The 65812-nt window shown below is 36.0% G+C and overlaps 1 protein-coding gene across 2 annotated transcripts; it reads right to left on the bottom strand.

Moving 5' to 3' along the window:
• Positions 1-28219: 28219 nt before the first annotated feature.
• LOC113070757 (uncharacterized) lies at positions 28220-35663 on the bottom strand. 2 transcript variants are annotated; one of them, XR_003279988.1, is made up of 3 exons: positions 35475-35663; positions 29032-35327; positions 28220-28884 (listed from the first exon to the last, which is right to left on the bottom strand). XR_003279988.1 is itself a non-coding variant. In XM_026244187.1 (2 exons), the coding sequence occupies exon 2, from the start codon at positions 35083-35085 to the stop codon at positions 29284-29286; it is 5802 nt and encodes a 1933-aa protein (XP_026099972.1). In that variant the 5' UTR covers positions 35086-35327; positions 35475-35663; the 3' UTR covers positions 28220-29283. The 2 variants fall into 2 exon arrangements, 1 of the variants encoding a protein (XP_026099972.1); XM_026244187.1 differs by having other exon boundaries at positions 28220-35327.
• Positions 35664-65812: the final 30149 nt, after the last annotated feature.

Here is a 65812-nt window from a genome sequence, read left to right as displayed (position 1 = left end):
GGATTTCCAGTCAGTATTTAGACCATATCATACTACTGAGACTGCTCTCTTTAGAGTTAAAAATGACCTGCTCTTATCATCTGATCATGGTTTTATCTTTCTATAAGTGCTACTGGATCTTAGTGCTGCATTTGACACTACTGACCACAGAAAACTACTAGACTAGAAAACTTTCCTGGCATTAATGGGAGTGCATTAGCATGGTTCAAATCTGACTGCCATCAATTCGTTGCAGTGAATGAAGAGGTATCATATCGATCACAAGTGCAGTATGGTGTACCTCAAGGCTCAGTACTAGGGCCGTTACTTTCACGCTTTACATGTTACCATTGTGAGATATCATCAAGAAGCATGGTGTTAGCTTTCACTGTTATGCTGATAATACTCAGCTCTGAAATTCTTTGTGGCATGGAGAAACATACTAATTTGAAAAATGTATTGAAAACATAGCCGATATAAAAAACAGGATAAGGAGTAATTTCTTAATGCTAAATTCAGAAGAAGAAAAAAACAGGTGGTAATAATAGATCCTAAAAACTCTGCATGTACAGTAATAACCCAGAACCCTGTCTAAGACTTGATGGCTGCTCTGTCAATTCTTCGTCATCAGTTAGAAACCTAGGTGTGCTATTTGCTAGCAATCTTTCCTTTGAAAACCACATTTCTAGCATTTGTAAAACTGTATATCTAAATTACAACCTATGCTCTTAATGTCAAATGCAGAAAAGTTAATTCATGCATTCATGATCTCAAGGTTAGATTATTGTAATGCTTTATTGGGTGTTTGTTCTGCACTCTTAATAAACAAACTCCAGCCAGTCCAAAATGCAGCAGCTAGAGTTCTTACTACAACCAGACAGTAAGACCATATAAGCCTGGTTCTGTCAATACTGCACTGGCTCCCTATCAAACATTGTATACATTTTTAAATCTTGCTTACTTATAAAGCCCTGAATAGTTTAGCACCTCAGTATTTGAACATATGTACACTACATTCTCAAAACTCAATTTGATAATACCTAGGATACCAATATCAACTGGGGGTGGCAGATCCATTTCTTATTTAGTGCACAAACTCTGGAATAACCTACCTAACATTTTTCGGGAGGCATAAAAAACTCTGTCAGTTTAAATCTAGATTAAAGACCCATCTCTTTAACCTGGCTAAACATAACGCACTAACACATTTCTAATATTAAAATCAAGGACAATTTTCCTTTTATTGTTAGGCTGCATAAATTGCATAAAACTGCATAAAAACTGGAACCAGGAACACTTCCCATAATAGACAATGTACTTGCAATGTACTTGTTAGAAGAATGGCATCCACACTAATATTAGTCTGTTTCTCTCTTATTCCAAGATCACTGCAGCCACCAGATCCAGTCTGTATCCAGATCAGATGGTTACTGCTATCACCCGAATCCAGAACATATCCAGCCCAGATGGTGGATTATCACTTAGAGATGACCTCATCAGCCCTGAATATCAGCAGACACTGGGACAGCTAGATGATCACCGGAGACATTTCCACACTGAAGACCTTGTCTCCTAGACGGCCACAGTCACAAGACCACAGGAAACAGATTTTTCTTCTGCACAATCTGACTTTGCTGCAGCGTGGAATTGAACTGAAGGTTTCATCTGGCCAGTGGAGAACTCGACCCCCAACTGAGTCTGTTTTCTAACAAAGGTTTTTTTTTTCTCCATTATGTCACTGATGGAGTTTTGGTTCCTTGCCGCTGTCGCCTCTGGCTTGCTTAGTTGGGGACACTTTATTTCCAAAGATTTTGTCGACTTGATGGCACAGATATTATATAAACTGAACTGAGCTGGATGATGGCTTTACTGAATTCAATTATGAACTGCCTTTTTGCATTATTGGCACACTAATTTCCTATTTAATGCTTTTCAGTTACTTTGTCACAATCTTTATCTTTTGTATCAAGACTTGACTTGTCAGGATAGAAAGAAAAATGGATGGGCCAAAATACCATAACATTTTTTAGGAAATTCTGCTGCCTTCTGCTAGAAAGTTGTCAATGGGAAGAAGGTTTACTTTCCAACATGACAATGACCCAAAGCACATAGCAAACCTGACCACACAGTGGTTGAAGGAGAAAAAGTTGAATGTCCTTGCATGGTCTTGTCAGAGCCCAAAATTAAACCCCATTGAAAATCTGTGGAAAGACTTGAAGACTGCAATACACACACAGTCAACATCAAATTTAACTGAACTTGAGCAGTTCTGCAAAGAAGAGTGGGCAAATATTGCAAAGTCTAGATGTGCAAAGTTAGCAAAGACATATCCTAACAGACCAAAGGCTGTAATTAAAGGAAAATGTGGTTCAACAAAAAACTGACACAAAAGGGTGATGCTTATTTCCAATTTAGTGATTTTGCTTTATTTTATTTTCATTTTTTTTTCTGACATGTTGGAATTGTATCTTTCACTTGGATGTTAAAGTGTAAAGGTGGTTTCCCTACAGTGGTTCAGGCTGTAGGATTGCTGAGAAACAAAAGAAACTTTATCAGCACAATGGTTAAAACTGTACATTTCTTATCTATTACAAGCCACTACCACCTTTACCAACAACGGAAACAAACAAAGTTAGAATTACAAAATTTGTGGAAAACATTGCTATTGAGTAACTATATTGTATAACAGATGTCACTTTAGTGTTAATGTTGTATCAAGATTAGCACACAAAAAGGGATTCAAGCGCATAGCCAAGGATCAGCAGTCTCCAAGAAATATTACACACATAAATACAATATTTGTATCATCTGATAGACCTCGTCATTCAAAACAACTTTGTGTCTAGAACTACTGCTGTTAATGAATGTATGTTAAATAATTGAGAATATGTAAAAAAAAAAAAAAAAAAACTCATTTTGCAAACTAGTCCTAGGTTTTCTCGAAAAACTGGCTGTAGTGCAATTCTCTGAACTTTATAGGAATAATAATAATTAATAAAATGTAGAAATGTACCTTTTGGTAGCTATAATGTGGTAATTTAGAAAGGGGGTGTGTCCGGATATACCCTAAAGCCTATAAAGTGACAAAAACTTGCACGAAGGTGACTTCCGGTTTGGAAATGTAAAGAGAGACGCGTGTTTGCAGAGCTCCCGATAGTTTCTGACAATATGTGCTTTAATAGTGCCATTTAAACTATCCAAAACTTTTTTCATAAGTGTTAAAATAGTGCTTCGTGCAATCGTATTGATACAGCAAGATGAGCAAAAACAAATCAGTAGTAACTGCTCCACCAACAACGAGAACCAGCATGGCTAGCAAATTAGCTACCATGGCTAGTGCAGAGAAATCTGAAGAAATACCTGCGGATAATGACGGTGTCTCTATGAGTCAGCTGGTAACGGAATTAACAAGGCAACGAGCTTCGATTAAAGAAGACATATCAGCTCTGATTCAAGAATCCATGGGGCCGCTTCAGACATCAGTGAATGCTTTAACTGAGACGTTGGCAAGTTTTCAATCCCGCCTGTGCGCCACAGAGACACTCGCGGGCGATAATTTCTCGGCTTTGTCTGAGGCGGAAAAAACTATCAAAATTCTGAAAGAGCAAAACGCGATGCTTATGGATCGAGTTGATGACTTGGAAAACCGGTCACGGAGAGCAAATATCAGGATTTTAAACATCCCAGAGAATAGCGAGAAAGGCCAATCTACTGTCAAGTTCGTGTCCGAGATGTTAATGGAAGTCATGGGTCAAGAAGTTTTTGAAAAGCCTCCCGAACTAGAACGAGCACACCGGTCGCTGGGTCCAAAACCACAGGAAGGTCGACCTCCGCGGCCACTGGTTATATGTTTTCACAGATTCCAGGAGAAGGAGAAAGCGCTAAGATGGGCCAGACAGAATGAGGCTAAATACAAGGGCTCGACTTTGAGGATCTATCCAGACATCTCAGCCGATCTCGCCAGAAAGAGCGCCACATTTAAAAACGTCAAACAGTTGCTATATCAGAAGAATGTGCGATTTCAATTGCTTCATCCAGCACGGTTACGAGTTCATCACAATGACGAAACTTTCCTGTTCAATACGCTTGAAGAAGCTCAGCAGTTTTACGATCAGCGGATTGCTGCACGTGAATAATTCCTGGCACCATGGCAACGTTATTTTAAACAACAGAAGAGACATGTTGACTTTTAGGTAGGCCTAAGATACTGTGATAACCAGAAAGCCCTTTTCAGGGTACCCTTATTTCTAAGCGCACTTTTTGTTTTAGAGTGGTTTCATGTCTCTTCCTCTGCATGGTCAATTAGGATACCTTATTTTCATTCGTTGAATGTGTCATTGACTTTGTTTGATAAGCATTGAAACACTTTAAGTTATTGGTCGGCTATACTTCATAATAACTGAGATAATTTACAAATTATTCAGTCACACTTATGGTGAATAACGTCACTGCAGATTGGCTAAAAATTGAAGTCATGCATTTCTAGTTTGGTTACTGAGCGGTACTGTAATAATAGAGCTTCAGATATGCTTTTGCACTCATATAAAGTTTTATTTTATTATGCAGTACCGCATTTATTAATAGTGCTTTGGGTTTACATACACACTTATTTGTATGTTTGACTTTGTTTTTTACTATGCTTAACTCAGATTACTTTGGGAGCTCTGGGGAAAAATGGAACGTATATGGACTTGGACTATCGGGAGTTGAGAGAGTGTTGTGAGCTGCGGTTTGTCTTTGTTCTATGGACAAATCTAGAATGTACTATAGTTTTGGCTGTTTATCAAGGTTTATTATATGTTTCTGTTGTTTTTTTTTTTGTTTTTTTTTCTCCTCCCCTTCCCCCGGTCACAGACAGAGGATACATTCTATTGTGGATACAATATTTGGGCATATAGATAGATATTAATAAATAATGGAAGGTACGGACAATAAAGTGGAATGTTCTGGAGGGTCAGTAACACGCCTTGTTAGCTGGAATGTTAGAGGATTAAATGGACCAGTTAAAAGAACTCGCATATTTACACATATTAAGAAACTAAAAACTGAAATAGCTTTTCTACAGGAAACACACTTGCGTATTGGAGATCATAACCGACTTAGAAAAGCTTGGGTTGGCCAGGTTTACCACTCTAGTTTTAACCATAGAGCTAGAGGTGCAGCCATTATAATTCATAAAAAAGTACAATTTACTGCATCTGAAACCATTTCAGATCCCCAAGGGCGTTACGTTATTGTATCTGGCCATCTTTTCGGCACACCAGTAGTCCTGGTGAGTGTCTACGCACCCAATTGGGATGACGTTAATTTTGTGAAAAAAATATTTTCCTTGTTACCAGATTTAAACTCGTACCATCTTATATTTGGTGGGGATTTGAATTGTGTCATGGATACAACTATGGATCGATCCAACCCTAAAACTGTACCTCTTTTAAAAATGTCTCAGACTATTGCTGGATATATGACTCAAATTGGATGTGTGGATCCATGGAGGTTTTTATTTCCTGATAAAAAAGAATTCTCTTGCTTTTCACATGTCCATCATACATATTCAAGGATAGACTATTTCTTTACTGATAAAAAGCTTATCCCAGCAATAAAAAACATAGAATACTCTGCTATTGTCGAATCAGATCACGCCCCGGTAATTCTGGATATTTGTTTTACTTACAACTACCCAACACAGTCAGTATGGAGGCTAAACACAACTTTACTTTCAGATGTAAACTTCTGCCAATTCATATCTTGTGCGATTGACAATTTTCTACTAACTAACAAAACAGACTCTATATCACCATCATTATTATGGGAGACGTTTAAGGTTGTAATAAGGGGAGAAATAATATCGTATTCTGCCTTGCGTAATAAAGAAAGGAAAAAAACACAGGAAAAACTAATTGAATCTATTCAGAAAATTGACCGTCAGTATGCTAAGGCCCCAACAGCAGAACTATATAGAGAAAAACTTAGTCTTAAGACAAAATATGATTTACTATCAACAGAAAAAACAGAACGCGACTTGGTTTTTGCCCGTGCAAGATTTTACGAACAGGGTGATAAGACAGGCCGTATTCTTGCAGTTAAAAAGTAAATCAGCATCTCGGCTTATTCCAAAGATTAGGAATACATCGCAAGAAATTACAGTGGATCCCCAGGAAATTAATTCTGTTTTTCATAAATATTATTCAGATCTGTACAGTTCAGAATTTCCACATGATGACTCTTTCATGTCAACATTTTTGGCTAATGTTAAGCTGCCCACAGTTAATATAGACCAAAAGAACAATCTTGATAAACCTCTACAACTTCAAGAGATAGAAGATTCAATTAGAGCCATGCAAAGTGGTAAAACCCCGGGACCATACGGGTTCCCGGTAGAGTTTTATAAAAAATTTTCCTCACAACTGTCCCCTTTGCTTCTTAATATGTTCAATCACTCTCTTGATCAATCAACACTGCCATCAAGCCTTACACAGGCCCATATCACAGTTCTTCTGAAGCCAGATAAAGACGCCCTTGATTGTAGTTCTTACAGACCTATTTCCTTACTAAATGTAGACGTTAAAATCTTATCTAAAGTACTGGCCTCTAGAATGGAGTGTATAATACCAGATATTATTTCACAAGACCAGACAGGCTTCATAAAGGGGCGCCACTCCTTCATTAACATTAGGAAACTTCTTAATGTTGTGCATTCTCCTGCGTCAGAGGGTAATCCTGAAGTGATTATTTCTCTGGATGCAGAGAAAGCGTTTGATAGAGTTGAATGGAACTATTTATTTGCTGTTTTAGATAAATTTGGATTTGGCTCAAAATTTGTTTCCTGGATTCACCTACTGTATCATCAACCTAAGGCAGCCGTAGTCACAAATAGGATAATATCAGAATATTTTTCCTTGTCCAGAGGCACACAGCAAGGATGCCCCATTAGCCCTTTGCTATTTATTTTGGCTATAGAGCCATTATCATCAGTACTCAGATCATCACAGTTAATCAGTGGTATTAAAAGAAGAGGTGTAGAGTATAAAGTCTCTCTCTATGCTGACGATTTGTTACTATATATAACTGATCCACTATCATGCATCTCCGAAATTGTGAAAATATTAAAAGAGTACGGATACTTTTCAGGTTATAAATTAAACTTCTCTAAAAGTATATGCTTCCCTGTAAATCATATGGCAGATCAGATTACAGTTACAGACTTGCCCTTTTGTATATCAAAATCAAGATTTAAATATTTAGGAATAAATATTACCCGCTTGTACACTGATTTATTTAAAGCAAATAATAATCCCATACTTAAAAAACTTGAATCAGATTTCCAACGGTGGAGTGTTACATACTTGTCTTTAACTGGTAAAATCAATTGTGTTAAAATGAATGTGTTACCCAGATTATTGTATTTGTTTCAGAGTCTTCCAATTTTCTTGCCAAAGTCCTTTTTTCAGTCAATCAATAGGTTGCTGTCCTCCTTTATATGGGGGGGCAAAAGGCCAAGAATATGCAGGGAGTTTCTTGAAAAACCGAAAAAGGATGGAGGATTGGCCCTCCCAAATTTGCAAAATTATTATTGGGCAGCAAATTTACAAAAAATTATTTATTGGTTTCAGTCCCCACATATAGAATGGTGTGAAGCGGAGGCTAATTCTTGCAAATCAACCTCATTGTTGGTGCTGATAACAATGAAGTCACCATTCTCACCATCACAGTTTTCCTCAAATCCAGTTGTAATTTCGACTCTCAAAATATATAATCAGTTTAGACAAGCATTTCAATTAACAGACTTTTCCTTGGAAACTCCCATATGTAATAATCATCTTTTCCCAGCTGCAAAGTTAGATGCTACTTTTAAGCAATGGCAGGACCTGGGCATAGTTAAATGTAGTGACTTTTTCATCGACAATATTTTTGCCAATTACAATGATCTGATTCAAAAATTTCATCTTCAAAAGTCAGATTTTTTTCGTTATCTTCAAGTTCGACACTTTATTCAAGCCCAATGCTCCGTGTTTCCTCATATGCCCTCTGAATCAGGGTTGGACTTGATTTTTAAGACTCCTACACACCTCAAGGGCCTCATTTCTAAAATATATAACTTAATTATGACATTCCAAAATAGGTCACTAGAGAAAATTAAACAGGAATGGACAGGAGAGTTGGGAATTTGCATATCTGAAGACACTTGGGACAAAGCTGTTAACAGAATAAATAAGACTTCATCTTGTGCACGACTCAATCTGATTCAGATGAAAGTTCTCTATCGTATTCATTATAGTAAAACCAAACTGGCTAAAATATACCCAAATATAGATGAAACATGTGATCGTTGCAATGCATTTAAGGCAGATCTAACCCATATGTTCTGGTCATGTACTAAACTGAGACAATTTTGGTCTTCAATATTTGAAATTTTAAACTCCGCATTTAATTTAAGAATTCAGCCTAACCCAATAATGGCTTTGTTTGGAGTCATAGATGACGACATTCACATAACTAAAGATAAAGAAAATGCCTTGGCGTTTGCAACATTAATAGCTAGAAGAAGAATTCTTTTAGAGTGGAAATCACCAATGCCACCTAAACTGTCACTATAGCTCAGTGATGTAATGTTTTTTCTAAAAACTGAAAAAAATCAAATATTTTCTCAGAGAATCAACCAGAACTTTTTACAAGACATGGGATCCTTTAATAATCTATATAGAGAAGAATGTACTCCTCCAACTTTGAGCCAACAACCCCCCTACATTGAATACATTGACCCCTCCCCTTCTCCTATAGGTTTTTTTTTTTTAATTATTATTTATTTATTTTTATTTATTTATTTATTTATTTATTTATTTTTTTATTTTTTTTTTTTTTTTTTATGTTGTGGGTAGAAAAAGTAAAAATGAATGCCTTTGAGAGTGCCTCTGTCACTGAATACTTTCAATGTACCTTGTTTTGATAAAAATATAAATTAAAAAAAAAAAAAAAAAAAAAAAAAAACACTTGCACGAAGGTGAGCACATGCGACAGATAATTCCAACCAAACATGCAAAGTTTTTTAGAGATTGGACCACTGGTGGCACTGTAACAGTCATAATCATTAAAAATAATCAGATTTCTACCTGGCAAATTACCTGGATTTTCCTGGATTTTTATATTCGATTTAGGTGGTTACAGGCTTGCTAAGTAATGTGTAATGCCTCCATTTTTCATATGCACTTAAGTTCTTCTGCTGAAGCACAACAAGCTCTTTGGATCTCAAATTATGGTCCATCAGGTTTCACATAAATTCCAAGGCATGCTATCTTTTTAATTCAACTTTTTACTAACATTTTTATGTAATAATAGGCCTATTTGTTTGAAAAAGCCTATGTCAGAGTCCATATCCACCTGTGCTGCACTTTAACATCAAGTACAGTTGCAGTACAGTATATATTCAAATTTTACGTAATATATATAATATATAAATTTATTATTTAATTATTATTATTATTATTTATTATATTTATATAGGCTATAAAAAAAAGCATTTTAAATGGCAGGCTCAGATATTTGGACCACACTGTATGATTTAAAGTAGAATTAATGCAGATTAAGACTTCCAGGGGAGTTTGTCATCAGAGGCGCAAGCATAATATAAAATACTTCGAAATTCAAAAGGCAGTTCCTGGGCAGAACCTCAGTCTGGCTACATTGGAATTTCTCCATACTTTCTTTGCAACCTTAATTAAAAAGTAGATGCAGTGTACAATGGGTCATTTAGGTATTTAAGTTTATCAGTGAATTTGTTAATATAGAAATATATGAGAAGGCACATTGGACACGCTTGACTCTGTGCTAGGAAATTTGCACAGTAATACATTTGACATTGTTTTCCAAGTCTCAGTTCAGCAACACATTAGGGTTTTTCAGTCGCACAAAGCAAGAAAATGTTGAGGTTGTTAAGCATACTTGATTGACTCTGGTAATTACTTTGCATGGTTGTCTAAAATCCCAAAAGCATCTACCGAACAACAGCAAGTGACATTCAAACAAACATTCATGAATCAAAGGTGGTCTTATAATTAATTATCTGTCACAGTAATTTCATACTCATTAAAATAATAATACTAATAAAAATTTACTCATGCTTAACTTTTACTCACCCTCAGGCCATACAACATTTAGATGAGTTTGTTCCTTCACCGGAACAAATTTGGAGATGTAGCATTGCATCACTTGCTCAAAAAACAATCCTCTGCAGTGAATGGGTGCCATCAGAATGAGTCCAAACAGTTGATATTAGTTCAGGTTCAAGTTCAAGTTCAATTTTATATATATAGCACATTTAAAAGCAATCATAATTGACCAAAGTGCTTCACAAGATCCAAAAAAAAAAAAAAAAAAAAAATGTATTATACAGACAATATTTCACCAAGTGCACCAAGTTACACCAAGATATCAAAGCTCAACTAGAATTGAAAGCCAAAGCATAGTAATATGTCTTAAGCAAGGACTTGAACATTTCAATAGTCTAAGCTTTTCTTACATAAATTGGTAGACTATTCCAGATATTAGGAGCAACCACTGCAAATGCGCTGTCACCTTTGTTTTTAGCCTAGATCTGGGCACATCGAGGAGAAGTGTTCAAGGTTCTTGGTCCTGGTTAAAAGTCGAGCTGCTGCGTTCTGCACTAACTGTAGCCGTCGGGGTGATGACTGATCCAAACCGGCATACAAAAAGTTACAGTAGTCTAATCGCGACGTAATAAAAGCATGTATGACTCTTTCAAAGTCTTTGCGCAACATGTATTACTTGACCTTAGCCAGAAGTCTCAAGTGGAAGAAGCTTTAACAACTGAACTAATTTGTTCGTCAAATTTAAAAGCACTGTCAAAAATTACATCCAGATTCCTGGTAAAAGGTTAAACATGGGAACATAGAGTATCAAGAGCATCTCCACAATCACTTAAATGTCCCGCATGACCAAACACAACAATTTCAGTCTTTTTATCATTGAGACATAGAAAATTCTGATCTTCTTGAGATCACTAAGCAATCTAACAAAGTTAACAAAGGTAACAAAGGATGTTGACATCATAATAAAATATTAATAAAATAATAAAAGCATCATAATAATCCACAAGTAACCCAAATGACTCCAGTCAATCAATTCACATATTTTGAAGTGAAACGCAGATTTTTTGTTTTTTATTTTTTTGTACAAAACAAATCCATCATATTTATATATTTATTTATATATTGCTTTCGGGTACTGAAAAGTCACTTAATCTGAATCAGGAATATCTACTGATCAAACACTGTTTACAAGTGATAACAGTCCAAAATTGGTTAAAATCAAATAGTTTGGTGGATTTTGATATGGGAGGACTTTTTCATTGAAGGTAGTATTATTATGAATTGTGCACTTGTGTGTGAGGCTTTAAAGATAAAATGCCTTAATTATGTGTTTGAGTCTTAAAACGCTCAGTTTTTCACTGCATTAAGGCAATAATTTATGGACTGCAGTTGCATGGATTACTTGTGGATTATTATTATCCAATGAAGTAACAAACTCATCTATATTTTGGATGGTCTGAGTGAGTACATTTTCTGAAAATTTTCATTTTTTGGTCAACTATTCCTTTTATCATGACATACAATTAATAAAACATTTATTCAATGCTTTTGTATAGTTTTAAAGGGATACTCCACCCCAGAATAATATATATTTTTTTGGTCAACAATCACTTACCCCCACGTCATTCCAAACCTGTAAAAGCTGTGTTCTTCTATAGAACACAATTTAAGATATTTAGAATGAAATCCAGGAAGCTTGTGACCATCCCATAGACTGCCAAGTAAGACACAGTCAAATGAGTCCAGAAAAGTATGAAAAGCATCCTTGTGACGCGGCTGATACAGAAGAGCATACGCAGCATACTGTGATATGGAGAGTCATGGAGGAGACTGTTGACAAAGGAATTGTTGAATAAAGTTGTTATTTTTGTTTTCTTTGGTTACAAACAGTATTCTCGTCGCTTCACAACATTATGGTTGAATCACTGATGGCAGATGGACTATTCTGATGATGTCTTTCATACTTTACTGGACCTTGACAGTGTATTTTACTTGGCAGTCTATGGGACAGTCTCAAGCCTCTCGGTTTTCATCCAAGATATCTTACATTCTGTTCCAAAGACGAACAAAGCGTTTAAGGGTTTGAAACGACATGTGGTTAATGACAAAATTAAATTGTTTGAATGGAGTATCCCTTTAATCCGCAGTATTTTTATACTTTGATGAAATTTTTAAATTATGAACTTTTTCCTTTTTATTCTTGTGCATAAAGGTCTAATTAAGTTTTACGTTCATTCTGGACCAATAACACAGCAATTAGCCACTCCTGTCCACCTCCACATGAGTAGTTGGGCAGGGACATTGTCTTGTATCTCCTGAATGCCTCTGCGTGCACACACTCATTACTTACTGTACCAGCACAGAGGGAAAATGTGGTAATTTGCAAAGCTTTCATTTAGACTCTTGGTAATTATACACTATCTTCTGAGTAGTGTGGACACATAGTGATGTGTGAATCACCATATGGTTTCACTGAGTGTTAAGTCATAATAACAGTTGCCGAACATGCTGTCATCCCTCCCTCAGGTTTGGAACTGTGATATTTGTTTGCATTGTCACTTATAGCACCTCAGTTACGCATCTTGTGGTACCAGCCTCAATCTGGGCTCTTGCAGATGTCTCAGTAAAACTTGTGAAAGACAACTCAGTGCTTTTGGCTTGTCTGTGTTTGTCAACGTATTCGAATTTGATTAATTAGCTGGTGTCATTCATATCTTTAGCTTGGTTGCTGGGAAAGAGATGTTGTGGGGAGCAGGAAGTATGGCTTTCGTTTATTGACAGAAGGCAAGTCGCTCAAAGGCGGGGATGTTGCTTACTGAAGACGGGAGATTCAGATGAAATTCTACACTGCAGTTGTAATTCTTCACACATGGAGAACTTCAGCTGACCCTCACCATACAAACAAACCAACCCACAATTCATATAAAAAATGCATGAATCTTTGTAGGTTCTAGTAGATGACAGCTGCAGTGGGAGATTTTCTTGTATTTTTCTCTTAAATGGCTGTATTGCTTTACCATACACAACACGCATGTGCTTTACAAAGAGACACATATTTTTACTATATTTTTTGAAATATAGTAATTTCATTGGAAATCGTGTGGTGTAAAATGAGCACAACCTGAAATTGAAGTGTATGATTTAGTAAGTAATGTTTGAACAGTAGTTCTCCATATAGATATATAGATATATAAAAATATTTTTTCATTTATAGTAAATATAGATGTATCATTAATATTTTTAACCCTGTTACCTATTCTGGTGTATTTGTTGAATGTTTTTTTTTTTCTTTTTCTTTTTTAATATTTTATGTAATGTTTATTGGGGTTTTAAATTGTACCAAATTTTGGTAAAAGTGATGAAAAAAGCAATGTCATTAAAGATAATTAGAAAAGAAAATAATATTTCATTCAGACAGAACTGAATGTCATTATAAACATATCTAAAGTTTAAGAAACAAGTATAAAATCTGTACCCTTCTACCATGTACAAATCTTACTGAAGATTATTGTTTTACAAGGAAAATATTTTCAGTTTTCTACTTCAAAATGTTACATTTATTTCAATGCGTCATTTGCCATTTTCTTTGTAATAAATTTTGAAATTCACCAGCAATTTCTGAGTGAAAATGGTTTTGTTTCCTTTTTGAGTGTACATTACATTGATCTCTCTATTCTATGTCTTCCTGCATGAACCCTTTCCCGATTCCTCTCACTGTTCCAAGCTGTTTCAGCTTCCAGCTTCCTTCTCTTTTTCTTCATCTCAGTTTTTTTTCTCATTTTTTGACGTTAGTCCTCTCATATCTCCAGATGTCTCTTTATTCTTTTCTCTCTTTTAGTCCTATCTTACACAATAGTCATACATTTCTGCCTCACCCAAAATTTCCTCATGCAGCCTTTCTGATTAAGACACACACTTCCCAGATCCACCCTCCCTGTTCCTTTTTTTCCACAATGGCGACAGCGGTTTTGAAATTGTTAAACGTTATAGCGCATCTACACAGTATAAATATTCATGGGTGACTCTTCTCAGCGAGTGCATGGGAGAATCAGACTTCTCATAAATGATGTTCACAGCGATCTGTGCTGATTTGGCTCAAGTTCAGGCCCTCCAAGCTACTGTTCCAGCTTTCCAGGATCACTGCTAAAAATGTAAACACGGAAACGCTGAAAATGTAGATGTTTTGCCAACAGTTTACTTCTGAAGAATTCAAATATGACAATCAGTCACACCGCTCTAAGCTGTGTTCAAAATATTCTCCTGCTTGACAATTTTGAATTCAGCATGATAATTTAACCACTACCCTGGTAATGTTTGTCTTACAGTACACTCCTAATCGGTGGCAGTGGATTGTCAATAAAAATATGAATCAGTTTTTAGCATTATTTAAATAGAAAGTAATAAATCATTAATTATTGTTTTTCTGGAGGGTTTTTCCATTTTACAATCTGAATTATCCCTGTGTTATCATGAAAAGGTCAAATTATTTGATATTTTAAGAGACTTATTGACCTTGCCACACATTCATGAAGGTCTGCAGTGGTCTTCTCTTTGATATTATTGCCTTTTTGTTTTATCCAGCTGTATTTACTCAGGGCAACTCAGGGCTCCTCCACAACAAAAGGGCTATTTGGAATTCTTAAAGGCCCAGAGGTGCTGATAGTGATAAAGGCTTGCAGGCCATGAGGTGTGTACTTCAGGGGTCTGCTGATTGTCAAACCTTTTGTATGGTGGGGAAAGCTGTAATTTGCTGATAAGTCAGTTTGAATGTCTCAGTCTTGGCTCTTAGTCACTTGGTCGGGATAGGGATAAAAGAAGATTGCAACTTGCTCTGACTCTTTTCCTGGATGGCGATCTCTTTTTGTTTGCTGGGGCTCTTTTCTTTGGTCTCTGTTTCTCTTTCTCTCTCTCTCTCTCTCTCCTTCAAATCAATTCAATTCAATCCATATTGCATTGTTGGCATGACATACTTATGTACATATTGCCAAAGCATTGTACATAGTATATTAAAAACAAACAAAACAAAAATACATGTAAAATACATCAATATATAATTATCTAAACATTGATTGTACTACTAATGTAGATATGTTCACTCTTCACCTCTTAGTTTGTGGCATTTGTAAAAATAATGTGCTACCAAAGAGGAAGTAGGTCCTTCACTAAGTAGTATTCTTAATTTGTCATGTTCAGGGAGGGTTCTGCTGTATTTGACTGTACAGTGAGTCTCTTAGAGATGTGTATTTGTCACAGTGGAGGAGGAAGTGCTCCTCTTTTTTAACTGATGCTGATCTACACTCATTACAGAATCGCTCTTCTTTAGTGACGCAATACCAGAAGGGAGTTTCTCAGAGAAAAACTGCAAAGAGTTTGAAGTTATCATCATCTACAGTGCATAATATCATCCAAAGATTCAGAGAATCTGGAACAATCTCTGTGCATAACAGTCAAGTCTGGAACACCATACTGGATGCCTGTGATCTTCGGGCCCTTAGACGGCTCTGCATCACATACAGGAATGATACTGTGATGGAAATCACAACATGGGCTCAGGAATACTTCCAGAAAACATTGTCGCTGAACACAATCCACCGTGCCATTCACCGTTGCCGGCTAAAACTCTAAAGGTCAAAAAAGAAGCCATATCTAAACTAGTCCATAAGCGCAGGCGTTTTCTCTGGGCCAAGGCTCATTTAAAATGGACTGTGGCAAAGTGTAAAACTGTTCTGTGGTCAGACGAATCAAAATTTGAAGTTATTTTTGGAAAACTGGAACGCAATGTCATCCGGACTATAAATGACAAGGACAACCCAAGTTGTTATCAGCGCTCAGTTCAGAAGCCTGCATCTCTGATGGTATGGGGTTGAGTGTGTGTGGCATGGACAGCTTACACATCTGGAAAGGCACCATCAATGCTGAAAGGTATATCCAAGTTCTAGAACAACAGATCCTCCCATCCAGACGTCGTCTCTTTCATTGAAGACCTTGCATTTTCCAACAGGACAACGCCACTGCTTCAATTACAACACCATGGCTGCGTAGAAGAAGGATCCGGGTACTGAAATGGCCAGCCTGCAGTCCAGGTCTTTCACCCATAGAAAACATTTGGCACATCATAAAGAGGAAGATGTGAAAAAATAAGACTTAAGACAGTTGAGCAACTAGAAGCCTGTGTTAGACAAGAATGGGACAACATTCCTATTCCTTAACTTGAGCAACTTGTCTCCTCAGTCCCCAGATGATTGTAAAGTGTTATAAAAAGAAGAGGGGATGCCACACAGTGGTAAACATGGCCTTGTCCCAACTTTTTTGTTGATGCCATTAAATTTAAAATCAATGTATTTTTCCCTTAAAATTATACATTTTCTCAGTTTAAACATTTGACACATGTCATCTATGTTGTATTCTGAATAAAATATTAAAATTGGAAACTTCCACATCATTGCATTCTGTTTTTATTCACAAGTTGTATAGTGTCCTAATGTTTTTGGAATCAGGTTTGTTCATGCAGAGCTTCTAAAGGGTGTTTGTGCCAGTCCTTATGGCTGGAGTTAATCGCTGGGCCCCAGATCTCGCTTCCATACAGAGCAATGGGCAGTATGATACTATCAAAGATCTTTGTCCAAATTCCGATGGGGATGTTTATTTTTCATATATCATGCAGTGCCCTGCAGGCTTTTATTAGTAATGTTTTAATTGCCAATTTGAAATTTCCAGTGGGAGTTAAAACCAGACCAATATAAGTATATTGTAAATCATGTTGAAGTGTGGTGTTGTTTAAAGTAAATAAATGTTTTTCTGAAATATCATAATCTCAGTTTTTGGGATGTTGACGCCTAAGGCCCTCTCATGGCAGTATTTAGTTAAAATGTCAAGGGTCTGTTTGAGACCTTCTAGTGTTTTAGAAAGAATTAGCAAGTCGTCTGCATACAGTAAAAATGTGACTTCTGTGTCATAATCAATAAGACTGTTTGATTGTTCAGTAGATCTGCTAATTCACTGATATACATGTTAATTAAAGTTAGGTTGAGGCAGCCCTGTCTCACTCCTCTCTGTTGAGGAAAATAGTCTGTCTTTGCTGTTCAATCTTTACTGCACATTTATTTTGGTTATACATGTTTTTAATTAAATTAATATATTTTACCCACTATGCCACTTTGAATGATTTTATAAAGCAGTCCATTATGCCAAATGGAGTCAAAAGTCTTCTTAAGATCTATGAAGCATGCAAATATTTTTCCAATTTTCTTTTGGTGCACATGTTAATTTTTTTAGTGTGTGTCGTGTGTGAATATGGTCAGTGGTTCGATGTTTAGGCAGGAAGACAATCTGAGATTTGCTGATGACATTGTGTTGCTTTAAGAAAGATCCGAGAGTTGATTATAGAGCAAAATATTTTTCCCAAATTACTGGTTACACAGATCACTCTGTAGATATTGGGATCGGTTTTGTCTCCACTTTTAAAAATAGGAGAGATGAGTCCTGTGTTCCAGACCTCAGGAAAAACACCTGAACTCAAAATTAAATTAAAAAGCTTGAGTAATGCAATTTGCAATTCAGGAGAGTTGTTTCTATTTATTTATTTATTCTCTCTCTCTCTCTCTCTCTCTCTCTCTCTCTCTGGTAACATTTACACATGCTGGGTACAATTAACAGTATTTTTTTCTGTTTTACAAACCTTTATTCTTGTTACCATCCTTTGTAAAAAGTTCAAGTGTAACCATAACGAAAAACTGTTATTAAACCGTTTATATTATACAATAACTGTGAACACAACTTCATTGATTATTTCTCTTTTTATTTACGTGACCTTTAGAGGTGTATAGCCAAGGAATGCTGCTGAGCAGTGGTCTGCCACACCAGTCAAACCTGACAGACATTGTGGACGTAATGTTTGAACAGTGAAAGCATGGAAACAGAGAATTGCCGCTGAGGCGTTCAGCCTGAGTAGAACTCATGCAGAGAACTACACAGTTACTGTGTGTACTCAAACAAAAGCTTTCCATATGGGAAACAGATAAGTTATGGGATGCAAAAATGACGGACAGACCAACAAAAAAGAAAGAAACCAGAAGAGAACGATGAAAAAATACTGCCAATTTTATAAGACAATAATGTGCTTCATGGCAACACAAAATGAAAGTGCTTTATTGGCAGGTTACTAAAGGTGTTGGCATTCTTCTCTTTAATGGGTGTTGAGGAGCTGTGATATTGTCATTTCACTGGTACCTCTGGAATTACTGATATGAGTCATCCTCACCATCTCTTTATGGGCTTCCCACTCACTGGCATCTCCAAAATGTGAATTCACGTGTGAATGAAAAGAGCACCAATTATGTCTCATGTTTGAGGATGAGTTCTGAGGTCATGCATGTTTTCATGTAGTTTGTTATTGTATTCATCACAAACCTTTAACTCTCAAACCATCTTTTACACATTCAGAATTGAGTTATTTAATGCTATAAAGCATTTTATATTATGATATATTTTATCAGTTTAGTTTTCATGATTTTGCTAGATCACAGTTACTATGGAAGCTTGTTGCCACCATGGAACAAAAAATATATATTGGAATAATAGAGACTTATCTCACAATTCTGACTTATTCCTTGCCATTCAGAGTTTAAATTTCTTTCTTTATTATTTTAAATAATCAATCAAACAAACAATTCTTTTAAAAGTCACAACTACCTTCTTGTTGTTGTTCTTGTTGTTCTTCTTTATTTCATGATATATATGATTATATATCAAAATTGTGATATATAAACTTTAGATATGTGAGATATAAATAGTCTTTGTGTGACAGTGTGTATGCAAGTGGTTGATTTAGATGTAATATGCAGATTGAGTATCTGTCACATCTGTTTTATTTACTTCACTATTGAGTGGAACAAAGTGCTGTTCATTTCTTTTTATATTCTAAGTACCTTTATTACAGAAAGTGGAAGTGCAAGCTATTATTTTGGGGGGTTTGTTGAATTGATCTCTACTGGCAAGACGATGTGTGTTATAAAGCGAAGTGTTGGCCTTTGTGTGTCTGTGTGTGTGTGTGTGTGTGAGGCAGAATGCTAAAGCAGTGCTACAGAAAAATGCTTATGCTGAGTCAGCTCACATGGCTGTGTATGTGTGTAGCATGGATTTATTTGGGATTTATGATTATGCAGCACTTTGACAACTTTGGAAAAGGATGTTTATTCATATTTGGGCAAAGGAGAAAAAGTGTGCACTTGCATGAGTGGATTTTTGCATGTCTTAAAAGCCAAAGTTGAGGACGAGGGACTAATGCCCCAAAGCAATGTTCATTAAGTGCTAAACTGTAATACATTTAATTGTGGCTTTGCCCTAAGGAAACCCTGGAATCAAGCTAATAATCACATGGTGCACTATTAAAAGGAATAGTCCACACAAAAATGTGCTCAAAATGTGCTCGCCCTCAGGCTACCCAAGATATAGATTTGTTTGTTTCTTCATCAAAGCAGATTTGGAAAAAATTTGCTTTAAATAATTGGTCACATATGGATCCTTTAAGTGTAAAAAAAATACATTCAAATAAAAGTATTTTTACTTGTTGTAGGCTTTATAAATTATTTTAACTTGAATTACATTAAACTTTTCTGAAGAATAAGGCTGAATCTTGAGTAACCTAAAAAAAAGACATATAGCTCTCCTGATTGAGACAAGACAAAATTTTCACTGAAGAAAACAATAGAGGGCTCATATTTTAGCCAGAAGCAATGGTTTGCAGTTAAAAACTAATGATCCATTGGTGAACAAGTGATGTAATGCTAATGCTAGGTGATAGAACCAATTAAAGTGTAAAATAACGACAGAGTTTACCAATATTTTGGTGTGGATGTGTGAATGATATACTATATTAATAGTAAAAGCACAGAAAGCCGTTGCATGTGTGAACTGGTGTATTTGATGAAAAGGTCAATTTGACAACTTTATAGTGATTTTAATATGAAAGCAGCAAGTAAGACAAGCATTCTATTAAATTATGAGATATGATGAGTGATAATGAAGATATTAGTAATCAAATTATGAAATAATGATAATAATTTCTGAGGGGGTTGTACACCTGGAAGGGTGTAAATTTAAGTTTGTTTCATAAAAACAACAACAAAAACAAAAACACTTTACACCTAAAATCCAACTGAACCACTCACCAGTCCACCTTAAACCTGTTAAGATGGAATCAATTTCTTAAATGTTGAGCTGAGATATGTTTTGCTCACATTTATGGTCAAGTGGAAAATAAAAGGTGGTGGTTGGGGGGGGGGGGGGGGGGGGGGGGGTTAACGTCTTGCTCTTTGCTCTTTGTGTTCTTGTGCTGATGTGATTCAAATTTACATGACACACTCCTCTCACCGGCTGTCTAGGCTTAACACTATGTATGTCTTCTATTTTTGCCAGCGGGGAATGTCTGAGCAGTAAGCCTACTACAAAGAACCAAAAAAAAAAAAGGAGGAAAGTGCATGGTGGACAAAAGTACTTGGTGATCTCCCTGCTGCACCTGCCATATCTTTTGTAATCACACAGAAAATAACAAGCATAGCTCATGTGGGGTTAATTAAATAAGGCCTCGAAGTTCTCGCTTTCGAGTCTGCCAATTTAACAAAGGAAACTGGGACTATTAGTAAAGAAATGTCATCTGTCTTGTGGCAGTAGATCAGAGGCATCAGAGGCATTACTGTGCGAATTGAAGCTCAAATGAGCAGTGCAACTGTCACGATCCCATCTGATTGCTGCTAAATAATTATGCTTCATTATCGTGTCAGTGACACTAATAAAACAACAACAATAGCTGCAGCTATCATGATCTAGGATGAAGCACATCAGTGGCTGTGTGTTCATTTGTATGGTTTTGCAGGGATAAAACAAAAAAAAATAAGAATAAAAAAAAGACTTAAGGGTTGAATAGCTTGGCTTTTAAATTCATACAGTTCATCATTTCACAGTTTTGCTGAATATTTATATCTTATTGGTACTTGGCACATAGATATTTTTGCTATCTCATGGACACAGTTGGAAGGCAAAGTTGGAAGGTGCACAAATTCATATTTTATCAGTTGACAGACTGTTAGATTTAACTTTCAAAAGAGAAATCAGAGATACAAATATGCTTTAGGTGGTTATAATAATTTTACTGCTCAGTTTTATCAGTCGTGACCCGCAGGTATAATATATGATAGTTAATAAACAGGAAGCAACATCCAGTATTTAAACACTAACTCCAGGTTGCAGGGCAGGTTCTTTCTTAACTGAATAATGTAGCGTAATATTGCACTTTATCATTGACTGATAAGCTGTATTAGACATAAACATGTTCTCGTCTGATTTAACAAAGCTGCATTTATCACATGAAATCCTGTGAGAGGTGTGTTGTTTAATGCATTTGAGATGTGTTTTCCTCAGCACATAGTCGCACATACATCTTATGGTTTTATCCTTTCATGTTAATGTTTGAAATTCATGCGCGTATTTCCATTTTGCAAAAAGGCTTGTTCTGACATTAAGCGAATATCCATTCATTGAAGAAGCCTTGGTGCATGAATGTACATCAAACAGATGGAGTGCAATATAACAGCAGTGCAATACTGACTACAATATACATTCAGATCGAATCACTGAGGGTGCTTCTTTATGTTGAGAAGATGATGACAGAACAATTTTTGGATGAAATATCCATTTATTGCACATCTATTTTGACCTATCCAAGTCTATGATTAGCACTATGGCAGTCATTGCAATTTCAAGAGTGATTCACAAAGTGCCACCTCCCAAAGTTGAAATATAATCTCTAATTTACGTCATATCTCTGTTTGTGAGAAATCAGCATACATGTCTGTGATTGGCCACATTGCTTAATGCTGCAAAAATCTTTGGAACTACCCTGAGCATAAACACAAGCATTTGCCAAATCTGTTTAACCAAAATGCTATTACTAGAGCTTTAACTGATGGTACTCTTGCTTTTGTTTGAGGGTGATTAGAACCGTCTAGCACCCTCGAAGAACAGGGCCTGACAACATCATACACTGGAGCAGAAAGAGTATTTTGCAGCCGGTAATGACAGACTTTTTAATTTGAAGCCAGAAGCATAGTTTGTTCAGTAAACCACTGAACAATTAAAAAGAAGCAACATTATGATGTGTTTTTCCCTCTGCTGTATCAAAAACATACCGAGCCGTGTCTTCAAAACCCACAATGCCTCACACTGCTCAGACTTGTGAAGATACCAGAGTCAAATAAACTGAGAATTATTCTACAAATTCAGTTAAATCTAATCAGTTTGTGTCAGTTTTATTTCTCCCAAAAAGGGATGTGAGCACAAAGTAGGCAAATTACTAAGTTGATACAAATAAAACTTGTCTCACATATCATATACAAGTCTCTTGAGCTTTAAAATAACAATAACATTTCCCATGTTCTATCCAAAAAGATAATTTAAAAGAATGTTAACAAGAAGAAAAGCTTCAAGTTGGAAGGTTTTCAGGCTTGGAGGAGAAAGTTGTGGGGTCCTGTTTTGTCAAGCTGTGAGCGGATTAGCCGTATATCTGACCAAACAGACCCACTTTCTTGCTTTTTTTCCTACAGCCTTGCTTTTATTGTCACACACATATTTCCACACCACAGAATTCCATCTTTCTCACTTTTTCCTTTACTCAAGAAAACCAGTGATTCAGGTGACTGATTGTGGGAAACATAGGACAAATGACAAGATAAAGACATAAACACAGCAAAATCAAACCACGGGCAAGAAAATGTGCTGTTCATTCATAACACAGAACAGCCAAAAGACCAGATGAGAGTTGAACATCTTCTGCCTCCCATTTGATTGAAAATACATCAGTGAAAAATATAGCTGCGCAATTTCCCAAATGTTTCATTTTACCGGTGAAAACATGCTGATGGTAACCTATTGATCAAAATGGAACATTCTGCCAGGTAATTTTGCTGATTTTTTTAGAATTCTATGTTGGTTGCCTCATTTATATTCATAAGATTTTTTTCTAACCAAACATTTTCATAAGGTTTCAACTAATGGACACCTCATTCCCAAGATTCTACGCGCTGTATCAGAACCCATCTTTTTCTCAATTTATATATATGTCAAACATAGACTGGAAAAACATGAAAATCATTACAATAGAAAATAACTTTCTTTATATATATTGGAACATTTAGAAGATCAGCATTTATTTCAAATGGAATTTTCTTTGTCACTTTTGATCAGTTTAATGCTATGGGGATAAAAGTATTAATTTCACTCACACACACACATTTAGCATTTTAAAAGTGGTTATTAGTGAGGTAAAAAGATTTTAAGTGAGGTTCAACTGCTATCAGCACAAGCCTTTGAGTAATTGTAACAGGAGCTCCTTTTGATTTGAAAGAATGCAGATCATAATCATAATTTTCGACCCCTGCACTTTCTACTCTTCAAAGCTCTCATTGTAGAGTGAAGCCTCAAATGATGAAGTGACACCATAATTCAAAGCAGCTATTTGTCAGGCCTACCAATGGCAAAGTGTTTGAACAGCTTCACAATCAAAAAATCTGTAGCTGTCCAGATAAACCCATACCTCTATCAGAATTGATCTTGTAAACTCACGTCAACCTCTCATGCAAAGTGCAGTATCTCTAACTTACATTCACATTTCACATAGGACAGTGAGATTGTCTGATTTCAGAAATGGCAGTGTCAGACAAATGTGTAATAGTCAACCTCTTTCATGTTAATATTGCTAATTTTCCTCCCACTGGCTTCTGCCATCTTGGAATATGAGCAAAATTCCAATGTGCTACTTTGTTCTCTTTACCTTCTCATATTTAATACAAAGTCCAGAGTTGCTGGTGGAGCAGTGGAGTCACTCTTGGAAAATGAACAATGACATTAACCTGCTCTTCTGAATGACAGTGGTGGTGAACTTTCATTGGCATTTAATTGTCTGTAATTACATCTCGTAAAGCTACAGTCAATCAAGGAACACTCTGGTAATTCTGAATAATTGTATCACATCAGGCGTTGATTATAAAAAAAATGACGGTCATTTATCCTTCTTCAAGAGTAGGAATGATTCTAATTTGTAATTTCAAATAGCTATCCAAAGTATGGGAGAACGGGGTCAAAAGTAACGTGGAACGAAAGTAACAAAGTGATTTTCTCAGAGCCTCTTACTGCATTTGCATTTCCAAGCTATGACAGCATGTTCAACACGCAACCATTGACAGGGCTGAGAAATATCACGTGATTTCATCATCAATTCCCGCAGTTAGGTCTGTAAAACTGTTTTCAAGTGCAAAAAAGTAAATTATTGAAGCGGTAATTTTTTTATTAGTTGTGTTGTTTTACTTGTTTCATGTGTCACAGTAATGATCAATCTACAGGTTATTTAGTGCTTTAACACATCCAAAAGTTTGCATTTTCAGAGTTTTTCAGTATAAAAGTAAATCAGATTTAAATGAAATATTTATTTTGTTCCGGTGCATGTTATATTGTGAATTTCTGTGTCTTGCATCATTTATTAAAATGTTTATGTCATATTATACCAAAAGAATACGTCAAGAGTGAGGGTCAGAAAGACAGAACAGAGGTCTGGTTTTATCCAGATGTTTATGAGAGGGCTTTTCTGGGCATAGAGGAACATCATTCTCTAGGCAGCTGCTACGTCACATTTACCTTAGTTATATTTAGGTTTTAGGCATACTTTACCCTTTAAATATCCACCTATATGAATTTGCAATGTTTCCAGATGTTTTAATGCACATTTTAAATTGATGCATAAAAAGAACTGGATGGAAACTACTGTTAGATTTTTTTTATTTTTTATTGTTTATTCTGTTGAAAAAAATTATATTGAAGTCTTTCTACATTTCTACAAAATCCCACCTGGCATTGATAGATCACACTTCTGAGTTACTGGCCACAGCAGAAATATATCTCTGTCTACAACATTATCTTTTAAAAATCTGTTTTTTTTTTTTTTTTTTTTTTTTTTACTTTTGCCCCTGCTCTCCCCCATGCTTTATTCTCAACTTAGTATATTCTGCACTGTATAGTAATGACTGCTCAAGGAAGTAAAAGCTAGTGGAGGGAAAAATTGTGCCCATACAGCTGTAGACACTAATCCTATTTGTGCTTATGTATTGGGATTTCAGAAAGTGTACAGTGTTCACTAATGCACCCTACCTTATACATCCAAGCTACAGAAAGTCAAAGTCATTCCGCTGGCCTTAAAGTCCTGCTTTTTCCTCATGGAAAATTGGCTCTTTTTTTTCATCAGCCAGCACTTTTCTTTTAAAGATATTCCTTGTTGTAGTGCACTGGGTGATTGACAAATACTAGCCTGTCCCATGAGCATCAAGTGGGTTCATCCGAAATGACTGATGATTTAAGATGTGATGTGAGCTGAAAAGAAAAGTATTGATGTGGCACACGTCATTAACATACATTTGAAAGAAACATTACAAAGACCAGATCAGTTCTTTACTTTACCAAAGAACAGTGGCAAGGACAGAAATCTTTAAGTTGCTAGATTTTTGTAAAATAGGCTGACATCATTGCGGGGATTTGAATGAATGAACATTTCAGATAAGAGTGACAACATAAACTTAAGAAGATGCTTTTATACTAAAATAAATAAATGAATAATCAGTGCAGTGTATATAATGGAGTTGAAGATAAAGCCTATTGCTAACAACCATCTGAACAGATCAATTCACCAGAATGAATTGGGTTGTCAAAAGCATAAAATGAAGGGCCTGCATCCAAAATCTAGAAGCCAAAAAACAGCATATGTTGAAATTCAAAGTATTCTTAAAAAAAATAGGCAAAAACTATTTCCAATGAGATTCTGAAGTGTGCATTCGATAGATACTTTACAATCCCATGAGGCCACAGGAGAGGATTTGAGAATGGCATTGAAGTGATACATCTGACTGCACACATGTATACTATATAGAACTCAATTTTAACGGTTGCTAAGGAGTTACTTATCTAAAAGAATAAGTAGTTATAAGTAAGCTGCTTAAGGATAAAATGATTCAATAGAATGAATCAAGCTTTCTAAAGCTATGAGAGAAGGTGGATTATTTAAGACCAATTGGTATCAAACGAATCTGGCTTACCAGTGCATAAAGGAGATCTGACAATGTGGTTGTCTAATAAAGTGCCTACAAATACGTGACATTAAAAGATTTAATTTCTGATGACATTCACTTAATAAAACCTCTGGAAATAACCTAATAATTATAATTTCCTTTAGCATTCCCTGTGTGTGCTTTACTATGAAATCAATCAAAGTAAGTGTGTCATCTTCTGTCCCTCTACATGGTCATGCGATCCCTGGCAGTTTGCGTATAGATCATGTAGAGAGACAGAAGATGCCACCCTTATTTAAGGGAAGTCGTGGCCTAATGGTTAGAGAGTCGGACTCCCAATCGAAAGGTTGTGAGTTCGAGTCCTGGGCTGGCAGGAATTGTGGGTGGGGGGAGTGCATGTACTGTTCTCTCTCCACCTTCAATACCATGACTTAGGTGCCCTTGAGCAAGGTGTTGAACCCCCAACTGCTCCCCGGGCGCCGCAGCATAAATGGCTGCCCACTGCTCCGGGTGTGTGTTCACAGTGTGTGTGTGTGTGTGCGTGCACTTCGGATGGGTTAAATGCAGAGCACAAATTCTGAGTATGGGTCACCATACTTGGCTGAATGTCACTTTCACTTTTTCTCACCTACTTTGATTGATTTCATAGTAAAGCATACCCAGGACTCTAAACTCTTTGCACAGGCTCTTTTTATTGATTTTACTTAAGCTTTTAATACAATGCAGGATCATTTACTTTTATCACACTTGTACAGAATATTCACTCTGCTCTGATACATTGGATTAAAGATTTTCTCACAGATCGACCACAGATAGTTTTTATAAATGGTGCATTTTCAAATGAATTGACCTTAAATTCAGGGGCACCACAAGGCTGTGTGTTGTCACCACTTTTATTTTCAGTATATACCAATGAGTTACAAATTAAGAGTGATTCAGCTTGTCTGTTTAAATATGCATTGGTTCTGGTGCAACTGTATTCTGAAAACCCATTACTGAGTGAGAACATTTTTCTAAATGTGGCTGTTCTTGAGGATTTATGTAAAGTGAGTGCTCTGTATATAAATGTAAAGAAGACAAAGGAATTGATCTTCTGTTGCAATTCTGACTACCCGTCGCGGTTAGAATGTTCAATGAAAGGTATGTGGAGCTTTTATAATTTTTGTATTATCTGTGTTGTTTTGTATTATGTGTGAAGTTGTGTCACATGAGAAGCCAAAGACAAATTTCCGCAGTGGTGGACAATAACGTTTAAGTCGATTACTGAATGTCAGAAGGAGGTTCTATATTCATCTCTATATTCATCGTTGGTTATCTCCTTTTCATCTGTCAGTCGTGCTGGTGCAGGCTCTCCATTCACTTTGCGGCCCTCTGGCTTCTTGCTGTTGGAGGTCAAGTCAAATGTTAATTTCATTACCCTAACAGGTGGATTAGAGAATACCTAATTTTATGAAAAGAGCATTACACTTTGTGGAAAATCTAAATGTGAACTTACCTGGGTAAAAACTGAAACTGGCTTCATGCAACAGGCATCAGCTTGTGTGTATGCAGTGTGGAGTGATTTAAACCAGTTCCTCTGACTTAACCCAATCCCTGGTTTCTGATTTCTTACTTTCAGGATTCTTAACTGGAATTTTCAATTACTCTGTTAATTTAATCTAGATTTAATCACATGTAAACTGTTTAGCTAAAGAAGAATTCTTCTAGTTATTTGGAATTTTCAATAGCACACTGCATTCTCCTGGTTTAATCAATTATATATATATATAATTTTTATAACAGATAGATTTTTTTTATAACAATAGCAGTATTTTTTTAATTATTATTATTTTTCTTTCATGTATTATATTTATTTTCATCTACCCCTCTTGTTCTAGTGTGGTTTAATATCCCATTGAACTTCAAAAGACACAAGACATAATTTCATTCTGGATTTTATTTTATGAGCCTAATACACAAATAGACGATTGCCAGTACATAACTATATTTCTGTACCACTAATAAGTACAATCTGAAAATCTCCTCTTCCTCTTTCCTTCTCTTCTTAATTTCTTTAGAGAGCAAGCCTGTTGTGAACCATTAGTACTTTCTGAATATTACTTTGACAATAAGAAAAGTCTTAAGACATCAATTAAAGCTTGTCAATTAGTCCTCTGCATAACACCTTATCATCCAGCTTCCTGAAAGACTCTAAACCCACAGAAGGAATTTAGCCAATCAAACATGTGGCACTCAAAGACTTCAAACACACTGAAACATCAGAAAACATTCAATTTGCCTTCATGTGCAGTGTTTAAAACCTCATAAAATCGCACTGAGATGATACAGATGGAACAGTAGGAAAGAGAAAAGCACATAACAGGCATAATACCAGTATAGACAGATTACTTTGGAAATGTAAAAGGTTACAGATTACAAGTTACCCTATTTAAAGTAGTGCAACTATTTCAATTACTTTATTAATTTAACTGATTACATTTGATACTTTTTGATTGCCTTTCTAAATTTAGAATGAATGTTTTCAACTGTTAATCATTTTGAAACATTTGAAGTTAGCAGGTTTAAACTTACTTAACACTGATGTACTGGCCTTATTAGACTTCTGGCATCTAACTATCCAGTAAGTTAAACAGTCACTCAAAAAACCTCGATGGAGACGTCAAGTCGTTTATGAAGTTTATGAATCAACTGTGAAACTGTAAAATACACAAAGGATACAATTACTAAGTATGAAATTATTAACAATGATTATGTAAAGATAATTAAGCTAAGAAAATATCCATCTTAATGTCAAAATAACCTTCTTAAAGAATCACACAATAACTTTAACACTATGTACTTACAGACGTTGCGTCTAACAGATGCAAAGAAGGATGATGTTTAAGGATTAGCCAAACAGCTACCACATTTTGATGAACTACTGCAGTACTACTCACATTTCCTGTTTCCTGAACTAAGAGAGTACAAGTGACTACTTTTCAAAATAAAAGTCCTCACTAAACAGACACATACAAAATAATAAACATTTCAAATAACTCAAAATCAATTCAGTCCAGAACACTCCCCGCCTGGGATTTTAAGAATCCCAAATCAGTTTATCCATCTGGAGACAGAAGAAGGATAAGTTCGGAGACAGGACGTGACAATATTTTTTGAATGCCATCCTTAGTCACTTTAATATCAGCTTTCCTCACCAGTCCATCTTTGCTTGGTGAAGTTTTCTCAACAATTGCCATTGGCCACTCATTTCTGTTAACTTGAATGTTCTTTACCAAGACAATATCACCCTCTTTCAAATTAGATTTTTTGTCTTGCCACTTTTGTCGGGATTGCAAAGTACTTAGGTATTCCTTTTTCCACCTTGTCCAGAAGATGTCTGCTAACCTTTGTACTTGTTTCCATTCTTCCCTGAGCAACTCGTTATTCCCAAAGTCTCCGGGAGGGGGAGGTGTTGCACCAGTCTTTTGTGTCAAAAGAGTAGCGGGGGTGAGAATAAAGGGAAATTCAGGGTCGGAAGAAACTGGGATTAAAGGCCGTGAATTCATCACTGCAGTAATTTCCGCCATGAATGTCGTCAAGACCTCATGTGTGAGACGGGAATTTCTCTCATCAAGTAACATGCAATCAAGGATGCGACGAGCAATCCCAATCATTCGCTCCCAGTGGCCGCCCATATGAGAGGCGTGAGGGGGATTGAATATCCAGGTGCAATGCTGTTCTTTTAAATATTTCTGCACATTCTCCGAATTGACACAAGATGTATCCATTCTGAGTTCTCGAGAAGCTCCAACGAAATTTGTGCCACGATCTGAATATAGATGCTTAACTGGCCCTCTGATTGCGAAAAATCTTCTTAAGGCATTAATGAAACTACTAGAGCTCATTGCCTCTATCACTTCGATGTGAACTGCTCTTGTACACATACATGAAAACATAACTGCCCACCTCTTGGAATTAGCTTGACCTCCTCTGGTCTTACGAGCAGTCACTTCCCATGGTCCGAAAACATCAACACCCACATAGGTAAAGGGTGGAGCTATTGTCAACCGTTCCACAGGCAGATCAGACATCTGCTGATGTCCTGTCTTCCCTCGCAGTCTTTTACAGGTTACACACTTGAAAAGCAGACTACGTATGCACCTTTTACCTCCTACTAGCCAATATCCAGCAGCTCTGACAGCACCCTCCGTGAAGTGTCTGCCCTGATGTTTCACAGCCTCATGGTAATGCCGTACAATCAGTGTTGCCACATGATGTGTACCTTGGATGATGATAGGGTTGACTTCACAAGTTCCCAGATCTGACCTCACGATACGCCCACCTACTCGAAGTAAGCCGTTGTTGTCAAGGACAGGAGATAGTTTCCTCAACACACTCTTACGAGGAAGGTTATGAGTGGCAACGATTCTCTGAATCTCTGTTGGATAACTCTCATATTGAGCACTTTTCAACACGAGAATTCTCGCTTTTTCCAGCTCTTCTTCAGTAGGACCTTTACAGCAGATATGCCATCCTCTACAACTATCATCTTTTGAGTGTTTGGAGAAAGAACTGGCAATGTGAATCAGACGTGCTATTGCTCTAATGAGAGTGTTAAAGTTAGAGAATCTGCTGAATCTCTCAGAGTTCCATGTGAACTTGGGAACTTCAGTTAGGTTTGTACACACTTGTGGACGTATCTCAGAATCTAAGGCTGGATCCACAAGCTCAAATGATTCCTGTGATTCAGACTGAAACTGGGAATTATGTAAGAAGCGTGGGCCTGTGAGCCACGAAGTGGAACCTAAGAAAGCTGCAGGTACAGATCTAGATCCGTGGTCTGCTGGGTTAAGTTCTGTGGGAACATATTGCCATTGTGCTGGTGAACTGGATTTTAGGATTCGTTGAACTCGGTTGTTCACGTAGACATAGAACCTCCGAGTTTGATTACAAATGTAGCCTAGTACTACTTTACTGTCAGTGTAATACCAGATATGATCGAAGGTTATGTCCATCTCTTCCACAATCAACTCTGCAATCTCCACTGCTAATACAGCAGCACACAACTCCAGTCTTGGAACAGTAATATCTGGCTGTGGTGCTAATTTGGATTTTCCAAACAAGAAGTTAACATCTGTGTGACCATGATGATCTGTCACCTTCAGGTATCCTACAGCAGCAATAGCCTTGACTGATGCGTCCGCAAAAACACAAAGTTCTTTACTCTGGACATCAGACAAAGGGATGGATGTGCAAACACGTGGTATTTGAAGCTCTTTTAAATCTTGAAGAGAATTTTTCCATTTTCTCCACTCAGCCTCCATGTCCTCTGGCAAAGGTGAATCCCAGCTCTCGCCTTGTTTGGTAAGTTCCCTCAACAGTAACCTCCCTTGTATGGTAACAGGCGCAAGGAATCCAAGAGGGTCATACAAGCCATTCACAGTAGATAGAACTCCTCTCCGAGTGAAAGGCTTGTCATCATCTGAAACATGAAACACAAAAGTGTCTGTTGCAACATTCCAGGACACACCAAGGCTACGTAGGATAGGAAGACCATTTGAGAAAAGTTGCAGATCCTTAATTCCATCAGCACGATCTTCCGAAGGAAAAGCTTCAATCACGCTTGGACAGTTGGAGATAATCTTGTGCAGTCTAAGATTAGACACTGCAAGCATCTCTTGTGTACGTTTGAGAAGATCGATTGCCTCTGCCTCTGTAGCACACGATTTCAGCATGTCATCAACATAAAACTCCTTCTCCACCAGCTTTCTGGTGTCACTGCCGAAACTCTCTTCATATTCTTTGGCTGCTCTCCGTAGGCCATAGATAGCCACTGCTGGTGATGGGCTATTCCCGAAAACATGCACACGCATTCGGTGATCCACAATCTCACTGTTAAGGTCATTGTTTCTGTACCACAGGAACCTAAGATAATCCTTATGATCCTCCCTTACCAGAAAACAATGAAACATGTGCTGTATGTCAGCAGTAATAGCCACAGGCTCTTTACGGAATCTCATCAGGACTCCTAGCAAGCTGTTATTCAAATCAGGGCCTGTGAGAAGCACACTGTTTAGTGAAACTCCCTCAAAGGGCGCACTTGAATCGAAAACAACTCGTATTTTATTAGGCTTCTTAGGATGATACACTCCAAACAGCGGCAAGTACCACACTTCCTGACCATGCTTGAGAGGCGGTGCAATCTCTGCATGCTCATTTTTTAGCAAGTTGTCCATAAATTCCAGGAAATGTGCTTTCATTTGTGGTCGCTTGTTAAGAGTATGTCTCAGTGCAAGAAGACGTTTCAATGCATTGTCTTTGTTGTTAGGTAGACTTTGTCTGGGCTCTCGAAAAGGTAACGGAGCAACCCAACTATTACAGCTGTCTTGGAAGACCTCTTTGTCCATGATCTGGAGAAACCTAGTGTCTTCCACAGATGGAGCAATCTTATGATCATTCGCTGTATAGGAGAAAACTGAACAACCTATGTTTTCACCATCAGACACGAACAGAAAGGGGTCCTTGAGTGAGGCTTCTAGAGATTGTTGCCGTTGTGGATTAACATCCAACTTCTCTTTTACCTTGATTTGACTGTAGCATGGACTCAGAAAGCTGTGACGGCCACTTTCCAAGATAAAAGTCTTGAAAGTATGAACTGAAGGTGGCCTATGAGCTCCTTTGAGACACACATCCCCGACGACAACCCAGCCAAAATCCAGTTTTTGAGCGAAGGGGGCATTATTTGGGCCATTAATTTGTTGGCGCACTTTGTGCACTTGAAGGATGTCTCTGCCCAGTAATAGAAGAATCTCTGCATCAGAGTCAAGAGGTGGTATTTCCTGTGCTATGTGTCTCAGGTGGCTGTGATGGAACGCTGCATCAGGAGTCGGAATCTCTGTACGATTGTTTGGAATCTGATTGCATTCTAAAAGAGAAGGTAGAGGTAGACTTATCTTTCCATCAATGGATTCCACAATGAAATCAGAAATTCTTCTACCTGCTGTCTCTAGAAGGCCTGCACAGGTTTTTAATGTATAGGGCAATGGACTTGTTTTGATGTTGAAGATGTCAAAGAAATCTTTTCTAACCAAAGACCGATTACTTTGCTCATCTAGGATAGCGTACATCCTCTTTGCTTTCTCTTGATGTCCAGCTGGATAAACAGAAACTAGACAAATTTTTGAACAAGACCGCGCACTCAGACCTTCTCCGCAGACTTCTGTGCATTCAGATGTAACTTCATGACTATCTGATTGGTCTCTCTCCCCGCCATGCTCTGAGGTAGGGGTAAATGCCTGCGATTTCCATGGTGCAGGACCTGGATGAAGAGCTGAAAGGTGATGGTCACTACCGCATTCTTTGCACTGAATTTCCACAGTGCAGTTTTTGGCGATATGGCCTGTAGAAGAACAGCAACGGTAACACACAGACTGCTCTTTCAGGAACTGCATCCTCTCTTGTAGAGATTTCTCTCTGAACCCTCTGCATCTTCTTAAAGGATGAGGTTTTCCATGCATTGGGCAAATCTGATTTGGACTAACTGATCTCTTTTTCTGTTCAGATTGTACTTTAGTTGAGGTACTAACTTGAGTCTTGTGAACGGATATTGGAATTTGTCTTTGTTTCTCGAATCTTTCTCCTTTCTCATATTTTGCATGAGGAAACGTACTAAAACTGGGATCTGTGCGTGCTTTTGCTTCTGAGCGGACAAAATTTGCAAACACTGAGAAAGGTGGGAAAGCAACACGATGCTCTTGTTTATATTTAGATCCAAACAACATCCATTTTTCTTGAATATTATAGGGAAGTTTCTCAACAATAGGGTTCACTCCCTTAGAAGTGTCCAAATATGCCAGACCTGGTAAGTATCCCTCAAGCTTTGCAGCTTCTAGTTCAGAGAGGATGTCTCCTAAATCTCGAAGCTTTTGTGGGTCTTTGTTTGTTACTCTTGGGAAGTTTTCCAGTTTAGCAAAAAGAGCAAGTTCAATTGCTTCTGGAGAACCGTATATTTCCTCAAGTCTCTGCCATGTCATTATCAGTGCAGCTGCCGGGCTTCTGATATTAACAGCTTTCAGTCTCCGTGCATGCTCAGAAGATTCTTTACCCAGGTATTTAATCAAGAGATCTAGTTCTTCTGCTGGTGAAAGACCCAGACCAGAAATTGCACCCTGGAAAGATGATTTCCATGCCCAGTAATTAATGGGCTTATCATCAAAATAAGTAAGCCCCGCTGACACAAGCTGTGTACGAGCTAGATACTTTGCAAGGTCATAGGTAATGGACAAGGAATCTCCTTTATCAGAAGGTCCACTCTGTATTTGGTAGCGACGAGGAGAAGCCTGCGTTTGGGTGGCATCTTGAAACATGTCTACACTAAAGTCCATGTTTTGTGAACTAATTGGTAAGTCCTTGAAATCAGTTTCACTTTTAATTGGACTAACAAATTGAGAAGATTGAAGTTTTGGTTGCGTTTCTTTCTCTCCACTAGAGGGCAGTGTACCACTACTAATCTCAGATTGTATTTTTACATAATTTGCTGTACGATTTCGGCTGTCCTCGATGGGAACAGGCACCGATACTCTACTGGCTGCACTACGTTCTGTTTCCAGAAATGCTTCTTCCAGTACCTGGGCTTCTGCCAAAGCAGCATCCTTTTCCTTCTCTTCTTGCAAAGCTTCCAGTGTTGCTTGAAGACGTGCCTGTTCAACTTTCAATTCTATTTCTTTTTTAGCGTACGCTGCTCTGGCCTGTGCGGCTTCTGCTTTTGCTCGTGCCTTGAAAACAGCTATGCTGGCACTTGAGTGACAACTGGATGCTCTTGAAGAACGTCTGGATGTTTTTGAGGAACGTGTGCTGACAGAGTGCACATCTTCAGCTGTGCCTTTAAGATCCACTAAATCTGTCTGACCTTCTGCCATACTTATTTGAGACTTGATCACATGCAAAAAATCTGGTTGATGTGGTAGAATCTTTGGAATATTTAAACCTTGATTCCATGTGATTCATGAACGTCCTTCTCAGTCTGATGTATTAACGTCTTTTCACTGTACTGGCCTTATTAGACTTCTGGCATCTAACTATCCAGTAAGTTAAACAGTCACTCAAAAAACCTCGATGGAGACGTCAAGTCGTTTATGAAGTTTATGAATCAACTGTGAAACTGTAAAATACACAAAGGATACAATTACTAAGTATGAAATTATTAACAATGATTATGTAAAGATAATTAAGCTAAGAAAATATCCATCTTAATGTCAAAATAACCTTCTTAAAGAATCACACAATAACTTTAACACTATGTACTTACAGACGTTGCGTCTAACAGATGCAAAGAAGGATGATGTTTAAGGATTAGCCAAACAGCTACCACATTTTGATGAACTACTGCAGTACTACTCACATTTCCTGTTTCCTGAACTAAGAGAGTACAAGTGACTACTTTTCAAAATAAAAGTCCTCACTAAACAGACACATACAAAATAATAAACATTTCAAATAACTCAAAATCAATTCAGTCCAGAACAACTGATTACTGTCAGACTTTAAAAAGCCATCATCACTTGAATTTAGATTATAATAAATTAATTTTAAAGCAAAGCCTCCACAAAATCAGACTTCAGCACCTCTTTTTAGTTTAAGATCATTCTGAGGTTTAAGACCCAAGTTTAAAATAGTTTAAAACCTATGGTACTGTTTTTGAAATCAAATCTTTGCATAGTTATGACAGGATACACTGAAATCAATGCCTTGGAAAGAAATAAAATTAGTTCATCTTAAAAAATAAGCATATACATAAACCAAATTGGAAATGAAATAGTTATTGAATAAGCATTCGTCCTATTCTGTGTCCTAAACTCCTGAAATATAGCATTTTAGAGCAGTCATTGTAATTCATGAAATAAATAAATTAAATCGGAATGTGTGTGTGTGTGTGTGTGTGTGTGTGTGTGTGCTCTTGTTTTTGTGACATATCAGAACACAACTCTGTATAATGACATGGGTATAACACAAATATTACAAGGAGAGGGTGACTTATGAGGACATAACCCATGTCCCCATTTTTCAAAACGCTTATAAAACATACAGAGTTTTTTTGAGAAAGTTAAAATTCACAAAGTTTTCTGTGAGGGTTAGGGTTAGGTGTAGGGTTGGTGAAGGGCCATAGTTTCTACAGTATAAAAACCATTACGCCTATGGGATGTCCCCACTTTTCACAAAAACAAACATGACTGCATGTGTGTGTGTGTGTGTGTGTTTGTATGTGAAAAATTCAGATGCAACCCCCTTTGTAATTAACATTTTCTTAAGTGACTGTAATTTAATGGCACATTTTTCTCAGTAACTTACTCCCCAACAGTGGCTATGCACACTGAATTCATAACGATTGATGAATCTGATTGTAGTGTTTACATGAACGCTTAATAAAGTGATCCGGTTGATGTGCTCGTTTATTGTCACAAGGTTCAAATCGTAATAGATTTTTTAAGACATGCGCACACTGCTCAAATAGTGAAAGTGAAAAGTGAAAGTGACATATAGATAATAATATTGAGTTTCTCACTGTTTGCACATAATAACCACTCTCCTACATGGTTTATTTATTTGGTTTTAACAGCAGAATTATTATATACACCTTTATGGATAAATAAACATATAAAAAGCCGTGCTGTGCTGCTCATATTTATCATTCGGAGAAAAAAAAAAGCCAACCAAACCAAACAGGCTTACTGTAACTTACTCCGACGAGGCTACTTGTAGAGCTTGCAGTGAAGTTGAGATGGAGGAGGACACCAACATCTTCTGAAATCTACATCCCATAGTAACAATCTAGGCATAATGGCCTGCACACACACAATGCCTTTTCACCAACTTACAGATAAGTAAGAATTTGCATGAGTAAAATTTGCACATACGATACCATATTTGAATTTTTTTAATGAATGTAACAAGTATTTGAATAATATGCCCTTTTCACAGTGACGTCAGTTAACTTCCGCTTTCCCGCAAAGCAGCGTATGTGTACTTCTGTTATACCTTTACACTGGAGACTTCTCAGGAAAATGTAGGAAAAACTCGAAATAAGACAAATAATGTTAATCTACTTACAGTCGGGTTCCTTTGCGAATGTTTTCTGCATCTGCTTTAGATGGCTTGCTTGCAGCAACTTTTTGCTTTCAGATTTGTATGACAATGATTATGTGTCCACACAAAATACATACTTGAAAGCTTTCCACATGAGACTTTGGTTTATGTCATTCCTTGGATAATTTGTGAGTAAACTGTGTAAATGTGATTTTTATTTACTATAGGAAAATGACATGGACACAAGTCATTTGTTTTATATTAATTTTTTTTTATATATAATTGGCAGATTTCACATCCATAAGGGGAAGTGGTCTGAAAAGAAACTCATTATCCAGTTCAAGAATAAAATGGTTTAATATTGAAACTCTTGACTTCTACAGTTACTTAAATTCCTCCATTCAATTTCGTATTGTTAGATTTTGCTGTATTTGGCTGAGCAGTAGTTTGTATAATTTATTGAAGGTAGAAGTGCAGTGATGTTAGCATGTCATCCTTCAAACAATCTTAACCCAAGGTACTGTCTGTGAGACCAGACCTTTATAAAGTACTTGTTAACAAATGTGCTACAAACAGCACAGTAACACCCCATGGAGAGCTAATGATAGTGTAACCTCATGATGACTTGATAGGATCTCTCCCATGGAGAGCCCATTCATGGATCTGATGTTGACCTAAGACGCTGATTATAATGGGCCATTTGGTTCACACTGCGTTTTATTTTTATTTACACAAATGCTGGCATCTGTTTTTAACTAAAAGCTTTTTATATAAACTTAATATATTTAATAATTATTTCAGAATTACATTAAATAATGCACATATATACAGTACAGACAAAAAGTTTGGACACACCTTCTCATTCAAAGAGTTTTCTTTATTTTCATGACTATGAAAATTGTAGAGTCACACTGAAGGCATCAAAACTATGAATTAACGCATGTGGAATTATATACATAACAAAAAAGTGTGAAACAACTGAAAATATGTCATATTTTTAGGTTCTTCAAAGTAGACACTTTTGCTTTGATTACTGCTTTGCACACTCTTGGCTTTCTCTTGATGAGCTTCAAGAGGTAGTCACCTGAAATGGTCTTCAACAGTCTTGAAGGAGTTCCCCGAGAGATGCTTAGCACTTGTTGGCCCTTTTGCCTTCTGTCTGTGGTCCAGCTCACCCCTAAACCATCTCGACTGTGTTCAGGTCCGGTGACTGTGGAGACCAGGTCATCTGGCGCAGCACCCCATCACTCTCCTTCTTGCTCAAATAGCACTTGATGCCTTCAGTGTGACTCTACAATTTTCATAGTCATGAAAATAAAGAAAACTCTTTGAATGAGAAGGTGTGTCCACACTTTTGGTCTGTACTCTATATATATATAGACCCCATTTTATTGATATTTAAATAGTAAAAGCTTGTTGTGTTTAACTATTATTGTGCATGCACTGTATTAAATAGGACATACATTACTGAATGAAAAGGCTTTCTGTTACTTCATGTAAATGTCTAACAACTATAAGTTGCGTGATGTTTTGTGAAAAGGACCTTTTGAAATATAGGCGCCAAGCATGACATATTTGATATTTGCAGACATTCTTCATTTCTTCAGAGACTAAGTCTGTTGTGAACCATCAGTAAATTTTAAGTAATTATCTGACAATAAGATTTCGGTCATTAGTTTAAAACATCACTTACACCCCATATTTCTCTTTTGGGCTAATGTGTTACACTGGTTACCATTTGTTACTAAGCAAAACATACAAAGAGGCAACTCTACTCTGAGTAGCCAACACAACCTTAAAACAATTCACAATTATGAAAAGCACAGGGGAAAACAACACAAAGACTAATTGGAAAATGTTGCACAGGTGTGAACACTCATGCCGTTGCACAGGACTTGGAACAGCTATGGTAAGCAAGAGCATTTCAAAACAAAGGTGATAAGACAGAATGCAGGAAAACAAACCAAACTAAATATCTCAGACAAGAATACTCAGAGAAACTGCTTGCTTGTTCTAGTCCTCTTCACTGCTTCAGCCTCCAGCACAAGGGTCACAACACAATTGGAATCATTATAAGCTCCCTGTAATGAGATTTATTGGGGATGCAGTTGTGTTACTATCCTATTTCCCCCTGTTATTTAAATGTAAATTGAGTTATTACAGCCATGAGCTGGTTTCTATTCTAGTTCATTCACTCACTGGAGTTCACATCAACTTCCCCATGGGAATTTCTGGAAAAAACATTTTCATTCATATTCTCATGGGGCGGAAAAATACATTTCTACAGCTTACAGTGTGCATTCATGATTTTATTTGATTATAATTATTATTTTATTGAAAGAGGCCACCAGCCTTTAATATCTGGCCCCTCCATTTAGTTTCTCTCCTCCATCAGAAATGTAATTCAAAGAATGACTCATCTTCAGTGTGAACCATCAGTATGCAGGGACTGACATGGAGGAAGACTATAAATTCAATAGAACATTTGCAGTACAATTATGAAAACCGATTCTGTAAAAGGTTACTATTCATAAAATGAAGGGGTTTGTACATTTCAATGCCTCATGCTCAGTTGCTTGTACATAATTTCAAATTTGTGTATAATTATTTATTTATTGAAATAACAAGTTCATTTTCCAACATTCAGTTTATTTATTTATTACTGCTTTATTGTGCAGAATCATGGTTGTGAATAGTATGCCATTGGATCCTTGCTTCAGCTCACTAAGCAGAGGGATTTCTTTTTCATTAAGAGTACAAAGTTTGTGCATTCTATAGTTTTATCTACTGATCAATAATCTTTCTGCTATAGCCCTGATATTGGATGGTCATGGGCTGGTGGACAAGTTCAGGTCTGAAACTGCTGACCTCCACCAAGTCTGGGGCGTCTTGCTAGAAACTTTTCAGATGATGTGGTGGCAAAATAATTATCACAAGTTGGCATGACCAGTACACAGCTCAGGTTAGGCCTCAGGTGCAAAAGCTAGATTCAGCTGGAATCAGTATAATACAACTCAATTCCTTCTGCCCTGCATTCTTCCAGGACAGCATGCCACTTCTCTTAAACGCTCTAGCACCCACGGCACAGGATAAATTTAGAGCTAAGAAATTACATTTGATACCAACTACCACAGTCCATGTATGAAGTACCAGGTCTTGAGTGTTTTTTGATTAGTAGTAATATGCCTAGTTTCTATTCATTGCTGAATTATTGCATATTTAGTCTTTGAATGTTTATTAAACAGATTTGTTCAACAATACTGACTCATTCAGAAACTAAACAAGTGACCGTCGACATGTAGTAATTGAATCATTCAATCAAAAACAACTGACCCTTTGCAGGGAGTTTGATTGACAGGCAATCTGACCAATCATCTGTCAGTTTGTCCAACTAACAAACCAGACAGGAGAACAGATTAACATGGGTGGACTTGAACTTGAAAAAATGTGTGTATTGACTTCTTTCTACAGTTGAAACAAGATAGCTTCTGATGTTCATTAATGTCTTTTCCATGCTATAACTAGTAAATCAGTTCATGTGCTGCTTGAATGAGGCTCTACAGCAACATGACACATCAAAGAGCCATAAAATGGTATATATTGTTTGAATTTCTTTAAAAAATGACAAAATTTGAAAGCTGGGACATTGTTTTATAACAAAAGTAGCCTGCGCTGTTTTGTCTGTCAGCACATAGTCAGTTTCCTCTTTGCTCGATGATGTATTTTCCACTTGGTGAGAACATGAAGTGTGGTGTGAGAGCGCCATGGCTTGTCAGAGATAGCAAGAGTAATGTCAGCATTAGAAATGGAGCTGTTGGTCTGAATAGCAGTGTAAAGTTTCACAGTAAAGTAGCCTTCGTCAAGATAGCCTGACAGAAAATACAGTTAAAGTTGAGAAACTTAACATTTAAGATGTTTCAGTCTTCCAGAGAGTTCCCAAAAGCACATTGAGCCAGTGCTAGCCTTACCACAGACTTTCAGATTTCCACCTGTCAACATTTACGTACTTACTTAACCACACATATGGCAGCAATTCACTGCTGCAAACAACCCAGCTGATGACAAAGATACCATTTACCTCTCTGTGTGAGGCACATGGGCCATGGCATTCAGTCACGAACACTCCAGATTGCACCATGATTCACTGATTTCTATTTGAACAAATGGGTTTTTTTGCTGTAGAGATGACATCAAGTTATAGAAGCTAGTGAGAGTGAAATGCCAAAAATGGCAAAGAGGTGATGGAGCATGTCGGTGAAGTCAGTGAGCACTTGAGCAGTGTTCATGGATGTCGTAACTCTTCACCATTTGAGGGTTGAGGTGAATGAGATTTTTGATCTATGAAGCACTGGAAGTAAGTTCTAGCTCTCACTCACTGAAAACTGAAAAGGTCATCAGGAGTGAATGTAATAAAATTAAGAGTACATTCAAAAAAAAAAATAAATGAATAAAATAACATTCTTTCATCATTTACAAACTCTCGTGTTGTTCCAAATCTGTATGACTTTCTTTCTTTTACAGAACTCTGAAGAAAATAAAAGTGTTTTGTGTGTGTGTGTGTGTGTGTGTGTGTGCGTGTGTCTGTGTGTGTGTGACAATGCAATTAGAGTGACTGAGATTGGAGATTTCCGTCTGATTTGGACCTAATAAAGTCATATTTAAATATCCAATAGATTGAAATCAGTGTAAGATCTGTAGGTATCTGCAATAAAATTGCATTGTTTTCTGTTCAGCAAACTTTAGTGCATACCGTAAGTACTTCTTAACAGCTTGAGTAATGGCATAGTCCTGGTGCTGCCATCCGGCAATGCTTATCAACTGGCCTGCGCTTTAAATAACCACAAGATGCAATCTTGAGTGAGATGCAAACGCTGGTAAATTTCCATAATGGATGGATATATTATTTTACACTGTTTTATTTTGTTTAATCTATAAAATGCAGGTTTGTTGTGTGTTTTATTATTGATTTATTTATTTCATTTTATTTTTTTTATCTATCTTTTATCACAGCTTTAACAAAGGGGTGCCCAGGCTAGTTGTCACACAGGGAAGTGTCACAGTGGTTGTATTTCAGTAACTATAACATTTTAGTCCAAACTTTCACTTTTAGTTTTTAATGTTGGTTTCTAAAATTCAGATTTAAACCTTTATATTTGAACGTTTTGTTTTGTTTTGTTTTGTTTTCCTGAAAACTCTTTTGACAGTTCTCATAGATTACGGAGGAAAGTTCTCTTATCTTTAAAATGTTGTAATTATATAAAATGGATTAGTTACAATTAGAGTCGTATAAATTATAAAACAAAACGAAACTGAACTTGTAATATGCCATAGTGTGCTTATCAAATCGTGAAAGTATTATATATATGTTTTGCATGTTTCAGAGTGACGTGCGGCATTGTGTTCATTGACACATGGGAAGCTCATTGTCTATATATCCATCTGTGATAGTATAATCTTGGTTTGTTTTTTACATTGTAATTTGATAATAATAATAATAATTATATATATATATATATATATATATATATATATAATTATTATTATTATTATTACAATGTAAAAACCAGTACAATTGTACTTTGATTTTGCTTTTATATATATATATATATATATATATATATATATATATATATATATATATATATATATATATATATATATATATATATATATATATATATATATATATAAAAGCAAAATCAAAGTACAATTGTCAAGACACTTTTTCAATACCTTTATTACTGTAAGTGTTGCTTCATGAGTTGTTTTATGTTTCATATTTGATTTACTGTTTGGTTTAAAGCTTATAAAAGACTATTTATGCCAATCTTCCATTTTTAAAAAAATAATAATAATATAATGTCCCTGTATAGTAAGTATAGACCCAATTCCAACCCGACTGCATTTAATTTCGAACCCGAATGAACCCGAGCATAAACAGCATTGACGTGTACAGCCTGCAGGCCGATGTGCTGCTGAAAATTTTGTCCGCTTCTCCATTACTTTGATTTATTTAACATTTATTAAATTTATTATTAGGCTACTTTATATTAGTGCCTGCCTGATGGATACAAGTCATTTGTGAGAATGGCTTTCAGTTGTGACCAGTGGATTTGAAAAATAAACATGACAGTTTTGATAAAAAAATGAATCGATAGCCTAATAATTCATGGATTCGCTAGTGTTGTCTGCAACCTGATTTCCGGCTAAATGCTTCTGCACACAAAAAAGAAAAGCCCTGAACAGGCAGCATAATGAAGTGAGTGGATTTTCCTGATGGATCTCATAAGAGTATTTCTATATGTGAGGTTATAAACGTGGCCTATGCTCCTTTCCATTTGTGTTCCTCACTTAACATGAAGGTGTAAGGAGTCTACACATTTGGGATAGTTTAAAAGAATTCAGGTCTTATCAGGTCCACTTGGAAAAAGCATGTTTATTTTAAATTACCCGCTCTGGTGTCAAATCAATCCTTGCGGTTTTGGATCTAAGTGGACCCGTGGAGATTAATGTAATGAATGTGTTTTATAACTGATATCCAAAAGGATGTTTTTGACAACTTAAGAGCAAATACCGAAGCATTTCCTGGATGCAGATAAATGAGCAGTGAGTCAGCGGACCACTGAACACACAAGTGCTCTCCCTCATGGTCTCTCTTCATTTTTTATATTATATTATTATATTAAAAGCAGCTTAGTGTTTTTGTGGATATTTAATGTTATAATGTTAGAGAATTGTATTTTTAAGAGTACATTTATCAGGTCTCTGCTACCATTTTTCCCTTGAACAGCCAGACAATTACTGAAAATATCACAGGTTGCAGAACATTTGCTAACTTTTTTAATTGAAATTTAAGTGACTTAAAAAAATAAAAATACTGTGCTCTTTTATGTGATCAACTAAACTTTTCTTCTTTGTGTGTTTTTGGTAGTGATCTTTTAGTAGGATTGCTGAATTTCCTTTGATTTTATAGTGGTGACATCATGAATGAGTCACTTTGTTGCTGTGCTACAAGCTCCCATGGCAACTGTAGAGCAAAATAAATAAATAAATAAAAAATCTGGAATGATGGAAAATTAACATGTAAGTGAATTCCATGGAGAGTGCAACAGCCAGAGATGCCAGGAAAGACGAAAAGGCAGTGATAAACTGTTATTAATATTTAGGTGATGCAGAAAATGCCTGCAAATAACATTTATAAATTAGACGTTTTACACAGTGTGTAAATTTTTTCAGGACGTGTGTTAGTTGGGGACTGAACCCATGTCTTTGCCATTACTAAAGTGATGTTTTACATTGTGTGCTTCAGGAATCACAATATATTGGTGTTTCTTTAACTATGGACACTTTTGGCCCTGTGAACTTTTCAAAAATAAACTTTCTTTAAGCACACATTTTACACTCTCAATATTTTATTAAAAATTATTAAAAATGTCCAACATTGTATAAACATACACCACTAAGGAATTTGTTAATATCATCACTTTTTCTGGAAGTCAAGCGCACTGCATTTCAGGTGATGTATTGTATTTAACAGGATTATGAGATGGAAATAACAGTGACAGAAATGAAATTTAAAATTTAAAAAACAAGCAAATAAAATGACCAACACCTTTGTCTTGCTACGGCCAATTTAGCATTTTAAGTTCCCTATCTGACAGTCAGTCGCTATGAGTTATGTTGCTACTTGGGATCAAGCTCAATCACCTCTGTGTTTAAAAGAAAAGGTAATGAGAACTGGAGAGTGGATTTAACATTCAAGCCACTCCCCAGTACATATTTGTATATAAGATGACAGAATGCATCCAATCATTCATAATCTTTGCTTGCTGGTGTGCTGCAGGAATACAATATAAAGCCTCTCACGACTCTCTTTCTGTACAGACAAGACAGTATAAACAGTGGTGTCCCACATTCAGTGCTGTTCCCCTGGGTGCTTCAGTTTCTAATAGTGCTTTTCCACTGCATTGTATGACATGGCTCACTTTTGAGGGGTTTTCCACTGTGCACAGTACATGGTACCTGATACTTTTTGCAGTACTACCTCTAGGTGCACTCCAATAAATTAGAATACCGTGGAAAAGTTAATTTATTTAAGTAAAATAAATTAAATTCAACTAAAATTGTGAAATTTGTGTATTAAATTCAGTGCACTCAGACTGAAGTAGTTTAAGTAGTTTAACTTTGGTTCACTTAATTGTGATGACTTTGGCTCACATTTAACAACACCCATCAATTTCTTTCTCAACAGATTTGAATACTTCATAAGACCAATTAAAATAAAATAAAAAATAGTCAAGCACACTAACCAACAGAAATTTAACCAACTTTTGGTGCTTTTTTGGTGCCAAATCCAGCTGGAAAATGAAATCAGCATCTTCAAAAAGCTGGTCAGCAGAAGGAAGCATTGAAGTGCTCCACAATTTCTTGGCAAACTGGTGCAGTGACTTTGGTTTTCAAAAAACACAATGGACCAACACCAGCAGATGACATTGAACCCCAAATTATCACAGACTCTGGAAACTTAACATTGGACTTCAAGCAACTTGGACTATGAGCTTCTCCAGCCTCCCTCCAGACTCTAGGACCTTTCTTCCAAATGAAATACAAAACTTGCTCTCATCTGAAAAGAGGACTTTGGACCACTGGGAACACAGTGCACTTCTTCTTCTCCTTAGCCCCCAGGTAAGATGCCTCTGACGTTGTCTGTGGTTTAGCAAATTCCTTGACACGACTGTGTGTGGTGGTACCGAAATGTGAGGTGTAAACCCTGCTGATCACTGATTTGTCGCAGAGAATCACCACTACCTGCTTCATTGAACTTGCGACACGAGAGGGAATTTGGACAGAATCACTGTTTTACGGCTGATCACTGAGACGGCCGGCGATTCATCAAACGATCAGTATAGCATCAACTCTGCAATGCATATTAATATCCAAAGTATAGTGAAAACACTTAATTAGCAGAGTAACACAGTAAACATGCTATGTTTACACAACCATGGGACAGTCTTTTTTTTGGGGAAAAAATTAAAATGTAATCCTAAAAATCCCACTTGGGCATTTAAGTGCACACTCACTCATTATGCTTTTGCATCCTAATTGTCTACTTACATGAATATGGTACCAATACCTGCAAATACTCACTCCAGCACCATAGAGGATCCCTGAATCTTCAGTCTACCATGACCCTGTCCGGTCATGTGGAGCTTTGATTGATAATCATTTATGCACACAGACGCAAACATGCAGACAATAATATGACTCTTTGTATCTTTGAGTCTATTTAATTATTGTGCCCCTGGCTGACTTTCAGCTGTCAGGAGGGCTGACCTTATTTTGGTAGTTACACAGTGCACATTCAAACAAATTCATGCGCAAGCCCAAAAAACCTGAAGTGATGTCCTAACTCTGAGGCACAATGGCATACAAAGATCTTCATTGTTCTGCAGATCACACTTCTGCCATTAAGCCTGTCAGGAGGACAACAACCTGTAGACGGCTACTGATTACCACACCACATAAAAAAATCAAGATTTCTTTATTGTATTTTTTTCGGGGGGAGGCTTAAACCTGGAAATAAAAATTGTTTAGGATTTAGATATAAAAAAGAGCATTTGGGATGTAAAATCAAAAAAATCCACTCGCGGATTAAAAAAAAAACACAGTAGCCTAAGGGGCCATTCACATATCGCGCCTAAAAACGCGTGGAAACGTTTTCTTTTCTTTTTTTAAGATTTGATCTTATTAAACCTTTTGTTAAAATTGATCATCTCAAATTACACTGGAGAACATGATCTTCACCGCTGTTTCATCCATTTCAACCTGAAATGTTTTGGCTTGCAAAAAACATTTTGTTGACTCTTGACAAGGAAATTGAAAAGAGGTTGTCTATCAGTATATATTTGCAGGTTTGTTTGTTATATGTTTTAATGCATTACACTTTCTAAAAATGTAAATATGAATTAAATATTATAATGTATTATAACTGTGGTTACAATTATTCATGAGATTGTAATCAGTGCTCACAAATTTTCTGTATCCCTGGTAGGTCTTTTGGCAGGCACTCTTTAGATTTGGTAGCCTACTATTTAATTTGAATATTGGAATATAAATTAATATTTATTTATATATTTACAGGGTAGATGCAGAATTTTTACTAATTAGTTTAGGCTTTTTATTATACGTTTGAATGGGTTTGTAAAATGACACAATTTACATTTTACATACTGGCTAGAGCTAGAGATTCAACCTTAAATAAACACACCTGATCAAAATAATCAAGTCCTTCAGGCTTATTTGAAAACTGCATGGAATGTGTATTGGAACAAGGATTGAACCAAACTCTACTGTCCAACTCCAGGAATTGAGTTTGACACCCCTGCTTTAGGGCCTTTATAAGGTGCATTCTGAATATATACGTAATATAATTATTAAACATATTTGTTTTTTAATTAAGTCATGTGAAAACTCTGGCTATATTAATTACTTTGACAATAGCAATTAATTTAATTTAGAGTTTAGATAAATATGTATAATCAGGAAAAAATTTCTGCATAAATATAAATAGGCCAATTAGTCAAAATGAATATGCAAATTTTTTGACAGTGCTGAACTTAGTTCAGATAAATATGTTACAGGCAATAAATATCCATAATTAGTTGAAAACTAATGATGTAATTATGTTTAAGCATGAAACTCTTTGTGCTGGACTAATTCTTCTGTTGCGGTGACTTTCTCGGAATTACAATTCAGTAAATTCCTCATTAATTCCTGATTATTTCAGATTATATTCTAATGAAATATTCTGTGGTTTGTGGCCATTTCAGTTCAAATTCCCATTTATGAATAGAAAAACACCCAATTCTGAAACTCTGCTTCATGCCCAACCTTAGGCAGCACCAGCCAATCAGATCCATCCATGGTTATTTTAGCTGGCACTTGGTATATTTGTGTAAACAGCTTGCGGGTTGTCTGGCATGGGTCCATCTAAAAATGAGACTAGCTTAATCTAACCTCTAGTTTTGATGCAGTTGTGACATTTACAGCTGCATCTCTCTCTAGCATGTTCTACGGAAATGAAATACACTGCCTCTATTTGTTTATCTGTAGCCTATGTCTGTTTCTGTACGCCAGATTTATAGGCATATTTGAAAATGAAATAAATTGGACACAATCTCCAAAGTAAGAGAGATGAAAAGCCCTCCAGAGAAATTGTGCTGACATGTTTACTGCTGAAAGAGCTGATGAGGTGAAATCCTGAAATCCTGATTGACCTCTGTATAGGCGAGCCTTGGCAGTTGCTGGTATTATTAACACCCGTGTTGCAGTGCAATGAACGTTAGACAGCCAGTGTCAAATAGAAGTTTCTGTGTGGCGTGCTGTCATTCCGCCATCTAACAACAGCAGAGAATGTGACAGTAACATATTTATATGTGTGTTTATATATACATGAACTGGATTAAATTTGCCTTTTTCCTTTGTATTTTTTCCTTTGTATCTGTAAAGAAGATAAAATACACTAATGGGGCAATTAGAGTCAGTGGCTCTAATCAATAATGACAATAAGGAGTGAGTTTAAAAGACCTTATAACTACAAAAAAAAAAAAACAGCACCAGATTGTAGCTATCGTTAATTATAGTTGAGTAGAAACAGTGGGGTTTGTTGGAGATTTTGGCATTAATACAAGGATATCTGGGTCGCATGTGATTGAGTGAGGTTCAGTTGAATATGGGTCATGGCTCAAATAAAAATGTGGTCATTATTTGCTCACCCTCAGTTCATTCCGACCTTTCTTTCTCCTGTAGAACATGAAAGAAGATGTTTAGAAAAATGTTCCAGCTGTTTTTTTTTTAAAGAAAGTCGGTGGGGTCAAAAATTACAATCGACCAAAAATATTGGAATAATGTTTGGAAGAATGACACTGTTTTCTTGTTAGATTTGCATACACACTTTGCATCACTGAGTACTTTTCTGTTTAATACTGTGTAATACTGCTTTGAAACAGTCTCTAGTGTATAAACTGCTATAAATATAAAGGTGACTTGACTTGAAAGACATAAGGGTGAATAAACAATGACAGAGCTTATATTTTGGGGGAACTGACTCTTTCTTTTCATTTTAAGCCTCCTAAAAATTTAAATCTACTAAAAGTTTTTCAATGTGACATTGTTAAAAATGTAAAACCAGTATAGTTAATTACCATCTAACAAGGGCTTGCTGTTTGTAGAACTGAATAGGAAGGTGTGAAAAGACATTCTGTAAAAATGGGGACATTACGTTTGTCTCAGATGAAATTTAGGTCGAAAATGCTATAAAAAAAAAAAGGGTAAAAGTGTTTGTAGCGAACAAGGGAGGATCAATAAAGGTGGAATATAGAGAGCAGAGGCAGGCTAAAAGAGCTGACTGGGGTGAATTGAAAATGATGAATGTCAAGAGGTCTGTAGAAACTGAACTGTACTGAGAGGAGGGGAAAACATCTCCTTAAAAAGTCCCATCTTAAAGCACGTCTACAGTTTGGTGGGAGGTGTGAGAGTGGCAGATCTAGATGTGTGACAATATTAGGCACTCAAAGACCAAGAAAAAGAGCTCTGGGCAGAATTGGAAGCACGTGTGGCACAAAAGCTAGCGCTGACCATGTCTCAGGGGACTATTATAACATCCTAGGCAGGAGGATCTAGCTTGTAAAAATATTAGTGTTCAGGAATCAGGAAACGGAGGATTATGGGTGGGTTTTCAGGAGAATTTAAACAGGCTCTGAACTTTTTTTTGTGCTTCATTTATTTATGATCACAAGTGAATTTGTTAGATCCAAGTGGATCTTTGGTGTTGCATTATTTGGTTTTCTACCAGTGACTGAGTGATTATAAGATCCATTACATACAGATGACAACTGATGGAAAAATACAGGACGTGAAAACATTCACTTATACTCAAGAAGAAAACAATGAATTTGGAGTTTTAACAGGGGTGTAAACCTTTGGACAGATTTTTTTTTTTTTAAGTATTGCCCTTTAGAAGTTACATAAGATATAGTCCCAGAAGACAGAATAAGTAGCCTTATTATCCAATTCTTTTACACCCTTTAACTTACAACGTGCATCGGTGAATGTTTTCACCATTTGTAAAAAAAATAAAAATAAAAAAAAAAGAATAAGAAAAAACTAAAAAAAACTTAACCCCCTTAAGAACAGTGGACAGTTTGTCTACTTAGGACAAACAAATGACTCATGAGAAAATATGACAGAACATGAAAACAGCTGTTTTATGGTAACAACACATAGAGAGATCCAAGCTTTTGAACTGCTTCATTTGTGTAAATTCAGTTATTTTTATACTTTATCTAAACATGTTATGTGAAACAGCTTTCAGGAAATTATACGAAATAAGAAATAAAACATTTTTTTCATGATTTTGTTAAAATTATCAACATCTTGCATAGTATGCAAGGGGTATGCACACTTATGAGCAGAACTGTATAATTACACATTAAAGAAAAAAATATATATATATACAAATTGAAATAACTATTTAAAGTACCTTGACCATATTTCTTGGACACATTTGTACATAAAGTTAGCTAAATCTGACGAACCCTCCTTTTGGTGATGTCCTCTTTTGTATAAAAGTGTAAAAATAAAGTGCCCTATATTTGCTGAAAGCTTTCGGTGAGGGTTCAGTATTTAACTGCGTTAAAACAGCAGACGTCTATGGTCTGTCCACATTTAGATGGCAAAATAAATGTTGTTTCGTTAAAATGGCTTTTGTTGCTGAATTGTTGTTTGTATAATAATTTTATGTATTATAATAATGTATTTGACCAAAAATTTTAATTTGAAACATACATTGAATTGGAAAACATGGACTTCACAAAGAAGTTTACATACAAATGCTAATATCAAAATAGACAATGTGAACAGTTAAATTGTTAGCTCAGTATCCATGTGTAAAATCTATGTGCAATGTAAAAAAGACTTATAATTTACTCACATTTCTTTAGAATTTACGCTACAATAAGAAAGGGATTTGAATTATTTTTGTGAATTAAAAAATGGATATCTTTTACAACATGCAGTGTAAATGCATGCGTGCATGATTGTGTTTTCTCCCAGCGCTGCCTGTTTCTAATGCACTGCTCATTAGCATATGGTGAAGAGCCCATCTGAGTGTTTGTTCATTTCTTTGTGTGGAAATTAAAAACGTGCCTCTTAAGTGGTTCCTGGGTAGCTTAATACCATTACAAATGCATCTTCTAATACATTTTTATTTTATTTTATTTTTTGCTTCCACTCCTTTAAACCGTATGTCATGCTCTCTCTTTTTTTTCTGTGTCATGTTTTGTGTCCCAAAGAGCCACTTCTGGAGTTAGTGCTTGCTTTCTCCAAGAGACTTCCTCTGTTTCCTTCTCTCCCTCTTCTTGTCTATAAATCCAGCAGCACTCTGACACGCAACTTTTTGTCCCTTGTGGCTTCTGATGTGCAGAATTAAAAAACAAGTTAGAGTTTTGAGACTTTGATAGTTGAGGGTTTTTTTTTAAATGTTTTTCAAAATGTATCATGTTCACCAAGACCCAGGGCTGGGCTGAGTCGTGGTGAACTATATATATATATATATATATATATATATATATATATATATATATATATATATATATATATATATATATATATATATATATTTAAAATATCTGTTTTCTATTTGAATATATTTTAAAATTACTATTATTATTTAAAACATCTGTTTTCTATTTGAATATGTTTTAAAATGTGATTTATTCCTTTGATTTCAAAGCTATATTTGTAGCATAATTACACCAGTCACATGATATTTCAGAAATCGTTTAAATATTCTGATTTGCTTCTAATATGAAAATAATAATAATAATAATTATGATAATCTATACTGACTCCAAGCTTTTGAATTGCAAGTGTATAGTTGCAAAAGTTATTTTTATTTCGGATAAATGCTGATCTTTGGATCTTTCTATAAAAAATAATCCCAACAGAGATGTACTCGACTGTTTAAAGTTTTGATAACAAAAATAATAATAAATGTTTCTTGAACAACAAATCAGCATATATGAATGTTTTCTAAAGGATCATGTGACACTGAAGTAATGATGCTAAAAATTCAGCTTACACCACAGAAATAAATTACATTTTGATATATATTTCAATAGAAAGCTGTTATTTTAAATAGAAAAAAAAAAACATTTGACAATATTAAGGATTTTGCTGTATTTTGGATCAAATAAATGCAAAAAAAAATATTACTGTTCAAAAACCTTTGACTGGTAGTTTATGTATGTACAGTATCACACTCATATCACATCTAGTTGTTTTGGATAAGAATAAAACGTCAGGTCCGACAATTTCATGTCTTTTTTTATTTAGATCTAGATTTTGTCACATTGGCCCATGGAAACCTCTATGAACACACTTGACTTGGCCAAAAAATAGCGGGGGATGAATTTACAAATTATGCGCACACATTATAGGTTAGATGCCTGCCTCGTTGAGTCCCTACCAAGCACTTTACAGATTCAACGACTCTCTTCTCCTCCTCCTGTCTCGCTCTTTGGCCCGCATCGCTCACAGCAGAGCAAGCCTGTTCTTGATAAAGCTGTTGTGAAAACGTGGGAAAAGCTGACAAGGAAGAAGTTGATCAAAATAAAGTGAACAATGATATTGTGAAATATGATTACAATTTTATATACTGTAACCGTTTCCATTTTAATATATTTTACGCAATTCATTCCTGTGATGCAAGGCTGAATTACCCCAGTCTTCAGTCTCACACGATTCATCATCATCCATGGTGATGATATTATTATTAATAAAACAAGACAAACCAATTTGACAGTGTGGTTAAAAATAATAAACATGATTCAAGACATAGTGCAGCTCCTCCAAAACATCTGGACGCTTAAGATACACTTAAAGATAAGTGAACATCTTTGCACCATATAACAAAAGATCAAAATGCATAAATGTAAATAAATAAAAATTAATTAATAGCACATGCACATATTTAAAAACAAATCACAAAAGTAAGTTTAAGTTTAAAATGATAAAACAGCAGATATCATGTTCGGTATTAAGGTCAATATACGTACATACAGTATATTTGTATTATGTCAATATACAGTACAGGCTAAATGACCTTTTCCAAACAAGAAACACAATGTGTCTTTATGAGAACGGTATACTAAAGCAACTTCTGCATAGAGTGTACATTTTGTCTTGTCTTCCCACAGTTCATTACTGATTGTCTTTAGGAGATAAAAAAATATGCCATTTGACACTGAATGACAAGATAGACATAATTCATTTACAGGATATTATTCATCAGGGCAAGAAAGGGCGGTGCTGAAACACAGCTGCTGACATGATTGCTGTCATTACAGACTACGCTGAGAAATGTTATATGCAAAGTAAGTGAGACAAGACGAGACAAGTACAGTACTTGATAATAGGATTCAACCTTACTCATATTTATTTATAAGCAGCTCTGTCTGAAACTGCCATTAAAGAACCAGTTCAATTATTATTATTATTTATTATTTTTTTTGGCCAAAAGCTTATGAAATGAGAATGTACTAGCCAAAAAATTGGAAAATTGTAGCTAGTAACGAATACACACACACAAATGCACACCTATATGTGTGTGTGTGTGTGTGTGTGTGTGTTTGTGTGTGTGTATTCCTTACTAGCTACAATTTTCCATTAAAAAAAGAATTATATATATATATATATATATATATATATATATTAAGAAAAATAATGCATAATAGTGTCCCTGGCTGTTATATTATATAATATTTTTCAGATTTTTATGTGTTTTTGCGTTGTACATTTCATCTGGGTGGCTTAAAGTGAGGAATATTTTCCACTATAATGCTTAAAGATGTTAGGCGTAACACAAGTTGTGACATTTTCTTTAATAGATATTTTTGTGTCTTTGATTTGAATCGTTCATGTCACTTACATCAGGGGGTCTTCAACTATCGTTATACAATTTGATATAAACCATGTTAGAGCTCTCAGCCATCTGGTGACTTCTGCACTTTCTACTCACATTTGGCTCTTGGCGAGTGTTAATTCTCAGACCATAGTCTGACCCACACAAGAAAAATCACATTTGGCTTTTGTTTTCCTCAGAGACCTGAAAGTTTGATGAAGGCAGGATGACAGAGCTGATGTATGGTCAGACCATAAAATCATTACATTACAACACGGCAAACATGGCTTTGCCTCAGGTGTGTCGACTCTGTTCTTGGTAAAGCCCTCTGCTTCTGATGAAATTAGCAGTCCATTATCACGAGCATTAGTGAAAATACAGGCATGTCCGTACGTGCGTATGTCCATGTGTGTGTAGACGCTGATTTTGAGAGATTAATAATTATTGGATGGCAAACATAATGTTCCTCGATGCATTTCACTAGATGGACTGCACGAATAGCAATATGTTGTGTGCTTTCCTGTTTTGTCAATGTGTCTTCAACAAATACCCATGTGTGTATGCATATGACTGTATTTTCCTGGTGTGTGTGTGTTTGCAAGCTCTCTGGGGACTTAGTCCCTCTATAAATATCACTGAAGGGAAGACTTCCCTTCCCCTGGTCAGACTTTGCACTAATGTGCTTAGATACCGTTCAAATATGTGCATATTTCTTAATATGTGTTTTCTGGTGTGTTTCACAGCGTTAATATGCAGGAGAATCTGTTTTAATATGTATGTTTTTAAATTATTGAGTATTTGTTTGTGCATTTATGTTTTCTGCTTGTTTGCGTGTGTGTTCTGAACTCCCTGAACATTAATCAGAGCAGTTTTCTCCCCTGTGATGGTCCTGGCATGTTACTAATGGCCATCCATCAAAGCTTACAAGCAGGAATTCAGGCTTCTGATTGGCTTATTAGCTACAACATGGAAGCGGAAAGAGAGAGAAAGCGTCTGTGTGATCGTTTTATATTTCCATGTGTAATTGTAGTATGTAACATGCTTTTGTATTTGAGCACTGTTGCTTTTTCTTCTGACACGAGATGATTATTTCCGCAGTAGGAGCATTTCTCAGGGCTTTTGTTTAATGTTAAGCACCACTGCACTCTGGGGCTGATATTTTTCTCAGACAGACAGACATCCGTCACGCTTTGGTTTGGTTTTTGGCCCTTTTTAGGCTTTAGTCTTGACAAAAGCTGTTTATGTTTGTGTGTGTGTGTGTTTATTTTATGTGGTGTTTGCAGGGAATAAAGCCCAATACTTAGTGAGATTTATGGTGTTTCGGTGTTAGTTACAGATCTAAATATAAAAACTATAGCATACAATTAATTAAATATGTTTAATGCTTTTATTTTTGTCTAGAACAAATTTCTTCAGTTTGACATTTTAATTGTTTTGTTCTGTTTTGTGTGATTACTAAAAATGGACCAGAATATTCAGAGCAGATTGAGATGTTTTCCAGTAACCATATATATATATATATATATACTGTATATGTATAATAAATTAAACCAAGATGGGACGTTTAGCTAAAGTAATATAATTTGCTCTCTGTGTATGTTGTAATTTACCCTTTAGTGGTAATTTCAAAAGTTCAAAGAGAAAAATAGCAGTAGAAGTGAACATCAGTAAAGATAATATTACACATGGAATATTACATCCATCAAATGGACGAAGGTTATGTTGTTACTGAATTATTGCAAATTTTCAGATTATTGCAGTGCTCTGTTTTCATTTCTTGTATAATCTTTACAAATGAAAATATTATTTCTTAAATATATAATTTCTTTCTTAATAAAGTACTTACAGTGAAGTGTTGTATCTTAAATTTAATTCTTATTCCATTGGCAAATTATTGTTTGTTTATGTTTGTAATTTAAGATTATAAACAAAAACATGCACATATGTGAAGCAAAACATTTCATAAAAAGTATGTTTTTCAGTTTTGAAATTACTAAAAAGCGGATATCATGTTTAGTATTAAAGCATATTATCAATATACTGTCACGAGTTGTGTTGAAGCAAGGCAAAGGTACACAGCAGGCAAAGTCCAAAACTTTACAACTTTTAATAGTGGACTCAAACTTAGGCAGATACAACAGGGAAAACACAACTTAGTATAACGGTGCCCAAACATCGAGTGACAGAAAGGGAGAAACTTAGATACAGATTAGGATAAGTAACTAAACACATGTGATCAAAATAAACTAATAAGGCAAAACAAGACCAGCAACATTACCAAATAAGGACACACAGGAACTAAAACAAAACAGAAGACATTAAAACACACACACACAAAAAAAATGTGTCTGTGATGCAGAGTCAGAGACATAAGGATCCATTTGCAGTATATTTATTAGCAGAAGGTCAGACAGGCAGAAATCAAACAACAGCGTCAGGAATGTAACAGGATATCCAGAGTCAGAGACGGATACCAGGCAGAGGTCGGGACAGGCGGCAATCAGGAGTCAATAAACAGTCTAAGGTCAGATACCAGGAAATCAACAAGACAGATAAACACTTGGAAATGTTAGCCAGGACAGAACAAGACTCTGCAATGTGAAAGAGTCCGGAAGCAGTTTATATAGAGGAGTTAAGGTAATTAGACTTAGGTACGGGGCTGATGGGATATGTAGTTCATGGAATTCAATACTCAGGTGACCCTCCAGTGATCGGAGAAAGCCACAGAGGCAGGATGACAGCGTCCTTGACAACTAAAAGGGTGACATATACAGTACATTATTAAATGTAATATGTTATTGGATTATTGTAGAATTCTGTTTTTTCATTCTCTAAATTAATATAAAAATATCCAATCTGCTAAGTTACAGGTAAAATAATAATGCAGAAGTGTAAATTTTATTTCCTTCATAAGGCACAAATTACATGATCTGCACAATAAAAAAAAAATAATAATAATATATATATATATATATATATATATATATATATATATATATATATATATATATATATATATATATATATATATATATATTATTATTATTATTATTATTATTATTATTATTATTATTATTATTATTATTATTATTATATATATATTCTTTTACCGATGTGCTTCACTCAGTATTTACTTGTCCACTGGTCTGCCTCTTAGATCATACATCATGATATTTTGTGTCACAGACAGGTCACAGGCGTCACATTACAGAACTTCAAAACCCCAATCCTCCCTTTAATCTTTAGATATCAGAGTAAATTGATATAAATGGACACGTGGAGGCCACCAGCTGCACCATGTTGCCACAAAAAGCTGTTTAAACGTGTTAAACATTCAGTCTTAGATGCTTTTATCTCATGTCTATTTTGATCTAAATGAGACAACAAAGACAAAACATAAATCTTCCATAACATGTAATGCAAGTTAGTAGGAGTGGATACTGCTGGGTTTGTTTGGAAAACAGATTCTGAGACTCCAGGGATTTTATCTTCATGATGTCTACAACTACCTCTAACACTCTGTGAACCTCATAAAGCTGTCCAATCAATTTGATGGGCCCTGTGTGTCCTTGGGTCCTTCGTTTTATAGCGGAGAAAGAGTCATGGCCATTCATATGTCATACACTGAGATGCTATGCACATGTGTGTTTGAGATTCAAATGACTGCATAGGATTATGGTTTTCACATTCTGTATCCTAGCATAACATGTGTGGGTAAAGAAGGTAAAAATAATGGGATGGAGTGTGTGTTTGTACAGTCTGTGTATCTGTTTCACCTGGCTAAGCATTGTGGGTCTGCACTAACCAGATAATACCTCTGTCAACATGCTGCACTGGCTTTGAGAGACAGGGCAGCACTGGAGTTAAAGGCACTTTTTATTCAGAGAAGCAACTGCGTGGCTAGATGTCGAAAATTGGCAGTTTTTTAATTAGGCTTATAGTTTCTGACAGACCATTAAAGGAAACAGTACAGTTTGGGGTCTCACTCTTCGCTGTTCCAAAGATATAAAGAAAACTTTCAGTTTTACTTCAGCATAATCAGTTTAACTCAATATGGCCCAACTTACCCTCTCCCTAGGCTCAATTTACCCCCATTGTGCGCAAGTTGAACTAAGAGACTTTTGTTTTGTAAAGCCATATTTTGAAAGCAGTTTATTTTAGACCCAAAGTGATTATTCCCAAGAATGCACCACATCCTGAAATTTATGTACATAATTAAGTTGGGACAATTACTGTCATGTGCTCGCTTTAAACACGGCGAAAGGAAAAACTTGCTCACCTTACCCCGCTCTCCCCTACTGTTGTAATCGCTAATGACTTTCTCAAATCCTGAATGAGCAAACAAAAACAGACTGGCAGGCACAATAAAAAATGCAGTATCACAAACCAACTCAAACACTAATGAGAGCAAACAAAGAATTGCACCAAATGTGAGTTTCAAAAGACAATGAGGGAGAAAACAAAGTACTAAATGAGACACAGGTGCGATCCATAAATAACCAAGGAGAGTCCACAAGTCTGTAGCATGTCCCATTCATCTTTTTTATCCTTTAGATGGGTGGTTGCGGGGGTGAAGGTGATTTCACCAAGTACAACAAAAGATGTTGACCCAGGAACATGTCTTACTTGGCAAAATAACACTGACCGGTTGCGGGTGCTCCCTTTGTGGCCGCTATGTGCCTTTAATGTGCACTTCTGACTTATAGCCGTCAGTCAAAGCGGCATAACATCATAAAAGTGTAAATTCAGAGGAAGACCATGAGCGTGCCACTTGGGACAGGGCCTATGACATCCAAGGAAACAGGAACTAAACACATAAACAGAGAGGAAATACAGGGACCAAAGTAAGCTGAAATACATTACATAAAAATCCTCAAAACAGAACACAAACATCACAATCACAAAGCTTGTCACTTACTTTTTTCAGGATCAGATATGCTCCTAAACTGAAAAATGCAGGAGTGCAGTAAACACACACACACACACACAGAGAATAAAGGGAAGGACAGATTTACAATATATATATATATATTTAATTTACACAAAAAAAAAACACATGAGGTATTTAGTAAGTAGTAGTTAGACATGCATTATAGTGTTATATACTGTAAATGTAATATACAGATCATTGTGCCAATACTAGTCAAATCTATGTTAAATAATGGTTGTGGTTGTCAGAACTCTTATTTTGAAATAAGAATTGTCTGCTTGTCTGCTCATTCAAAAAGATGAGGGAGATAAAACATGCATTCTTATAACCATCTAAAACATATTGCAAGCAGTTGCTGGGCAAGAATTTGCATTATTTTACTGCAATATTGAGAACCTGCGCTGCATTTTGAACTGGAAGCATGCAGTGCTCATATTTATTTAAAAAAAACATAGCCTTTTTGCAGTTTAATAATCATTAGCATACAGCATTAAGCTGTAACGTTTTCCATCCCTAAATCTGAGACCTCTTAAAATGATCATTAAGACTTACCTGTTACTATTTAAGATATATGTAGACCTTTTAGGACCCATGGAGGAATTTTTTATTCTTTTTGCAGACGTTCTCCAAAAAAAAATGTTTGAATTTGTGCAGGTGTTTTTGTGTGTGTGTGTGTGTGTGTGGGAGTGAAATGCTTGCACTGTTGAGCCCTGTGTTAGTGGGTGTAGGAGTTATTTTGTCATTTGACCTGTACTCTACAGCATTTTTGGTTTCTAAAGAGATGCTTTTTTATGGACAGATGGCTCATCCTGTTTTTGTGGTGAAGACAAATAGCAGCCAAGTTAGAGGCTGTGGTAAAGTACAGAACAGGTCACAGTTCATTTTCAATGAGTGGAGCGAAAGAGAGCGTGACACTGAGCATCTTGGAACTGTGAATGAAGTGTTTATTTCCCATTAGCTCTCTGTGCTAAACAATGTTCAATTTATGTTCAATGTTCAAACAATTTATATAGAATGAGTATGATTAGATATGGTTTAAATTAATAACTTTACTCTGTATAATTGAGATAATATAGCTGAAAACCAATGTAAAGTAAATTCAACAAATAAAATATCTGAATGCAGAATTTTGTAAAAATCTAAAGCATAAATTGTGTTTCTGTTCCGTTCACTTGGGGTTGGCAAAAATTTATAAAGGTGTTACAATGCTGAAAAATCTGTTGAGTATTTTTAATGCATATATTCCTTCCATGAGCTCTTCCCCCATCTGCTTTTATTCTGCTCAGGGATAAGCAACATCAATCACATTTGCATTTCAAATGTAATATCTGGGGAAAGAACTGATTTGATTACTGACTTCACGGCAGAAGGATTTATGGTGATATCCTGAAAGTTCTTTTCTTTCTTCTTTTTTTTTTTTTCTTTAGCCAGATTTTGATGATTTTACGCATCTAATTTAGTTCCTTTATTAGGGACATGAAGAACAAAAATGGCCAAGCTAGAAATGTCACGACACAAGAATTAATAAAAAACAAACTCCAAACCAACATGACCACATTTAATTTATTTGATTGATTTCCAAACTTTTGGAGTGTATCATGGTTTCCATAAAAATGTTAAGCAGCAAACCGTTTTGAACATTGATAATAATAAGATGTGAATTATAGTGTTTCTTGACCATCACATCAGCATATTAAAACGATTTCTGAGGTGACACTGATAACTGGAGTAACAATGCTGAAAATTCAGCTTTCCAAAATATATTCATACAGAAAATAGTTCTGTTAAATTTTAGTATTTAACAATGTTACTGATTGTACTTGATTTTTGATCAAATAATTCAGTCTCGATGAGCAAGAGATCTCTTTCAAAGACATTTAAAAGTATGTATTATTCCAGATGATTGGCTGCCAGTGTAATTTATATTTTAATGTATTTCTGCAAGTTGCAGGTCATAGTTTCTAATGGTTCTCTAGGTTGTTTGTAGTTTCATGTTATTTACTTTGATGAAGCTGCAACTAGATTCTTAACCTTTGTTCTGTGACTCCTGATGTGATTGATGTACTCTTATTATCGGCAACTGGAAGCAGCATAAAATTAGCCAAAATATTACATAAACATCAGAGGAGAACAAGAACACATATTCTGCCACATTATAATTGAACTCTTGAACTTGTCTGGGCCATATGAAAGAGAAAATACAAACCTTTAATCTCCGAGCGTGATTAAATTAGCAGGAAATGTTATTTTAAATTATGAGAGTGGCCCATAATGTACGTAAGGGAGAAAGAGGAGAGACTGTGGGAGTTATGCGGTGGTGAAATAACTTTTTATTAAAAAGATAAAGTTTTTATGTTGTGGAAGACACCATGTCTGATGTTGCCAATCCAGAATGAGAACTTTAGATAACACAATGTTATATAAGCACTTCAGAGAATGAAGTGCTTCTCTGTATTCATCTTTCGTTTTAGTCACAGGACCTTTTATTCACTGCTGCCATATTTATGACATCACATAAAACAATGGCTGAGAACTGCAGTATTGTTAGGGGGAGATTCGTGCCAAAGCAGGACAGTGGCTATACACCAACAAGGAGTTGGACCAATTGGGAAAATGCATCGGCCCAGAAGATCACTTGGGTAGAGCTTCTGAATTCATAACCAGCTAGACTCAAGTTCTTGATCCAGTCATTGTACAGTGTTCTCCCAAACCTGTCCAACCTGTGTGCTGGTATTGGCAGAGACTCCAGCAGTCTGCTGTGCCTTGCGAGAGGTTCCTTGGAGCATATCTTGAGCTGCTGCCCTAAAGCCCTGGGAGAGGAGAGGTATAGGTGGTGCAATAGCCAAGTGCTGAAGGCATTAGTTGACACCATCTTCCCAGGAACCCAGCAGGGTAAACACCAGCACTCTTCAGGTCATAACATAGCCTTCGTCAGGGCTGGGGATACACCTCGGGCAGAATACAAGGTCCCAACAGGACTTGCTTGTCCCAACAGCACTAGCTAAGGCTCGTGACTGGCAGTTGAAAGTGAATCTTGGGAGGCAGCTCAAGTTTCCAGAGCAGATTGCATCACTCAGGCCTGACCTGGCCTTAACATCTGACACCTCAAAGCAAGTGGTGCTGCTGGAGTTGACAGGTCCCTGGGAGGAGCGGATAGAGGAAGAGAGCTAAGTAGCTCAAGCTGGTAGAAGCTTGCAAAGGAAGTGGGTGGATGGCCCACTGTGAACCTATCTATGTGGGATACAGGGAATTCCCAGGGCAGTCTCTTCGCCGGGCATTCAGGCTCCTTGGTATTAGAGGTTAACAACTGAGAAAAGACACCAGGAACATCAGTGAAACGGCTGGAAAGGCCTCACGATCAAAAGAGGAGACCCGGGGTGTAGCACACTGCTTGGACACAAACCAGGGACTGATCACTCCCAGTTGGGACACCCAGGTGAGGGTGTCTGATTTAAGATCCAAAAACACCTTGAGATGTTCACATCATGAGGATGTGTCCAAGCCGCATCATCAAGACAAAGATGGTGTTCTTCAAACAAATTATTAAAACTAAAAGTATTAAAAATGATTTCAGAAAATAAAATCATAAAATAAAAAAAATATTAGATGAAAAACTTAGATAAACATTTTAATTATTTTTTTTTTTTAAGTCTAAGAATCAGAAATAGTTGCCTTGGCAACCAACTGGAAGTAGTCTGTTGAAATACTAAAATCACTAAAACTAAAATCAAAATATTGGTTAATGGAAAATAGAAAACAAAAACTTACACTTAAGTTAAAATGAAAATTGGGAATTTAAATATAAAAGCAAATTTTAAATATCAATAGTTCAGTAGAACATTACAGTAACAAGAGAACGTGAAGATAAGTGGTTAAAATGATATTAGCATTAGCATCATCGATGATTTCATGTCAACAGCCTGCTCTTTGGTCTGCTTCCAGGATTTAGATCTCAATGGCCACCTACATGCTCCTGTGTTTCGTGAGTGAGTTAAAATGCTAAATTATAGTTCTGACTACACCCAACTACAATACTACCATATATATATATATACTATAAGTCTATAAATAATACTAAAATAACTTTGTGTTATCAAAATTTGGTGATTATTTTATCACCCCATGCCTCAGCCCATATCGAGATAACTTTTGGTCATAAATATGCTGCCGAGGTCACACAGTGACATGAATCAGATGAAATGGGAAATCATTTTTAGAATGGATATCAAATATTATGCACACTATCTTTTCTTGGATGTTTCTAATTAATGGTTTAGCTCAGGATTATTCAAAGAAGCCATCTGAAGAGAAGCACTTCCCTCAGGTGTTACTTCCTCTTCCTCCTCCTCTCATTTCGTTCTGTTACTCCCACAGTGAAGGGCTCCTCTGTCTATTCCATTGCATTTCCAAAAATCTTTAAAAAAGAGAGAGAGAGCTCCAAGCACTTCATCTCCCACCAGCTGAAAAACATTTATCATCCATACAAAATACTGTCAGTAAAGTTAATAGAAGTGCTAGAATGATCCATCTCAAACTTTCAGCTAGTGTCTTCACTCTCATGGAGTTCAATCAGATTTCAACCCCCTCAAAACCTGCTCAAATGTATAACTCTGGGTTTCCGCGCTGTTTTTGTCAAGGTTGCTATAAATATTTAAGGAGCACAACATGATGTTTGAGGAGGCTGCGGTCTTTGAGAAGTAACTTTATCTGTTGTTATGATATGCTCAGAGGTGGTCACCCCCTATACAGTGACAGTGACGTACTGTCTAGACCAGAATGTTAATAACAGTTATGTTGGTTGTAAAATGATAAATTAATAACAGAGTATGTTTACTTAACCTTTGTCTGGAGTTAACAACACATGCTTCTCTAGACCTCTTGATTCTTGTCAAAGGTTGATGTGGAGGTTTTATTATTCATTCGTAAATTATATCCAAAACACATCTGTTAGTTAATTAGGTAAGTCATCTGACTGAATGAATATGCTGATCTTCTTCACAAAGCTTTAGAAGTTCCATCTTTAAAAATCGGTTTGAACTTACGTTGATTTTGCTCTGCTCAGGGGTTTGGAACTGCTTGAAACTTTAATTAAATTCAGCATTGAATTGTTTGAGAATAAATGCAAACAACTTCGTAGATAGAATTAGTATAGAGAGATTTTCCAGAGAAGTACTGTTCTATAAGCATCTTTATTTTCCTTTAAATCAGCCAGTTTGCTGACTCGGAGCAATAGGATACTTTGGATTAACCCAAAATTGATTTGCTTAAAAAAAAAAAAAAAAAAAAAAAGAAGAAAAGAAAGAAAGAAAACAAAAATCTAATTTCATGCCTTATGTCTTTAAATGGTAGATTAATTCATGTACTGTATTCCCAGAATGCAGCTTGCATTGATGTGAAAACAAAAAAAACGAACTCGGACTTGGCAGAGTGAAGCTTTTCTTTTTTCAATATTGATTTCTTTGGTTGATGTGATAAGAGAACAGCCAAAGCTGTATTTAATTCACAGTACATTTTCAATAGGTACCTGTTTGAAAGTCTAATTTACTGACTAAAGGTTCTTGATGCATAATTCCATACATTGAACACAATTGCCTGCTTCAAATTAGAGAGAAGGAAAACAACAACAACAACATAAAAGGCTGGATGAGAAGTGTTTTTAACCCTATTGAAGTAAAAATAGTTGCTCCCCGTCTCTGATCTGTAGGCAGAAATCAAAAGAAAAAGGGTTGTACATGTGACGTGGATGTGCCTGCTATTGCTCATGTCCATTAGTGATGAAACCCATAGAGCAATCAATGCCTTATAACACTGCCTCGGTTTATCCTTAAACTCTCTCGTCCTGCAACCCTTGATGTATGGATAAAGAAGAAAAGTGAAAGTGATTAGGCAAAACTCCACTGCAGATATATATACTGCAATATAATCCACTAGACTCTATTTTGGTCTTGTTTGTAGTCTAGATTGACCTGCCTGTGATTAGGTTGTCGGGTCTGCTCACGGACATGTGCTTTTACGTGCTGACATACAAGCATTAGGTGTCTGTTATTTGTCTAGTGAAACACTGCTTGCCTTTGGTAATAATTGCGGTCTGAAATAGCTCATAATCATCCTCCAAATATGTGCTTGTATGAGACATTTTGGTTTTTGATTTAGTCAGAATGTATAAAAAGAAAAAATCTAAAAATAGATTCTCTTTCTCTCTCATCATCCTTAACAAACACTATTGTGACTGCTACAAACCAACAGCATTGATCAGTATAAAGATACTGTTATTGCGATTTTTCATGTAAGTTTGAGACTCTGTAATTGTCAAAAGAAATTTAGCAACTTGAATTTATATTTTATAACACAAGCTAATCAGAAAAGCTCTGCATGTAAATCATTTTACCCACTAAGGACGGCAAAATCTTCTGTTTCAAGAGTAAGATCTGTGCATAAGGTCTTAAAGTGACAGCAGCCTAATAAACTTGCTGCTGTCTGTGAAAAAAGAAAGAAAAAATCACTCATTGTTCTTGACTGAATAACTGTAGCAGCTTTAATTCACACAGTTAAGCACATTTTTAATTGACTGTGTTGTGTTTTATTTTACATTTAATTACTTAATTACTTAATTACTACAGTATCTGTAGTATTTATTATTTATTATTTGATTACTGTTTATTTTCCAACAGTA

Source organism: Carassius auratus, unplaced genomic scaffold (genome assembly GCF_003368295.1).
Source record: "Carassius auratus strain Wakin unplaced genomic scaffold, ASM336829v1 scaf_tig00005214, whole genome shotgun sequence".
Taxonomy (NCBI): Eukaryota; Metazoa; Chordata; class Actinopteri; order Cypriniformes; family Cyprinidae; genus Carassius; species Carassius auratus.
This window is presented reverse-complemented; position numbering and strand designations above follow the sequence as displayed.

Excerpts from the sequence above, each read along its gene's own strand:
- LOC113070757 (XM_026244187.1), bottom strand. The coding sequence starts at position 35,085 with ATGGCAGAAGGTCAGACAGATTTAGTGGATCTTAAAGGCACAGCTGAA.